The sequence below is a fragment of the Pongo abelii genome, chromosome 4 (genome assembly GCF_028885655.2).
Source record: "Pongo abelii isolate AG06213 chromosome 4, NHGRI_mPonAbe1-v2.0_pri, whole genome shotgun sequence".
Lineage (NCBI taxonomy): Eukaryota > Metazoa > Chordata > Mammalia > Primates > Hominidae > Pongo > Pongo abelii.
The window spans coordinates 159,266,420-159,327,367 of NC_071989.2; the positions used below are offsets into that span (position 1 = coordinate 159,266,420).

Here is a 60,948-nt window from a genome sequence, read left to right on the forward strand (position 1 = left end):
CCCTCTCATTAAATGTATTGAGTGCTGGCTACGTGGGGGTGCTGGGGACGCAGCACTGGACAAAACGGATGTGGTTGCTGACCTCATGGAGCTTGGGAGGTAGAGACTGAAGCCTTTGATAGAATTCGACCTCCCAATTTTATAGGTGGGGAAATTGAGATTCAGAGTGGGGAAAAGACAGCTAGAGGTCACTCAGCATGTTAGTAGCGGCTGAGCTAGGCCCACGTTCCTCGCCTAGGCTTCGGTTTTTCATTTGTTAGAGATGACAAGGGCAGATGGAACACCACCTAGGCTGCACTGAGATCCCATGACAGCGTGTGGGGAGAGCACAGTGTACGCGGCACGGAAGGAAGCAAGGGCAGGAATGATGACAATTTTCCTGCAGCGGCTGCTGTCTGCAGAGCAGGGGGGGACGGGGAAGCCCACGCTGAATCACCTCCACAGGCGGCCCATGGAAACGCTGAAGTGGGTCCAGATGGGGAGGACGTGAGCACGGCCATGCTCAGCTCAAGCAGGAGCCACAGCCAGTAGATCCCGGGGGTGCAGGGCGTGCGGGGGACACAGTCCTGGGAGGGCTTGTGCGTCAGGAAACTGAAGGAACACTTCATTTCTCTGCAGGCGTCGTTGACGCCCGGCTGGCATCTCACCAGCCTTCCCGCCCACTCTGCTCGCTGAAATAATTCTCTCCAGGCTCTGATCACCCCCCATGGCCACCATTGTCTACCAGGCTGGGGTCACACAGAGGGCTGGGCAGGAGCAAGAAAGGACCTTTAATCCCTCTAGGGCAGGAGGAAGGAGGACTCCAGGGAGGCACTGTAGTCTTGAACTTGGAGGTGGGCTCTCACACCAGAGTCAGCCCAAATTTAGTCTCCTACAGCCTGAAGTTCCCAGGACCTGCTCCCATCCCTCTCACGGGCCCAGGCTGGGGTCAGGAGACATAGATACTTTCTAGACCAGATGTTGCCGACTAGCCAAGCCCTAGCAAATCCCTTCCCCTTGGTGAGCTCTACTTTCCTCCTCTGTGAAAATAAAATAAAAATATGAGTCTTATCTACCTCAAAGAGCTGTTAGGAGGTTGCAATGATCTTAGTTGTGGCAGTGTTTTGGAAATTTTAGAGTAATCTAGATAGGTATGTAAGAAATGTTTATTCTTAATTGAAATGACCATCATCAGCTCAACAATAGGACTGCTATTATTTGTTAGAAGCCTTTATGTGCTAAGCCCACTGTGCCAAGAGCTTTTTACCCTTTTCATTTCATTTAACCTCGTAGCAATCCCCATGAGGGACATACTTTTATTATCTTCATTATACAGATGAGAAGATAGAGGCTCAGGAAATATATGTGACTTATCCAAGATGCATGACTAGAAAGCTGCTAAGCCATGATCCAGTCATGGTTTTTTGAATACGGGGCTTGTGCTCTTGGCCACCACTCTCTTCTGGAATTATAAGAGTAAAGTGTTGTCTGCGGACATCCTGGAATGGAAGAGACCATGGATGGAGAGGACAGAAGAAGGCACTACCTTTAATGAACTCTGTTGGCAAGTCACACCAAGCCAGTTCATTTGATAGCATCTCACTCTTGTTATTGTACTCTCAAGGCAGGCAGGTATTATTCTCCCCATTTTACAGGTGAGGCAACTGAGGCTCAGAGATTTAAGTCCCCTACCCAAGGTCACACAGCTAGTGCCAGAGCTGAGACTATGATTGTGTTCTTGCCTGGAACAGTATGGTTCATTCCTTTCTTTTTCTTTCTTTCTTTCTTTCTTTTTTTTTTTTTTTTTTTTCTTTTGAGATGGTGTCTTGCTCTGTCGCCCAGGCTGGAGTGCAGTGGCATGATCACGGCTCATTGTGACCTCCGCCTACCGGGTTCAAGCAATTCTCCTGCCTCAGCCTCCCAAGTAGCTGGGATTATAGGTGCCCGCCACAATGCCCAGCTAATTTTTGTATTTTTAGTAGAGATGGGGTTTCACCATGTTGGCCAGGCTGGTCTTGAACTCCTAACCTCAGGTGGTCTGCCTGCCTCGGCCTCTCAAAGTGTTGGGATTATAGGCGTGAGCCACCGCACCAGGCCTCATTCCTTTCTTTACTGTCCAGCCAGTCTGTCATTCAGTTCTGTTCTAGAATATTTCTAGGGACAGAGGGGGCAGAAAAGACTTCAGAAGGATGAAATGGGCAGGGAAGACTTCTCGGAGATGGAGGCAGGAAGGAAGCTGGGTCTTGCAGGAGAGTCAAAATCCGGTGGTTTTGGGTCAGAGCCCACACTTGCCTTTCTGCTCCCTTGGGAAAGGGAGTGGCTAGAGTTCCTTCTCTCTTCCTGGAGATCAGGAGGGAAGAAGGCTGTGGGGCTGCCAGGTTATTAGCGGATTAGGGCTTCCTTTTAAAGCTTCCTCCCGTTACCGCCGAAGGATTATAAGCATCTTCAGACAATTACTTCCATCCTTCCGCAATTGTACCTGCCTCTCTAGAGGGCTCACAGGCAGGTTTAAGTATGAGCCACTATATCTTCTGCTTTGGGCACTGCAGATACCTTTGTTTGGGGTCAGTGGGTACCAGTGCCATTTCTCCAAGGTCTGAGTACCAGCTGAGCAGGGCAACACAGGGCCCTGTGGGCAGGCTAGAGGGATAGAGGGTACAGAGAGATGCCATCAGCTGCTGCCAATTTGGGAAAACAGATCTGTGGAGGAAAGGGTAGTGTAGAGCTCATGATCAGGCCTCAGCCAACACTAGGGCCCCCAGCTCACCAAGACAGCCCCATGCTATAGCTGCCCTCCCCAAAGTCTCAGCTGGTCATAACTGGTAGGGTTTCTTGAGATTGTTGTGCAGATGGAGACTCTGAGGGCCAGAGATGGCAAGTGACTTGTCCAAACTCACACAGTAAGTTGGTGGCAAAGCTAGGGCTGGAACCCAGGGCTTATGCCTCCCAGTTCAGCTGTCCGACACTGTGCTAAATGCGCCATATGGAGTATTTAATCCTGTAAACAATCCTGTGAAGTTCATACTTTTCTTATCTCTGTTTTACAGATGAGGAAACTAAGGCATAAGGAGTTTAAGTGAATTGTCAAAGTCTCACAGCCTGTGGGTGGAGGAGCTGAGATTTGAACCCCAGGAGGTCTGGGCCCATGCTTTTAACCACCCTCTCTGCTGCCTGTCTCCATGGTGATGAGGCAGCAGGCTGTGTTCTTCCACCCACCTGGGGCTGGGAAAAGGTTATTCAGGCTCTGGGAGTTGTTGGAAGATTTTGCCAAGCCATATTCCCTCCCACTCGGATGCTCTGGGGGAAACCTGGGTACTCACCGCTGATCCCTCCCCGCCTTTGCTGGTGGCCACTTGTTATTGGAGGCTGGAGGTGTGTAGCAGATTTAGAGCCATTTCCAACTCTGGTGGACACTGTTCTGAGCCTCTGGGGTGGGGAGGGGTGTCGGTCTGTGTTGTCAGATGAGTCCTGCCACTGGACGTGTCTGTTTTGTTCAGGCAGAGGAACCTGTGTGCGTGTTAACAGCTGACAGTGGTCACTGGGCCCAGAACAAGGCTCCTGCTCCTCAGGCTGTGACAGAGAGGGCAGATGGAGCAGGAGCCTGGGCAGGAAGCTGCCTACTCCCCCTCCACTCCCCTGCTCCACAGTGATTGTAACAGGAGGGTGATGGTGAGGAGCACTGCTCACAGGTTCACATATACCTCACCATGCACTCACACATACATGCTTTTACATCCATCCATAAACACACATGTATCTACACATGATGTATTATAGATGCCATGTTCTTATGCAAACCATCACGCATATGCACTCACACAACTGCACACACATGGAGGCCCTCAGACACACATCCATGCATGGGGTACACACTGGCACAAACCTTCCTGAAGGCCCCCTCACCTATGCGCAGCTGCCACATGCGAACACGTGTCTCAGATTTGCTTACAGAGCTGCAGTTGCACCTGAAAACATATGAGGCAGACTTAGGCACACTTTCTCACACAAACACACATATTCCCTCTCATAGATACAGGTGAAAAGCATGTTCTTTTCTCCATTTCCTTTTGCTACACACCTACACTTTGAAATCTTTCACACGTTCTCTCCTACAGACCTAGCCACTCTTGCACACCCACTGTCACACACCTACGTACAGACCAAATCACTTTCTCTCCTTTCTTTTCCACATCTCTTTCTCTTTCATACCACCCACACAGCAGTCCTAGCCTCTCTGTCTCTTTTCCTCTCACCCACACACAGCTTCCTGGTTTCCCACAGGCTGGGCTGCAGCCACTTCCCTAGAACAGGCACTCTCAGGGTTAGCGATACCCCAACCTGGTGGGGGTCCCAGGATCCCACCCCCACCCCTCACTCTCCCAACCTGCCCTCTACCCTGGGTACAAGATGATAAGAGCAGAGCAGCCACAAGATCACAGGAATTCTCTGAAGCCCATTAGGCCAGGAGGAGAAATGGGAACTGCCAGGGAGGGTTCCTGCATTCTGAGTCTCCCCAGTGTGAACAGGGACCATCCCAAACCCAGGCCACCTGCAGGTCTGTGTTTCACAGGCCCTTGTGTGGGGTGGGCTTACGCTAGCACATTCCTAACTTCCTTTAGCAGAAATCTAAACACAGAACTCTTGATGCAAAAGACAGATGAAAGTGGAACCACCCCGGTCAAGGGAGTGGGGAACCCAGGGAAACTTCGGTGAAAACCTAGACCAGCATTTCTCCAATTGTGGTTCTGCTTCAAAATTGCTGGGGCTGTGGAGGGTACTTGCCATCAGTCCTGTGCCAAGCCCACCGGCTCGTGCCCTCAATGGGAGTGGTGCTGGAATGTGGGTATCTGGACTTTTAACAGCATCCCACGTGACTCTGATGTACATGGCCACTGCCATGGGGCTTCGCATGCTCAATCTGAATGGCATTTTGCTCAGTGAAAGGTGGGGAGCTGAGCCCCAGAGCTGCCATACGGCACCCCTGCCTTGTTGCTGACCCACTGGTGAAGTCAGGGGATGGCAGCAGGTGGGTGGGGACACGGTCACCTTTCTCAGTGCCCGTTTGCCTAAGTCCTACCAAGAGAGACAGTTATTCTAGTTCCTGGGGCTGAGACATAGCAGGGAAGATGGGCCTGAGCACCCAGGTCTGAAAGGAGACCCAGGAAGAGGAACTGGGAGGTGGTACCAGTTATGGGGACAGAATCACAAAGGCAGATTTCAAAGTGGGTAGTGGGTGGGTTAGAGAAAAGAAAAGGGGACACAAAGAAACTGTCTCCCTCCTAGCCGAAGGAGACAGGAGGATTTTAGGACAGACCGACCGACCTAGAGATACAGAAAATGATAAGGAAACGGAGAGACAGACAACCAGGCAGCAGAGAGTGAGGCACAGCGAGAGGAAAGAGAGGTGGCCCCGCCTGGAGATGGGAGGCTGAGCGGGTGGAGGAGGGAGTCGCACCCCCAGGGCTGGGCGGGGCGGGGCGGGGCGGGGCGGCAGGGGCGGCGCTAGGGCCCCGGGGAGCAGGCAGCAGGAGCACGGCTCACCCGCCCGCCCGCCCGCCCAGCGCTCCCGGCTCCCAGCCCGGGGTCCCGGAGCAGCCCGCTAGGCGGTGGCGGCGGCGGCGGCGAGGAGGGGGCGTCGGGCGCGGAGCCTGGGCCTGGCGCGGGGCGGGGGTGGCGGGGACCTCAGGGCGGGGCGCGCTGACGGACGCGGCCAGGTGTGCCGAGGCGGCGGCGCCCGGGAGCTCGGGGACCGTGCGCAGCGGCTGGAGGTGAGTGAGGGGCGCTGGCCTGGCAGGGGTGCGGGCACCGCGCGAGCCTCGCCCCTTCCCACCTGCGCTATTCCCGGCGCCGCCCAGGAGGAGGTGGCACATCTGGGCTCCAGTCCTCGCACGCGGGGTGACCTTGGCCAAGTCGCTTCTACACTTTGGGCCTCAGTTTCCCCATCTGTAGGTGGGGGGCTGGAGGGGTATCGAGGCTTTCGAGCAGCTGAGGAGCGGGAGGACGCCCTGACGCCGGGAAGCTACCCTCCCGGGCTGCGTGGGGGCTCCAGCCCTTGCGCCCCTCCCCGCAAGTGGATCAGGGCGAGGCAGCCCCAGGCTTACAGGTGGGCAACAGCCCAGAGTCTGTGTCCCCAAGCCCGTTCTGGGAAAAGTCGGACCGACTTGACCCAGGATAACGGCGGGTTGGGCTCTGCCCAGGGTTGACCAACATGGGCGCCGTGGGGGCAGCGGGAACGGCCAGTGCTGGGCCTCCTCACTCCTCCCTGCGGGCGGGGCGACCGGGCTCTGGGGTCTGGCTGTGCCGGTGGGGCACACAGGATGCCAGAGCAGGCACACCCTGGGGACCACCCAGCCCAAGCCCTACCTGGAGAAATCGAGGCCTTTCCCCAGCGCCTTCAGGGAGAGGGGAAACTGTCCTGCGCTGCCCGCCTCGCAACAGCTTTGCAATTGCCCTCCTTGCCAAGGTGAGAGAGAGGCCCCAGAGGTGAAGTGAGTGGAGGGCCCGGCTCCTTTCTAACCACTGCGCTGTGGAATCAGGGGCACTGTCCAGAGCCCTGGCAAGACCTCTTTGAGGACTCAGGAAAAGGTCTCCTTTCCTGCCCCCATTACCCCAAGTTATGGGCGTATTCCGGAAGGTGCCAGGGAACTCCGTCCATGGGGTCCAGGTTGTCTGGAAGGGACAAGAGCTGAGTGGGAAGCAGCATGTGCCCCATCCCCCATCCCCCACCCTGTCCTGAATGGCAGGTGGCACTGGAATAAACCAACTTGTTATGTGATCTTGGAGCAAGACCCTTGCTCTCTTGGCCTCCAGTGAGAGGGTTGGCGCGGTGGCCCCTGAGGGGGAAATTGCATTGTGGACAGCAGTGCTGGTGGTAGCTGTAGGGCTAGTCAGAGGGTGGCCTCTACCCCCTGTCCATTAGAAAGTGGAAGTGAAACTGGATGCTGATGAGGTTCTAGGGTACACTGGGGCAAGGGGTTGGAAGCCTTACTGGTGCCAGCCTGCCTTGTCACCAAGCCCAGGCCTGGCCCATTCCATGTTGGGGGGCACAGCCACAAGCTGGAACTGATGTACTCCCCCACTACTTGCCATATTGTCTCAGGCAGGTAGATGAGATCCCTCAGGGGAGTTGAAAACCCCTCCGGGGAGTTGAAAAACCCTGTTTGCTGGGTGGGGCATCCCCTTCCTCTGTCTCCTTAGGAGATCTTGGTCTGGTTCCTCCCCACCTCTGGTCCTCAGTTTTTCCATCAGTACGAAGGGGATGGACTAGGATCACTCTAGCTTGATATTCAAACTTCCCCCAGGAATGTTGTTTACCACTCTGGCTTGCAGCCCCCACTTTCCAGGCCTGCCCCCTCTTTGCAAGCCATGGGCCAGCTCCCCTCAACCCCACAACTGACACCTAAATTAAGCTGTGGTTGGAACCAGCATTTACATGGCTAAATAAGGCCTTTAACTCCTTCCCTCCCTAGTCAGCTGTTGCCCTTATCTACTCCCCATCCCTTAAGGTAGGAAAAAAACCAACCAAATCAAACCTGTGGCATTCAGGCGCCTGGTTCCCGGTGCATCCCTAGGTTCTTCCATGGCATTTTATCCAATCTCCAATTTTAGAATTGGGGAGACTGGGGCCAAGGAGGGGAAGAGGTTTGCACAGAGTGATTCTGTGGGAAGAAGGCAACAGAGCTCCCTCTCCGTGGGAAAGAGCACATCCTTAATAGGTGGATGGGGACATGAGTGTCCATGGAGCACCTGGAGGGAGAGGAGAAGCATGGGAGGAACCTTCTTCCATCTTCTCTCCACCCCTAGTCACAGCCCATTTCCAGGGTTGACATGTGTCTTCCTCAGCCTACATCACAGCTCTGGGAGGTGGGCAGGGCAGGGGTCAGCACACTCCTTCCACCTGCCAGGGCTGCCCTCCCACAAGGCTGAGCACACCTCCAGGCCCCCTGCCTGGCCTGGGAGGCACCTTTTCCTTCAAGGCAGCTCCCAGCCTTCTAGACATGAGCTCATCAGAGCTGCTGGTGCCAGGAAGGGAGGGACTGAGGGGAAGCAGGCAGGGCTGCCCAGATCAGGGCACCGTGGGCCCGGGGAAGTACAGGGGGTGCTACTGGTGAGGCCCTGCGGGCTCTGGTCCCCATTGTAGTGAAGAGACAGCAGCAGGATAGATCCGCTGAGGGTCAACTGGGGAAGGGTGGAGACAGGCCAAGTGCCCTGGGCTGTGGTGCTAGGCCAACCTCTGCTACCTACTCACTTACTGTGTGACCTTGGGTAAATCCCTTTCTCTCTATGGGCCTCACTGTCCCTGGCTAGCAACGGGATGGGATGGGTGCTTAGACACTGGGGTTGCAGTAGTGAAGAAGACAGACAGGCCCCTGCCCTCAAGGCACTTGCATTTTAATTGGGGAGATAGAAAAGAAAAAAGGAAACAAATAAATCATCAAGATAATTTCAGATAGGTAAAAGTGCCATAAAAAAATAAGTCATGCTGTTAAGATGGAGAGCAGTTAGGGGGCTACCGGGGGTTGGTGATTAGGAAAGTCCTCTCTCAGAGGTGACTTCGGAACAGAGACCTGAATCTTATTTGAAGCAATGCTCAAGGCTTTCTGGGGGAGGTGTATCTGCAACTGGAGTCTGGAAGAATGGGGAAGCGGAGGTGGGGGAGGATTTGGTTGGGAGGAAAGGTTTCCCAGAAGATGGTCATGGTCTGGGGCTAGGGGCTGGGACCAGGGGCAGGGACTGGAGGGTGGGCGTTGGTTGCATCCCCAGGGGCTTCAGACTGCAGATCCAAAGGAGCTCCACCTGAGATCTGGTCAGAGGGGCGGCTGGGCCTGCCTGCAAAGTGGCTCTGCTAAGTTAGGCGTGTGTGTGTGTGTTTCTGTGTCTGTGCGCATGCACACGCGTGCACGCGTGTGTGTGTGTGGGGGGGGGTCAGAGTCTTTTGTGAACTGTCCCTGGATATTGGGGCTCAATTGCTACACAGTGTGGCCAGAGGAGGAGTCAACATGGAAGCAGCCTCCAGGCCCTGTAATTCCAAAGGCTTACACAAGCCGTCTGTTTGGAATGAAATCTACCAACTGGCTGCTGCTGCCTGAAATTCCACCAGCCTAGCTTCAGCTTTTCCACTCGGTGAGGCAGGGTCGTATAGTACTGTGCAGACCCTGCCCTACCCTACCCTGTCCAGCCTCCCAGGGTTGCTGCGGGTGGAACAAAATTCAGTCTACTCCTGAATTCTTGGAGGCATGCCTCATGTGTGGCTAATACACAGATTCTGTGGTTGGACCTCTGGGTTCCCTTTCTGGCTAGCTGGGAGATCTTAACTATGTTATGTAACCTCTCTGGGTTTTTGTTTCCTCATCTATAAAATAGAAACAATAATAGACCCTGTTGTATACTGTTGTTCTGAAAATTAAATGAGATGATGATAAATGCTAAAAAAAATAAAATAAAAAAAAGGAGCTATCACTTAGGTATTGTCATATTTTGATCTCTGTTAAAATAGCGGTCAGGTGCGGTGGCTCACGCCTGTAATCCCAGCACTTTGGGAGGCCAAGGCAGGTGGATCACCTGAGGTCAGGAGTTTGAGACCAGCCTGGCCAATATGGTGAAACCTGCCTCTACTAAAAATACAAAATTAGCTGGGTGTGGTGGCGCATGCCTGTAATCTCAGCTCCTCAGGAGGCTGAGGCAGGAGACTCGCCTGAACCCAGGAGGCAGAGGTTGCAGTGAGCCGAGATCGCGCCATTGCACTCCAGCCTGGGAGACAGAGTGAGACTCCACCAAAAAAATAGAAATAGCAAGTTCTTAAGGAGATGGGCTCTCGCTCAAGACTAATTGTATCTCAGTATAAGTTACTTTTTGATGTTTGGCCAGGAACAGGTTTTTTTGTTTGGTTGGTTGGGTTGTTTGTTTGAGACAGAGTCTGACTCGGCCGCCCAGGCTGGGGTGCAGTGGCATGATTATGGCTCACTGCCGCCTCAACCTCCTGGGCTCAAGTGATCCTCCCACCTCCTAAGTAGCTGGAACTACAGAGATGTGCCACCGTGCCCAGCTAATTTTTGTATTTTTAGTAGAGACAGTGTCTTGCTATGTTGCCCAGGCTGGTCTTGAACTCCTGGGCTCAAGTGATCCATCTGCCTCAGCCTTACAGGCGTGAGTCACCATGCCCGGCCTAGGAACAGGTTCTGATGGTGGGAGAATAGGCACAAGCACAGCGGAAAATGCCTGGACTGAGCTTCAGGAATGGATGCTTAGCTGACTGGCTGGTGGTCTTGGGCAAATCATTTGCTTCTTCTGGGCCTCAGGCTTCACTTCTGACTGCTGAGATATGGGCTAGTAAGGATCTGAGGGGATCATGGGTGTGACAAAGCTCCTTACTGGCTTGTCACCAAAAACGTGGGGCTAGCAGGAGGGGCTGACACCATGGTGTCAAGGGTCAAGGAAGGGGCAGGCTGGATGAGCCCCTGGGACAGGAGAGTGGGCTAACCTGAGACCCTTGCATGTAATCCTCCAGAATAAAATCTCTTAGAGTCTAAGAGTGCTTGAAAGATAAAAGCCACAGTTCTTGAAAAATGATTGTTTACTGTTATTTACTATGTACCATGGGTGCTTTAAGTTCTTTACACATCAACAACTCCATGAGGTGAGTACTGTTATTAGCATTTTGCAGATGGGAAACTGAGGCACAGAGAAGTTGGTTAAGTGAGCTTCCAAGGTCACACACCTGGTAAGTGGCTAGATTCAAACACATGCAGTCTGGCCCCAAAAACTGTGTGCTTAACTTCTTCACAACATGGTCTCTCCCACACTAGATGGAGTGCCAGGGGCTCAGAAAAAGCAAGCCACCTATCCCAGAACAGACAGCATTCATCTTTGATCCTCATCATCCCTGAAGCTTAGGTCCTGGAAGGAGGAGCCTCACTGGGTCTAGGGTCCAGGGCTCTGAGATTGGCCCTTGAACCAGCTCAACCTTTCTAGTCCCCTGGCAGTAGGTCAGAGAGGATCAAGGGTGCCCTGCAGTCACTGTGGGCGTGGAAGGCTCTGCCATGGCCTGATGAGTGGGCGTTGTTAGTGCCTTGGAACTTGAGTGGCTCCTAAGTGCTTGAGTTGTAATAAACTCCCATGCAGTCTGGCACACTGCCACCATTGTACAGGTAGGGGAAACTGAGGTCAGAGTGTTTAGGGACCAGCCCAGGGTCACACAGGCAGAGGACACGCTTCATCCCTCCTGTTCTGCCTTCTGGGCCACTTAGTTCTTGTGGGCTCCATAGGAAGATGAGATGTTGGGGACCCTCCCATGGATCCCTAAGGTGGCCCTGGCCTCCTCAGCCAGGACATTATTCCCAATATGGGGCCCTTTGGGAGGGCACATGGAGTTGGGGGATGGGGAGAGTACTGATTAAAAAATAGACTGTCACGCGCACGGAGAACAAGCATGCCACCACCCAACCCGAGCCAGTTGGCTCCCCTGTGCCCGGCTGCCAGGCCCCACTCAGGTCTCCTGCTGGGGGCCCCGCCCACCACACCCTGGCTCTGGGCCTGAGGCTGGATGCTCCCATCCACCCTCTCCTCTCCCTCCTCCATCCCTGCCCAGCCTCCAGGCAGATGGTGCTCTTACTGAGCTTGGGTGGGCCTGAAGCTCAGCTGTGGACTTTAAGCTGTGCCAGGGGCGTCTGGCATCCCCGTACACTGGCTGTGTGGCCTTGAATGAGCCCTTTCCCTCTCTGGGCCTCAAACATTGACAGAGTAATGCTGTCAATCAAAGTTCTTTCCCAGATTTCTTTTCTCATTTAGACCTGACAGACACTGCAGGAGACCCCACTCAGAGAGGTGATGTGACCTGCAGTGGCCACTCAGCTAGGGTGCAGAAGAGCAGAGGCCGGTACCCAGATAATTGTGCAAATCCCAATCCTGTACAACTCCGGGTGAGTGAGGTCACATGGGAGCATGGAGGCAGGAGGCTTTGCAGTCGTGATGTGAGCAGTGTTTCATGCATTTGCTCTTTTACTTAGTCAACAAATGTTTATTCAGGCCCAGCTATGGCCGAGGCACAGGGGCATGGACATAGCCAAGGTCCCTGCCCTGCGGGGACAGGCAGACTGACGTGAAAACAAATCCTTATGGAATTACAAAGCTGATGAGCGTTTAGGGGAGAGGCAGAGAGTGTTGTGGCAGGAGAATGTGACCTCTGAGGGCCTTGGGACCTGTGAACAGACCTGAAGGATGAGAAGTGTGGTCAGAAAGGTGCAGCCAAGGGCGCAAGGGAAGAAAGAGCCCTAGGAAAAGGAGCAGCCAGTGCAGAGGCCCTGAGGGGAGAAAGTGCTGGGCTGGCCGAGCACTAGGAAGAGGGTCAGCATGGCTGGAGCCTGGTGGGCTGGGAGGTGAAGCACCACGGCGGGAGCTGCAGCGTGGGGATCGTGGCAGTGGGTCTGGTGGTACAGGGCCTGGAGCCTGCGAAGGGGCTTGAGGCGGATCATAGGAAAGAGGAGCATGCTGGTGCTGATCTGGGAGGCGGGTCTTTCCTCCTTTCCTTTCCTCTTTCCCTTGGATGTCCACCCTGATAATGCTATCGACAGACCCCATTCATGCCCCCACCAGCCAGTTCTTAAGGTGGCTAAATGCAGAGTCTGGGGCCATCTCTCCCTCCTCTTTTCAAGGAGGGTTATGGAGGCCCAGCAGGCCTCAGATGCAAGCTGGTGAGAGTGTGTTCCTGGGCAGGAGGCTGCGGTCACTCAAGCTGAGTGCCCCTGTTCAGGTGAGTTCTTATTTCCTTTTATTCCCTGTGGGAGTCTGTGGACAAAGGAGGGTCAGCTTGTGTCTGAATGAAGGCCGCCCCAGACCTACTTCCACTGCCTGTAATGGCTGCCTGTCCCCTGTTCCATTCCAGGCACCAACCCCCCGCCAACCCTGGAGCCAAAGCCCTGGGATGGCAGGCAGGAGGCTTGCATCCTGAGCCCAGCTCTGCTGTGTGCTCTAGGGCACACCCCTTTTTCTCCCTGGGCATCAGTTTCCCCATCTCTATTACAGGTAAATACTCTAATTTTTCTGCACTCGGTGTATGGCCCATGGATGCAGTATCAGCATCACCCAGAAACTTGTTAGAAATGCAGAATCCCAGGCCGCATTCCAGACTTCCCGAATTGCAATCTGCATTTTGACAACATTCCTGAGTAATTTCTGTGTACTTTAAATTATGAGAAACACTGTTCTAGGTCAGCTATTTTTAAACTTAAGATAAATGAAAATCTATAGCATATTTTTCCTTCTCTAAAGCTTTACATATAAACACATAAGAGGGCACCCACCCACTGTATATTTATTCATCCCATGAACAAGGAGGAGGAGGAGTGTGGAGGGGTAAATTAGAGGCACAGGCTTTATTAGGATGGGCGTCAGAAAGGAGGAGGAAAAGATAAAACAGGCTGGTGGAGGGGCGGGTGCCGTCTGCTCACCCCTTGAGAGCTTCTGACAGTTGGCCTCCAAGGGCCCTTTCGGCTCTGCCCTCCAGGCTCCTCTGCTTTATGGGTTTGGAGAAGGACTGCTTGATGGTCCATAGCCCAGTGACGTCTTTCCCTGCTTGTCCCTATCTTGCTGTCCTGCCCTCCTCCCCTTGGAATCCCTGAAAGAGTAGCCGGTGCTATTCTTAGTGTGACAGGGTGGTGAGGAGAGAACATACTAGTGCATTATTTATGTTTATGAGTCAACAGGATTACATTCAGGACTCCCAGAACACCACCCTCCCAGTGTGGCCTTCATCACAGCCATGGCAGGTGGTCCACTATGTGCAGATGGGAGGGCAATTTCCCAGGACCCAGAAACCATTCCTTCTGGCCCTGATCATCCCTGCTCAGAGTCCCTACCCCTCGACCTGGGAAATGACTCATGAAATACCACGGTCAGTTAGGACTAGGAAAGAGCTGCTTTGGCCATATCATTTCCTTTCATCATGCATTCAGCATATATTTATTGAGCACATATTACATGCTGTAGGTGTGGGTGCATGGGTGGAGGAAACAGGGTTCCTGCCTTCCAGGAGCTCACACTCTAGCCAGAGAGTTAATGTGCACTAGTATAGGTTTCAGGCCTTTGCCTGTGTGAGAGCTGATCTGAGCAATAACATAGCAGAGTGGGAATTAAGAATCTTATAGAGGAAACTGAGGCTCCGCACATATAAGGCTTGCTAAAGGTCACCATAGCTAGTGATCAGGTTGAACTCAGATTAGTTAGAATAAAACAACTATTTTAGATCAGATGGTAGTGTGTAGCGTTAGGGCTCTGGGAACTCCCTGCACTGCCAGTGAGAGGGGTCTTGTGGCTGGAAGGAAATTAACTGGTTGAGGTTGTCCTATTCTCCGGAGTTATGGAGAAGTCATGTGTGCTCAGAGTTTTCATAAACCTGGAGTGGTAGGACAATTACATTGGGGGCTGGGAGTCAAAAATCACATGGGATGAGAGGATAAGGCCCCGAGGTGGGGCACCTCATGAGTCTGTGCCAATGGCTCTGGCTAGGAGCCAATGAACCATGTGCAGTGAGATCCTGGGCAGGTCCCTTGCCCTTTCTCTGCCTCAGTTTTCTTTTTTTGTTTGTTTGTTTTTTTTTTTTGTTTGTTTTGTTTTTTTTTAAAAGGAAAGTGTTTATTTTTTAATTTAGATAAAATTTAATACATACTTTCTTCTCTGTGTTTTGTTTGTTTGTTGAGATAGGGTCTCACTCTGTTGCCCAGGATGGAGTGCAGTAGCCCGATCGCAGCTCACTGCAACCTCCGCCTCCCAGGCTCAAGCAATCCTCCCACCTCAGCCTCTCAAGCAGCTGGGACCACAGGCGAGTGCCACCACAGCCAGCTAATTTTTTGTATTTTTGGTAAAGACTGGATTTCGCCATGTTGCCCAGTCTGCCTCAGTTTTCTAGTCTGTAAAATGGTGTAACAATCCTTTCTCTGTGTCTATCTCTGATGGATGAAAAGTGCTAGGAAAACTATAAAAGTGTTGTGCATATTCAAGGAATGCTATAAAATTACCATATATAATTATCATCGGCTGTGTGCAGTGGCTCATTCCTATAATCTCAGCATTTTAGGAGGCCAACGTAGGAGCATTGCTTGAGCTCAGGAGTTCAAGACCAGCCTGGGAAACATAGTGAAAACGCACCTCTATTAAAATAAAAATTAAAAAAAGACAATTATATAAATATATTTTATTAAATGTATTTTTATTAACATTATGGAGTCTTACTGTGTGCAAGTCTGTATTCCAGACATTTTCTTGTGTTAACTAACTTACACACTTAGTTATAAGATCATGGACTCTAAAGCCCAGTGGGTCCCCAACCTGGCTATACACAGAACTCCTTCGGGAGCCTGTTAAGGTGTATATTCTGTGGTTCCTCAGGTCTAGGATAAAGCCCAGGAATCTGCATCTTGCCCACATTCCCTGAGGGATTCTGAAGCACCTGCAAGTTTCTGATCTGGACCAGAGAGGGGAAGGAACTTGCCAGAGGCCTCACATTGAATTGGAGACCAGGTTGAGGCTAAAACCCAGATCTCCAGCTCCTGGCCTGGTCCTTTCCCTCTACTCTTCAGTTGCCTCCAAGTGCCCTAGAGGAATGAAGGTGGAGATGACTTTGGTGACACGTGAGGATGCTGGTGGTGGTGCTAAGGTGTATGGTGCTGTGGTAGGCATTTCATATGGCTTATCCTGTTTAATGGCAATAAGGATAGAAAAGGGGACATTTGACTGGGCACAGTGCCTTATGCTTGTAATCCCAACACTTGGAGAGACTAAGGCAGGAGGATTGCTTGAGCCCAGGAGTTTGAGACCAGCCTGGGCAACAAAGTGAGACCTCGTCTGTACAAAAATTTTTTAAAAATTAGCCGGGTGTGGTGGTGCATTCCTGTAGTCCCAGCTACTTGGGAGGCTGAGGCAGGAGGATCACTTCTCCCTGGAAGGTCACTGCCATGAGCTGTAATTGCACCACTGCACTCCAGCCTGCCAGCCTGGGTGACAGAGTGAGACCCTGTCTTAAAAACACACACACACACACACACACAAAGGGGACACTCTTCACAGCCACATGATCCCCTGGGTCATTTGAGCATCAAGTGGCAGATTTTAATGTACCCTTGGAAAAGGGAGACTATGACTGAGATGCAGAGATACTGGAGAAGTGAATTTGAAACCATACCATTGGTGCATTGTCCATTCTCCAGGAGCATGTGCCCTCAAGGCAAAAGTTGTCTGCTAACCCGGTTACCTGAAGACGGGGCAGGCTGGCAGGAAGGAAACACCTATGTCCCACAAGGTGTGTACCTGATGCCCATCCATCCATGCCAGCCTTCCACATGAGTCCCGTGTACCTGCGGGTGCTCAGTGTGCACATATTTATGTGTACGTCCTGCCCCCTCTGTGGGTGTGCATGCGTGCCTGGGCACGCTCTGCTGTGTGTAGCACAGGCTTGAAGCAAGCAGCACCTCTCTGTGTGGGCATACGTGCAGAGGAGGATGTGCTGCTGCCGGCTGGAGCCTCTCCAGCATCAAGAGGCTACTGAGAATGCGTGTATGTTGCAGGTGTATGTGTGTGTGTATGGAAATGGTTGCAATGCAGAGCTCAGAAGGAGAAGGGCCATTAGAGAAAACATTTTTTTGTTTGTTTGTTTGTTTTAGACAGAGTCTTGCTCTGATGCCCAGGCTGGAGTGCAGTGACGCAATCTTGGCTCATTGTGACCTCCACCTCCTGGGTTGAAGTGATTCTCTTGCCTCAGCCCCTCAAATAGCTGGGATTACATGCATGCGCTACCATGCTTGGCAAATATTTTTTGTAGAGACGGGGTTTCACCATGTTGGCCAGGCTGGTCTTGAACTCCTGACCTCAAGTGATCTGTCCGCCTCGGCCTCCCAAAGTGCTGGGATTATAGGTGTGAGCCACTACACCTAGCCCACACTTTTCTTATTCATGTCCCACCTCCACATTATGTCTATCATTCTTAAACCTGCTAGGTATGAGCCTGCCTCAGGACCTTAGCACTTGCTGTTCCCTCTGCCTGCACTGTTGCCCTAGACAAGCATATGCCTCACTCTCTCACCTTTTTCCATTCTTTGCTCAGATGTGCCTTCTCAGTGAGGATGGCTTTGGTTATCATATCTACCTTTGCAAATCACTCCTCACTCCTTACAGTCCATATACCTCCAGTCCCTGCTTTATTTTTTTATAGCATTTACCATCTGACTTACTTTTGTATTTATTATCTTGTTCCCTTACTCAAATGCAAGCAAAGATTTTAATCTGTTTCCCTTCATGCCTGTGAATGGTGCCTGGCCCTTAGCTGGTGTATAATAAATACTTGTTGAATGAATGAATCCATGCACCACCTATACATATTTTCTTTAAATTTTGTTAGTGAAATGTCCACTTTAGCCTCTCCTTAAGCAGTAATATACCTGAGATCACAAGTGTGTTCATTATACCTCTTTTCCAATTCACATTTGAAATGTATATAACTATTAAGATTTTAAATATCAAGGTACCACCTAAAATCCTTTTTGCTTCCATTAGTGGTGGGGGTACCACACTCTAGGAACCACCAGTCCAGTCCAATCCCTCCTTTGGACAAATTGGATGCACTGAGGCCCCAAGAGGGTCAGGGATCAGCCCAGAGTCTCACCCAAATTGTGACAGGACAGACCCTGGAACCAAATCTCCTGACTTCTAGTCTTCTTTTCTTTTGTAGTTTGAGGGAAACATGGAGGGCAGGACTGCATGATTCAGCCTCTCCCTGGCAGGAGACTCCTTCTGTTGGAGTGGGGCCAGACCTGCCTGGTAATTGGTGAATGGCAGCAGAGGAGAGGGCCATGGCAGGGTCAGCAGCCTCCAGCACCCCAGAGCCATGGTGTCCTCCTCTGAGGGGGCCTGGGGTTCAAAACTGGTTCTGGCTAGAAGTGACATGGGGATCCCCTGTGCAGAGAGGATGCTGGGTGGGGGGTGTTGGGAAGGGGGATGGGGTTGGACTGTGTCTGATAATGAGCAGAAGAGTGAGACCAGACCCAGAGAGGGGTGGTGAAGACAGGGAGAAAGACAGATACAGCCCCAGCCTGGTCGAGTTATGCAGAGGTGGGTGTGTGCAAAAGCCTACAGTTAACCACCCCCCAATGTGTGCACAGTGCTTTATACTTTAGAAATCATTGCTGCATCTCATTTACTCAGCAGCTACTCTGCAAAGCAGATATTATTATCCCTCTTTTACTGATGATGAAGTTGAGACTCAGAGAGGTGAAGTGATTTACTGAAGGTAGCCCAGCCATTTGAATAGGATGCCTTGCTGAGCCATGGATGGGGGACGAACCGGCTGCACCTCTGATTGGATTTGGTAAAGGAGGGCTGTCTGTGGGAGGAGCGGGCAGGCTGAATGGATTTGGGAGTGAGGGGCTGGCTGGAAACCCACAATCCACTCACTGGCCAAATAACCTTGACAAATCACAAAACCTTTCTTTTTGAGGCTCAGTGTCCTCATCTGGAAAATGGGAATAATGGTACTCCCTAACTCACAGCTCGTGAGGATAAAATAAAACGACATGATGAAAAATGATGACACTGAAACCGAACATCTCGCACGTTAGAAGCGCTCAGTAAGCAGCAACTTGAGTAATGAACATGAGTGCACCTGGCCCCTGAGGAGTTTGCACACGGTGACCACCTGCCACGACTGAGGGATTCCCAGCGCCTTCTTTGGCAGCTGTGAGCGAGCCTGAGACCCCGTCTGGGGGATCTGCGGGGGTTGGGGGCAGGTTTATCTGTCCCAGAGGCCCAGGCTGGTGATGACGCCTCGTGGGGATAAACCTCATCTCTCTGTTGTTTACCCCATGTGCGGTGACTTTGTCATTATCATTCCTCCTGCGTTTTTTCTTCGAGTTATTTATTTTTCTGTGAGGAAGGAATGTGGGGAATTTACCACAGAGCGCTGGCCTTCACTTTCAGCTGGGCTGCACGGCGTCCTTTCCTATAAGAAGGAAGCTGCTGAGACAGATGGCAGGAGAGGTGGAGGCGGAGGGTCCCAGCTGGCTCTGTGGCCCAAGGAGTCGGGGGCAATTATGTAACCCACCCAGAGGCCCAGGTTCTGGTCTCTGGGCATGAGCCTGGTAATGTACATAGCTCCTGTGGAACTGTGCCTGGCCCTCCCCATTCACCCCTGGCCTCTGGGCAAGCCCAGTGGGTGTGTTCCTCTATCAAAGTTTCCTTTCTATTCAGCTGGTCTTGATTTGGGGTATGGGGGTAGGTAGGGGAGTGGGGTAGAGGTTATCTTGAACCTCCTAGTCTCTGCTGAGCTGTCATCATTGCTTAGAATGCTTCCTTATCTCCATCTTTCAAGAGCTAGGACATATGTCACCTCCTCCAGGAAGCCTTTCTGGATTGCTTCATCCTAATTCATCTTTCTCTTAGGTTCTGTGTTCTCCCCTCACTTCATGAAACATTCTTCCTCTTAGGTCTAACACAGTGATTTGAGATTTCGTCTCCTTCCCTCACAAACGTGTTGCTCTCTCCTTCCTTCTCCTCCCACTCCCAGGAACCACCCTCTAGATCTTTGATCTAGAATCTAGATGAATCTTGGATTTAGACAAATCTAAAATTTGTCTCCAGGGATGAATGGTGAAGCAAAATGTGAAGGGGGAGGCTTTGGATTGTGGACGTGCTTGTCCTTTAGTAGTTTATTTAGTCAACACAGTGACGGTTTCAGCCCCTCCTGGGTGATGGCTTCTGCTGAGTCTGGGGACATTTACAGAGGATGGAGACCAGTCCTGGCTCTAGGCTGGCACAGGGCTAAGGGGAAGGACCACATCTTTGTGGTGGGCCCAGAGTGTGTCAGGCCCTGGGAAGGGTGGAGGGGACCCACAGATGACCTAGGCCCCGCCCTGACCCTGGCAGAGGGACAGTTTAGGGGAAACCACCTCTTTCCCTGCCCTGGCTTGCCACCTTTTTGTCTTTTAGATTATGTGTTTTCTCTGGAAAGGCAGGGTGTGATGGTTCTTTCTGTACTCTCAAGGCTTCCAGGGAGCTGGGGGTGGGGAGAGTGAAACAGCAGGAGGGGGCTTCGTGAGCACAGGCCTAGCTCACCAGGGTTGGACTGGAGAGGTGGAAGCCTGGGCTGTGATCCTGTGATCCTCTCTGTGAGCCCTCCCTTTTCAGTTTGCTGTATACCTGGGGCTCAGCCTGCCTCTCTCTGGGTTACCATCTCAAAGTTTCTAAAAATTGACTGATTATAGATTAATAATTACCCCAGTAGAATGGGCAAGAGAGAGACTGTGGCTCCTAGCCTTTGGCAGGGCCCTGGTCAGCCAGCAGGGAGCAGGGCTTGTGGTCTGCAAGGATAGAAGATGGGTCAGGCCTGCGCTGACTGTGGAGCCCTCATCTTAGCTTCCCCTTACCCCTCTATCTCTGCCCTCCCTGATCCCGACCCACTGCCAGCAGAGAGAAACCAGAAGTTTGGCCAGGCCCAGCGTCCTTCCCCTGGGTTTCTGAGTTTTCTCAACCTGCCGTTTCCTCCGAGCCCTGTTCCTGCTCTGGGGCCTCTGGGGCCTCTGGACCAGGTTGAACAGGGGAGGAGCACTGATCTAGGAGTCTGAATGGATTGATGAGGGCTTCCTACAAGAAGTGGCCATTGGGCTGGGCCTGGGTGGGTGAGTAAGGAAGGTGAATTTGCTTTGTGGGGAGCTCTTCAGAAGGAAGGCGTCCAGGCTTGAGATCAGTCAGACCGCGGGGGCCCCTTGCTAAGCTGTGAGAGCTGGGGTGAGTTAGCTGCTTCTGTGTGCCTCATCTTCCTCATCTACGAAATGGGGATAAGGGAACCTCCTTATGAGTTGCTGTGAGGATTAGATGAGAAAAGGCATGTTAAACCCTTGGCTTGGCAGCATCTGGTGCTCCCAAAATGTTGGCTCTTGTCATACTCATAGATTTCATGTTTATCCTGCAAGTGCCAGTGGACGATGTGGTGGGGAAAGGGGAGGAATACAGAAGTGAAGCAGTAGAGGCCCCTGCCCTCAAGGCCATTGCAGTCTCTGGGGGAAAATAGGGCCCAGACCCTGATTGCTACAAAGCAAAACACTGGGAGGGGGCAGCATGGCCCACGTGACTGGCCCTGCACTGGGCATTAGGCCAACCTGGGCTTGAATTTCAGCTCTTCCTCTGGCTGGCTGTGCGACCTTGAGCAAGTCGCTGCACCCCTCTGAGCCAGCGTCTTCTCTAGTATGGAGATGAGGATAGTGCTGGCTTCATGGGTTGCTGTGGAAGTAAGTGAAGTAAGGCCCTGTCCTGCTACCTGGCATGTGGTGAGCACACCTTGAAAGATTACTTTTACTAGAATAAATAATACACAAGGTGATGGTTATTAAGTGATGCAGATAGAACATTGGTGAATCAGGGAAGGCTTTTTGGAGGGGGTGGTGGCATTCTAGGTAGGCCGGAAATCTGAAGGATTAGGGCATGTAGAAAGGATGTGAGACAGAGGAGGGTTCCCGGTAGAGGGGGTCTGTGCAAACGCTGCTTTGCAGGCAGGAATTCATTGGGCAGCTGTGGGAACTGCAAGCCACTGAACTCCCTCCACTGTTGCTGAGGGCACAGAGAGAAGGTGAGTGAGCTCTTGGGCAGGCCCCGATGGCAGGGGTTTGAATGCCAGGATGAGGACTCTCCTCTTGATCCTCCATGTCCTGGGGAGGCAGCAGAGGGTTCTGAGCAGGAGAGAGGCATGAGTGGAGCCCGGAGGGAGGAAGATGAATCTGGCAGCGTGGGGCGGGTAGATTGGCGGGGGAGAGACTGGGGGTGGAGAGGCCATTTAAAAGGCTGTTGCAAAATCGGTTTTCCTGATAAAGAGCTGGGCTGAGTCATCTGTGGAGGAGAAAAGTCATATCCAGCTCCTTCATGTTCCTGCCGATGTGGGATTTTCCTGGCTTTGTCAGCCAGGCAATTGGCTGCCTTTGCCGGAGGCTTTGAGAACCAAGGCCTGAAGGCCAGCAGGAGCATCCAGGGGGAAGCTTGGCTTCAGGGAGGACCCAGCAGAGTGAGTAAGACGAGCACCCGGAGGTGCCTTTGTGGCTTGGGGTATATGACTTAGGGCATGTGGCATCCCCCCTCTGATCTTAGTCTCTCCTTTGGGCATCAAGGCAGAGGTATGTGGTGATTTCTGCCAGCCTGTGAGTGGTGAGGCGGGGGCTGGGCCTGGGGCTCCCCACCCCATTTCTGTGTCTTCTCCCATGCCTGGCATTCCTTCCCACCAAAGTCTAGATTATTCTCCTCCCAAGAGGAGGTCTGGCAGTCTGCCGACCCCAGTCAGATTGCGCTCGCCATGACTCTGGGGATGGAGAATTCCCCAGGGCATGGAGCCTGTGTCATTTCCTCCTTTCAGTGGGAGGAATGGGGAAGGGGCTGGCAAGGTAGCCAGGCCATTACTCGGGCCTCTCCATTTTCCTGCCCCCAGCTGAGCCAGAGGTTGTGCAGTGGCCAGTTATTGGTTCCTTCCTGACCTCACCAGGGGGGCAGTTTACCCAGCCTGTTTACCCTTCCTGTTGCCAAGACCCCTGGACTACCACAATGGGCTGCCTTGAGCCAATCTCTATTCCTACCCCTGGCTCCCTGTCCCACCCCGCCGCACCCGACCGTGGCTGGACACTCCCATTGACGGCATCGTGTGAAGAAGCATTTCCTTGAATTCTCCCTGTCCTGACCTTCTGCTCCCTTCCCCGGCCCCACCTCCCTCCTGTGGATCCTCCGTCCACACGGGCCCCAGTGGTGGGCAGAACAGGCAGCTGTCCACAGTGGGTGGTAGGGGTGGGGGAAAGGGTTTGTCCCTTTCTACGCCAAACAAGAACTGGGGTCTTCTGACTCCCAACATTGTGATCTTCCCACTCTACTCATCTTTCATGCCTTATCAGTCCTTTCTACCTTAGTAAGAATGAGTTTATCAACTCTTCTCCTGAAAGGAAGAAGTGGGAGAAAGGAGTTGTTCTAGGCAGCTGGGTTTTCAGGGGAGAAGACATTGCTGAGGGGCATTGATCACAAGATGAGGAAGCAGAGGGCTTTGCAGACCATCATCCGAGAGCACTGGAGCCTCTCTTGTTTTTCCCCTTTCCAGAGTCCTAGTCTGGAAGGAGAATAGTTAAGAGATTAGACTCAGAGCCAGACTTTTCTGAGTTTGAATTCCAGCTCTGCCACTCATAAGTTGTGTGACCCTGGGCAGGTCTCTCTGAGCCCCAGTTTCATCTGCAGAATGAGAAGAATCACAGGACTTATGTCTTGGGGCTGTTGTAAGAACTGAACAAGGTGGCGAGCATAAAGTGCACAGCACTGCGCCTGGGCTGCAGCCAGGGCTCAGTGGTGACAGCAGTCGTTGCAAACCCCCTTCTAATGGCTGTGCTGGGGCTTCTCGCCTACTCTCCCACTTCAGGATTTACCCTGTTGGACTCAAGTCTCCTGACCCCAGGCAGCTTTTCATTGTGCCTGCCTTCCACCCCTTCCTCTCTTGAAGGCCTGTCTTCAGGGCTCCTGATCCAATGTCCAGGGTGGGTCTTTAAAGGGCTAGCACCCCAACCTGGCCCTGCAGAAGTTTAGGTGGGGAGGCGGTGGGGACGTCGTGACTTGCACAAGTGCAGGCCACAGCCAGGCCGATTGAGGGTTCAATGAGGTACCTGTCCCCTGTAGCCTTTGGCTACCTCCCCACCCCCACCTTCGACACCAAGAGCATGATCTTGAGCAGCTGCTGCCTGGGATATTGCCAGAGAGGGTAGCTCCCTAGTCTGAGGAATTTTAGATGGAGTTGCCCCCTGGTGCCCTGCTACAAGGGACTCTGGGGTGTCCCCCCGCCTCTCCAGCTTTGTTTGTGAAGGGTGGCGAAAATCATCTGGATGGCTGGCTGGATCTGGTCCAAACCTCCTGCTGAATTCCTTTTCCATGGAGTCACTGTGGGCTGGAGTGCGGGCTGCAGGAGCTTGCCTTGGAGGGCAGGGCTCTCTTACCTCCTGGCCTTTTCTGCCATTCCTCTTGTTCCAGAACAGTAGCTTGGGAGCAGTTCTAAGCTCAGAGAGGTGGTGGTGATGGGATCTTAGCAGCAGCCCAGGCTGTGAATGGAGCCTCACTGAGAGTCAGCTGACCTGGTCTTGGGCTTACATCCTCCTCTCTGACCCCTTCCCTGGCTGGGCCTCCCAGGCCAGCTTATTTCTAAAGGCGCTTCACACTCTGACATTTGAGGATTTTCTAAACCCATGGCCTTCTAGAGCCAGTAAGGAGAAAAGCAGAAAAATGCAGGGGCATTGAGAGGTCTGGAGTAATCAAACACTGAAGTGCTTTCTATGAGCCTCGCATGGTGGGAACCGGCCAGCCAGGAACTTGGTGCTCTCTGCAGTAACGTATAGCCAGGTGTGAACACAGCTGTACTCCTTCTGGCTCTGTGATCTTGGGCAGCTCACTTTACCTCTCTGAGCTGTAGATTTCTCATCAATAAAGTGTGCATAATAATAGTTTGTGCCTTGTAGGGTTGTTTTGGAAATTAAATAATATGAGTAAAGTATGTGTATAGGTATACAGTAAGTGACCAATCAATATTAGCTACTATTGCTGCAACTGTGTCATAAGAAACACTGGCAGAACTAGAGATGTTTATCCTGACGCTGTCCCAGGGGGATCTGATGTATCTGCATATCTCTGCAGGGCTGTCAGGCTGGAATGAATGAGAAAACTTTTTTTTTTTTTTTTTGAGACAGAATGTCGCTCTGTTGCCCAGGCTGCAGTGCAGTGGTGTGATCTCAGCTCACCGCAACCTCTGCCTCCCTAGTTCAAGCAATTCTTCTGCCTCAGCCTCCCAAGTAGCTGGGATTACAGGTGCCCGCCACCATGCTCGGCTAATTTTTGTATTTTTAGTAGAGATGGGGTTTAGCCATATTGGCCAGGCTGGTCTCGAACTCCTGACCTCATGATCCGCCTGCCTTGGCCCCCCAAAATGCTAGGATTACAGGCGCGAGCCACCGCGCCCGGCTGAGAAGACTTTTTTTCTGTGTAGCCTGGGGAGGCAGAACCACATCAAGAAAGTGGATGAAGGCTGGACGTGGTGGCTCACGCCTGTAATCCCAGCACTTTGGGAGGCTGAAGTGGGTGGATCACTTGAGCTCAGGAGTTCAAGATCAGCCTGGGCAACATAGTGAAATCCTGTCTCTACAAAAAATACAAAAATTAGCCAGGCATAGTGGCATATGCCTGTAGTCCCAGTTACTCAGGAGGCTGAGGTGGGAGGATTGCTTGATCCTGGAAGGTTGAGGCTACAGTGAATCATGATGGCACCACTGCCCTCCAGCGACAGAGCAAGACCCTGTCTCAGAAAAAAAAAAAAAAAAAAGTGGATGGAAGTGAATGTAAGGAGGAACTTTCTAGCTGAGGAATGTTAATTAGTGGAAGACACCTCCTGGGGGAGTGAGCTCGTCACCTGAGTATGTAAGCAGAGACTTGCACACTCAGCGTGTGGTTTTGAAGATGCAAGAATTGTTGTGGGGATTGGACTTGGTGACAGCCACCTCTGAGATTCCGAGGTTCCGTGTTTCGGGACAGTAAGCTCTGTCTCCCTGTAGCTCTGGAATCTCCTGCTATTTGACCTTCAGTCAATCTCCTGTGCTAGAAGAGTATCTGACCTTTTCCAGGGAGTGGAATGGGGTGAACAATTGCCAGCTTATGCCAGGATAGCATGAGCCCTCTGTCTGTCCACCTGGGCTTCATGGCAGTCAGGCCTTGGCATTTTCTTGACCTCATCGTGGCCTCCCAACACTCATGTCAAGTTAAGGAGACTGTGGCTCTGAGAGGTACGGTAGCTTGTCAAGGTCACACAGCTAGCAAATGGCAGAGCTTGGATTCAGGCCAGGAGGACTGGTTTCTAAGCAGAGCAGGGGAGACAGACACTGCATGAGCTGAGCAACCTCTCAGAGCCCTCCTGTGTGGCTGGCACCCAGTCCCTTAGGCTCCTCCCAGGGGAGCAGCCTGGCTAATAGATGGCTAATAGACATCTTTAATAGACAGGGTGATCCAGGCAGGAGAGGAGTCCTACTGGGGGGGAGCAGTATCATGGGTGGGTGGGATAGGCTGTGTGCTTTCACTGTTTCTAATAGGTTAGGGGAAAACCAGGTTCGATGGAGGAGGGAAGAAGGAGGTTGGGGCCAGAAAGCCTGTGGCTGCTTGGCCTGGCCCCAGTGGAGCTGCTGTGATGCTGCTGGTCACAGCTTCCCTGCTCTGTGTGGGCCTCCCTGCGGGTCCCATGTGGGGTCAGCCGGCTCTACCCTGGGCTACTCTCCGGATCTCTGTTTCCCACCTATAAAACAGGGTGGTGATGAAATACCTCCTCTGTAAGAATTCTTCCAGCTCTGAGAGTCCATGAATTCAGAGCCTCGCTGGCAAGATGCCTGGAAAGACTGTCCCTGGAGACGGACTCAGCATGCCATGGCCAGTGCTAATGAGGGCAAGGGAGGGGACAGCAGGGTCAGATTCCTCAAGAACTAATTAGCTTCCCACAGTAGGGAGGAGAGGGAAGATGGAGGGAGGAATTTTCTTAGCCACTGATGTTGCTTCTGACCCTGGTCACAGGCTGATCCATCCACCTGTCTATCAATGCATTTGTTCATGCAGCATTTGTTCATTTATTATTCAACAATTATAAATTGAGCATCAACTGTGTGCCAGCTGGACACTGGGGACAGAAAGAGAAATGGTTGCCTATAGTGATCTTATAGATTAATAGGGGACTGAACTCAGCCTGATCTCAGGACCTCAAGTCCCAGACTGAACCCCGACCCATGATGACCTTGTTCCTGCCCCTTATGTCCCAAAGAGACCTTTTGGGATGAGTAGACAGCTTGAGCATGGACTGGAGACCCCAGAAAGAACAGTTCTGACTCCAGCTTTGTCACCCTTGGCTTTGCAACCTTGGGGCAGTTCCTTATATATCTCTGAACCTCCGTTTCTTCTTCTGTAAAACACAGGCAAGCAATGCTTGTCTCATTGTGGTCTTGTGCAGATAAAATAAAAGAATGCAATGTTCTAGAGTAGTCATTGGTGAAACTAGCTCAATTTGTTACTTTTCTAGTGTTAAAAGATGTGAATTTTAAAATGATTATTTAAGTAAAAATGGGAAGAAATCCTGGGAGGAGATAGAAGAAACTGATTGTGATATGGAGTAATCAGGGATGGGGTGACACTTTTTACTGTATACCTTTTTATGTTTTAATTTTTAGGGCCAAGTATGGTGGCTCATGCCTATAGTCTCAGCATTTTAGGAAGCCAAGGCCAGAGTATCACTTGGGCCCAGGAGTTTGAGACCAGCCTGGGCAACACAGGGAGACCCCTTCTCTACAAAAAATACAAAAAAAAAAAAAAAAAAAAATTGGCTGAGTGTGGTGGCGCACACCAATAGTCCAGATATTTGGGAGGCCGAGGTGGGAGGATGACTTGAGCCCAGGAGGTTGAGGCTGCAGTGAGCTATGATGGTGCCACTGCATGCCAGCCTGGGCAACAGAGCAAGACCCTGTCTCAGAAAAGTAAAAATAAAATAAAAATGAATGAATAAATAAATTTTTAGACTATGTGAATGTATTACCTACCCTAAAAAGGGGAAATATTAGTGGCATCTCTTTATAAAATCAAAGCAGATGCCTGTAATCCCAGCACTTTGAGAGACTGAGGTGGGCGGATCACTTGAGCCCACCTGAGTTTGAGACCAGCCTAAGCAACATGGTGAAACCCTGTCTCTACAAAAAAAATACAAAAATTAGCCGAGTATGGTGGCACACATCTGTAGTCCCAGCTACTTAGGGAGCTGAGGCAGGAGAATCACTTGATCCCAGGACGTCGAGGCTGCAATGAGCTGAGATCTCATCACTGCACTCCAGCCTGGGTGACAGAGTGAGATACTGTCTCAAAAAAATAAATACAAATTTAAAAAATCAAAGCAGACAGTGGTTTATTAAAATATTTTTGTTTAAAAAAATTAGAGCACATTCCTATACTATAATTCTGAAAGTATAAAGGGCCCTAAGGAAGGCACACAAAAAATATTCTGGGGGTTCATTTGTGCATTCAGCAATATCTACTGAGTGCCACTGTATGACAGGTGCTGTTCTAGGGGCTGCTGTTAGAGTGATAAACAAGTCAGGTGGCCGGGCGCTGTGGCTCACGCCTGGAATCCCAGCACTTTGGGAGGCCAAGGCGGGTGGATCACCTGAGGTCAGGAGTTCGAGACCAGCCTGGCCTACATGGTGAAACCCCGTCTCTACTAAAAATACAAAAATTAGCCGGGCATGGTGGCACATGCCTGTAGTCCCAGCTACTCGGGAGGCTGAGGCAGGAGAATCACTTGAACCTGGGAGGCGGAGGTTGCAGTGAGCCGAGATAGCACCACTGCACTCCAGCCTGGGCAACAAGAGCGAAACTCCTTCTCAAAAAAAAAAAAAAAAAAAAAAAAAAAAAACAAGTCAGGCAAGGTCATTGCCCCTTGGAGCTATGCTGTAGGTGAGGAGACAGATAATAGACAGGGAAACATAAAGATCATTTCAACTTGGTGAATGCTATGGAGAAAACAAAACAGATGGGATAGGAGAAGGAAAGGCACCTCCAGAGAGGGGACATTCCAGCTGAGACTTGAGTGGCAAGATAGGAACCAGCATGGACTGCTACCTGGGAAAAGATTATTCCAAGCAGAGGGAGCAGCAAGTCCAAAGGCCCTGGGGCAGGAACATACTTGGCATTTTCAAGGAAGAGAAAGCAAGCCAGTGTGGCAGAGCCTAGTGAGAGAGGAGAAGGCAGTGGGGAGGAACCGGGGACACAGTGGGACTTCTAGGGTGAGGTGTTGGTACTCAGTTTGGTAAAGTGCCATATCAGCAACTGTCAGGAGGAATCCAAATCAGGATCCAGTTAATCCTGAGAGGATAATCAGGGTGGCGTAGACGTGGTGGCATTTGAGTTGGGCCATGAAAGGTAGGTCAGGGCTGATTACGAAGTGAGCTAATTCTAAGAAACAGTGAGTGACGATTAAATTCCAGAAGAGATCCTGTGTAGGAAGGGCCGAGGCGACCATCTCTGTCTGCCTGTCTGTCTGTGCACCCCTGTGTCACTGCATTCCTGTTTGCTAACTGGGCTTCTTTCCCTCCCTGTAGCGTTGGGCCGGAGCACTAGCCTCACGGAGAAGGATCTGAAAGAGGCCAAGGCACGGAGCCAGCAGATTGCAGCCCAGCTGACCACCCCTCCCAGCTCCAATTCTCGTGGTGTCCAGCTCTTCAACAGACGCCGGCAGAGGGTGAACGAGTTCACCTTGGAGAGCCACGGCCAGAGGGGACAGAAGCCCAGCCGGGAGTCCCTCAGAGTGCTCCCTGCAAGCCCCCCAGGCCATGCACCGGGGCTCAGGCTGAGTTTCACCTCGCTGCCAGAGCCAGGCCCTCCACGGCACCCTAGTCCCCAGAGCCCCGACAGAGGGGTCCCTGGCCACAGCATGGAGGGGTACTCAGAGGAGGCTAGCTTGCTGCGGCACCTGGAGAAGGTGGCCAGTGAGGAGGAAGAGGTACCACTGGTGGTTTATCTAAAGGAGAATGCAGCACTGCTGACGGCCAATGGGCTGCACCTGTCCCAAAACCGAGAGGCCCAGCAGTCCTCACCGGCCCCACCTCCAGCTGAGGTCCACAGCCCAGCTGCAGATGTCAACCAAAACCTTGCCTCGCCCAGTGCCACGCTCACCACACCAACTTCTAACAGCAGCCACAATCCGCCAGCCACCGATGTCAATCAGAACCCACCGGCAACTGTCGTCCCACAGAGCCTGCCACTTTCTAGCATCCAACAGAATTCCTCAGAGGCCCAACTCCCATCCAATGGCACAGGGCCTGCTTCCAAACCCAGCACCCTGTGTGCTGATGGGCAACCCCAGGCACCGGCTGAGGAGGTGAGATGCAGCACACTCCTAATTGACAAGGTATCAACTCCAGCTACCACCACCAGCACCTTCTCCAGAGAAGCTACGCTCATCCCCAGCTCCAGGCCCCCAGCCTCAGATTTCATGTCCAGCTCCCTGCTCATTGACATCCAGCCCAACACCCTAGTGGTGTCAGCAGATCAAGAGATGTCTGGGCGAGCAGCTGCCACCACGCCCACCAAGGTCTACAGTGAGGTCCACTTCACACTGGCCAAGCCCCCATCAGTGGTCAACAGGACGGCCAGGCCTTTTGGGATCCAGGCGCCAGGGGGCACCAGCCAAATGGAGAGGAGCCCCATGCTAGAGAGACGACATTTTGGGGAGAAGGCCCCAGCTCCCCAGCCCCCCAGTTTGCCAGACAGGAGCCCCCGGCCACAGAGACACATAATGTCCCGCAGCCCCATGGTGGAAAGGAGGATGATGGGGCAGCGAAGCCCGGCCTCAGAGAGACGCCCCTTGGGGAACTTCACCGCACCCCCCACCTACACTGAGACCTTGTCCACAGCCCCTCTGGCTTCCTGGGTGAGGTCTCCTCCCTCATATTCTGTCCTGTATCCCAGCTCTGACCCCAAGTCTTCTCATCTGAAGGGCCAGGCGGTTCCTGCCAGCAAGACGGGCATTCTGGAGGAGTCGATGGCCCGCCGGGGCACCCGCAAATCCATGTTTACCTTCGTGGAGAAGCCCAAGGTGACCCCGAATCCAGACCTGCTGGATCTGGTACAGACAGCGGATGAGAAGCGGCGGCAGAGGGACCAGGGGGAGGTAGGCGTGGAGGAGGAGCCCTTCGCACTGGGGGCCGAGGCCTCCAACTTCCAGCAGGAGCCAGCACCTCGCGACAGGGCCAGCCCCGCGGCGGTGGAGGAGGCGGTCCCAGAGTGGGCCTCCTGCCTCAAGTCACCCCGCATCCAGGCCAAGCCGAAGCCCAAACCCAACCAGAACCTCTCCGAGGCCTCTGGGAAGGGGGCTGAGCTCTACGCCCGCCGCCAGTCACGGATGGAGAAATATGTCATCGAGTCTTCAAGCCACACGCCAGAGCTGGCCCGCTGCCCATCACCTACCATGTCGCTGCCTTCCTCCTGGAAATACCCCACTAACGCCCCTGGGGCCTTCCGAGTGGCATCCCGAAGCCCAGCCCGGACCCCGCCTGCCTCCCTCTACCATGGCTACCTGCCTGAGAACGGGGTCCTGCGCCCAGAGCCCACCAAGCAGCCGCCGTACCAGCTGCGGCCCTCGCTCTTTGTCCTCTCACCTATCAAGGAGCCTGCCAAGGTCTCACCAAGAGCTGCCTCGCCCGCCAAGCCCAGCTCCTTGGACCTGGTGCCCAACCTGCCCAAGGGGGCTCTCCCTCCGTCTCCTGCCCTGCCTCGGCCCTCCCGCTCCTCGCCGGGCCTCTACACCTCCCCCGGCCAGGACAGCCTGCAGCCCACTGCCGTGAGTCCTCCTTACGGCGGTGACATCTCCCCCGTGTCTCCCTCCAGGGCGTGGTCTCCCCGAGCCAAGCAGGCCCCCAGGCCCTCCTTCTCTACCCGGAACGCCGGGATCGAGGCTCAGGTGTGGAAGCCTTCCTTCTGCTTCAAGTAACGAACCCCATGGGGGTCCCACTGCCGGTCAAGGTCCCCTCCTTGAGGGCCAGATGGAGAGCAGACGTGGCAGGAAATGGCACAGAGCTGAGTGAGGAGAATGGGGAGTCCATGGTTCAAGGTCAGATGCGGCCACCAGCTGGCTTTGTGACCTTGGGCGAGTCGCCTCCCCTCTCTGAGCTGAAGCTGCCCCTCCCCTACTACAACAGGGGTCGGACTCCATGTCTAAGGGCGGAGGAAGGTCACGGAGAGAGAACTGTCTGGCAGCCCTGATGCGGTAGAGGGGCATCCTCCGGCCTTTGTGAGCTGTAGGGATGCAGAGTCTAATGCCAGCGTCTTGCTGGGGGAGTGGCCTAGAAGGGGATCCTAACAGGGACTTCTGGAGCAGACAGAGCCTGCCAGTGCCTGTGGAGTCAGCCAGCCAAGGGTCTGCCTCCTCAGCTGCCCCAGGGGTGCCTCCCTCCTGAGGCTCAAGCTCCTGGCATCTTCCTTCCTGTCGCTGGATTCTCACCTCCATGGGCCTGTCTCTTCTGCCTCTGCCTTCTGGACACCATTTCCTCTCCACTGCTTCAGAGAGCTTTGCCTCGCCTCCGCCTGTGCTCCCCTCCAGGGTCCTTCTGCTGGCTGCCGACTCAGCCCACCACTGCTGTCTGACGCTTTTCTCCCTGCCCCCTCTGAGGCCTGGCTCTGTTTTAGGGAGACCACTGGGCCCAGGCCTCAGCCCCAGTTCTACCTGGCTTGCTGTCACTGCTCTAGGGGTGGGGGATGTCCCAGGGGATCCCCAAGAGAAGGAGAGCCCTGTAGGAGGCTGTGCAGATGTAGGCGTGCCACAGGGAGGGTGGCCCCTAGCCATGTATCCATTGGCTGTTTTGGCTTCAGATTCAACCAAGATCTGCCTGACTAAAAGAAGCCACCTCAGTGCAGTGGAACGGGGCCCATGGAGAGGCAGGAGAGGAGGGTTCCGGTCCCCTGTCACCTTCTCATTTGCTGTGACTTTGGCCCACTCACATTCTCTCTTTGGGCCTCAGTTTTATCATTTATACAAGGAGGGCTTTTCTAGCTGTAACAATCTGTGAGGATTGAGAGGATAGGCTGGTGCTTTGAAGAAAGGCCTTGTAAGTAACAAGACAGTCCCCTGGGAAGAAAGAGAAAGGAAATGGGCTATTGCCAAAGGACAGGTGGCATTAGATGGCTGTGAGGGTGACCTGGTGAGGGAAGGGTTGGAATGAGCTGCTGCAGGAGGCCAAGGGATGCCTGGGCTGGGCTGGGCTGGGCTGGCTCAGGCTTAGGATTGCCTGGGGACAGTAGGAGCACGGCAGGAGCTGAGGCAGGTGCATAGCAGTGCAGTGGGAAGGGACAGAGGAGATCTTAGAGTTTTGAGGAAAATCTGGGACTTGAGACCTGGATTCTAACAGACCAACTGCATGTGTGTCTGTAGGTCTCAGTTTCCACATTCATATAGTGAGGGTGTTAAGTCAGGTAGCTGGAGACTCCCCGTCACCTCTGACACTTTTAGAGGTGACATGATACAGCCCCCGACCAAACCAGGCTTTGTGGGGGGTGAGAGAATACAGACACAAGTGGCAGGATTCAGATGGAAGCTTCTCAAGGCTGGGGGCCAAGGACCACCCACTTCTCTTTCCAGCCCTAGTTCTGGGTTCCCCAGTGGGGCAAGGGGTGGTGGAGGCAGTGCCCATGCTGGGCTGAGCCTGCAGTTTTTGTGAGCTCTGGGCTTGTCTCCATGGGAACAGGGGTGCCTTCTTAGTGAGCTCATTTCACACAGATCGAGGGGGTATGCGTGGGGGAGTTGTGAGTGAGCTCAGCTCCTTCAGGCCTGGCCTCTCCCAGAACAGAGTGAAGCCCCTGCCCTGGACCCCTGCTCCCTTCGACCCTTGAGGGCCACCAATGGAAGAGCCCACCCTTCATTCTACAGCTCCTGCGGCCAGGCTGAGCTCTGCCCCCAACTTTGTTTTCTCTCATGTTCTCAATACACTCTGCCTCAAATCCGTCTTGCTTCTTTCTTTCTTCCGTGCTGCTAGGGGTCAGGGTTCCCTTCCTCCTTCCTGATTCTAGCCTGGGAAGTGGAGTGGGCCTGCTCAATTACTGTGTGTGAAAGTGTGGCTGTGTCCTGCGTGCTGCCTGCATCTGCCGTGTGTCTGGTTCTGCACTGGTACAGACGTGTGCTGGGTTGGAAATGAGGGCTTCCTCTCTACAGCACTCAGGGAGCCAGAACCCTGTGCAAATCGCAACCTTTTGTTCTTTCCTTCCCTCAGAGTTTGGCCAAAAATACCGTAGAGGATTTTTGGGGAAAATGCACTACCTCTTCTGGTTGAGGTTTGTTTGGGTTCTTTACAAGTAGAATAGAAATTCCTCTAGCCAGCATTCGCTCTCCAGTTCCCTCAGGTCCCCTCCCTGCTCCCCATTATCTAAATTTGGCCATTTCCCACATTTGCCATTGTTTTCACTGTCTGGATCCCAAAAGCATGGAGTTTCTGCCCCTGGTGGGGAGGGAAGAACTGCCATCAAGTGTCAGGAGAACTGGGTTCTAGCCCCAGGTCCGCATCTGATTCGTGTGTGACCTCAGACAACCTCTTCCAATCTCTGGGCCTCAGTTTCCCCTTCTGTGCAGTGAAAGGATTACAGAAGGAGGTCAGAGACCATTTGGTCTCTGACAGTCCAGGTTTGACTGTGTTCTACTTATGCATTCACCCCACACACGTGCCCTGCTTTGGGTCTGGGGTTGGGTTGAGTGGATGCTACTTTTTGAATTTTCACCCACCGCATTCCCAAGGAGCTCTGGTGTGCACGGTGCATTGAGCTCTCTGTCAGAAAGTGAACAGTTCTGATTTCCTGCAGCCTTTTCGTATTGTGCACACCCTCCACTCCAAACATACACACAGAGTCAGTGCCCAGGCATGGCTGTTAGGGTGAGGTCAGGCTCTGGCCCATCTCCAGATGATGGGGATCTGCTTACCACTGCCCTCAACATTCAATCCCGTTTGAGCCCTTCTGTTTTATAGGCCTGGCTGAATTGTTACTCCTTCCACTTGTTGGCCCCAGCATCCCCCTTGTGGCCACTAAAGGCAGAAACAATGCTTTAGAGATTTTTAGGTAGTTATCATAGCTCTCCTGTGCAGCCTACTCTCCTGGCTGAAGACCCCAGGTTCCTCTGCCTTGGGTGGTTATTGACTGGCTTGGGTCATGAACTCTAGGCCCCACCTCCCTGCTCAGGGTGGCACTGTGGTCAGATGTTGGGTCATGCCAGAGCCCACCCTGATTTGGCATTTGGCCCTAGCCCTGGAACTGGGACCTTCCTCCCAGCTCCTCTCCCTAAACTGTGGGGTCTGCCTTCTGGAGCCAGCCTGACTGGGATGTTCCACTGACACAGAGAAGCTCCCAGTGTCTCTGGCTCATGTATACACAATTCTGACCCTGGGAAGAAAAGAGTGGGATCCCAGGCTGAGCCTTGACTTTCAGCTTGATGACTGGGAGCTTGGATGTCCCTAGGGAGTCTCTAAGGGTCACTCCAGCATTAGCATCCCATGAAAAATGTCCTGCTCAGGCTGTTGTATAACATTCCTCTTTAGGTTAAAGGGCTCCAATTTGGAGTCTGGGCTCATGTAGCAGCTGCTACATTCTGTTTGGATAAAACATACAATTGGTGTCTATTTCCTTTGGATTGGGAGGAATTAGAAGACTCTCAGTTGGATGAGAGGATGACTGGCTTGGTTATGGCTGATCACTGATTGGATGAAAGAATAAATCTTTGGATGGTTCTAGATTTTGATCGGGTGGGAAGCATGGAATGGACTGGCTAGCACTGAACTCTGGTGGATGACTGCTAGTGAATTTGGATTGGATTGAACGGCAAGGTGGACTGGTTATTGCTGGAATCTGATTGGGTGAACAGTTGGAAAGTTCAGGAGATAACATGTTAGGCAGGGCTTCCCAAGCCCTCCACTTTCAAACCAGTTCAAACCACTTAAACATGTAGCCTTAGAGCAGCACACACACACACACACACACACACACACACACACACACACACACACACACTTCCTGGTGGGGCAGAACACACTAGATTGTTATTTACACCTCTGAGCTTCATTTTCATCATTTGTAAAATGGGTGTGGTAATGCTAATTACCTCACTAGTCTGTTGTGAAAACCTAATGAGATAAAGGATGAGAATGAAGTTTGTAGACTGAAAGTCCTTAAGTATATAGGAAACAGGTATGGCCCTGCATCGCCGACCAGTGCTTTATAGCCTCCAAGCTGTTCACCATCTTGGCCTCTCCAAAACCACACTCCCCTCCCCATGCTGTGAAAAAGCTCAGGGAGGGGCATGTGCTGCCTGGGGAGGAATGACCCGACTTCCTTTTGTATCTCCATCTGTCAGGAGGATCTTCCTCCCTGTTCAGGCATCCAAGGAAAGATGATGAGGTGACCATGGCAACATGGCAAATGGTTTGGGGTTGAGAGGGTCTTTCCCTAAGTCCAACTTTAATAATAGTCGGCCAGGTACGGTGGCTCACGCCTGTAATCCCAGCACTTTGGGAGGCTGAGGCAGGCGGATCACCTGAGGTCAGGAGTTCGAGACCAGCCTGACCAACATGGAGAAACCCCGTCTCTACTAAAAATACAAAATTAGCCAGGTGTAGTGGCAGGCACCTGTAATCCCAGCTACTCGGGAGGCTGAGGCGGGAGAATCACTTGAACCCGGGAGGTGGAGGTTGCGGTGAGTTGAGATTGTGCCATTGCACTCCAGCCTGAGCAACAAGAGCGAAACTCCATCTTAAAAAATAATAATGGTCAATATTTTTACATTTTAATTTTGATAATAGATAATACATTCATATGGTTCAGAAATCTAAACTTATATAAAAAGCAATATGTTAAAAAGCCTTATTCCCATCTCCCTGCCCCAGCCTACTCTCTTGGCTGAAGAGCTGGGTTCCCCTGCCTCAACAGTTGTTGACTGGCTTGGGTCATGAGCTCTAGGCCCCACCTCCCCGCTCAGGGTGACACTATGGTCAGATGAGAGGACATACAGAGCCCACCCTGACTTGGCATTTGGCCCTGAGACACTAGTCTCAGCCTCTATCTAGTTCTTCCCATGTGGCCCTGGGCCCAGGACTTCCCTCCCAGCTCCTCTCCCTAAGTCATGGGGAAACCGAAGCCTCCCCCAGCTAGCCTGACTGAAGGCTTCCCGGGATGTGCCACAGACAGAGCAGCTCCCAGTGCCTCAGGCTGTGTGCCCTGTTCCTGTTCTCACCCCATTTCCTAACAGGTGACCACTTTGGTTAGTTTCATGTATATCCTTCTAGTGTTTTTTTTTTTTTTTTAACTGAGACAGAGTCTCGCTCTGTTGCCCAGGCTGGAGTGCAGTGGTACGATCTCGGCTCACTGCAACCTCTGCCTGAGGTTCAAGCGATCCTCCTGCCTCAGCCCCCGCAGTAGCTGGGACTACAGGCACGCGCCACCATGCCCGCTAATTTTCGTATTTTTAGTAGAGAGGGTTTCTGCATGTTGGCCAGGCTGGTCTCGAACTCCTACCTCAGGTGATCCACCCGCCTCGGCCTCCCAAAGTGCTGGGATTACAGGTGCGGGCCACCACGCCAGGCCCTTCTGGTATTTCTTTATGGTAATCAACATCTATTGAGCACTTTCTTCCAAGGAATGTGCCGATATATGTAATGTTCTTTTCCATCAGTTATCTCATTTAACCCTCACAACAACCCTATAAGGTTAAGTACTGTTATCGCACCCCATTTTACAGAAGCAGAAACTGAAGCCCAGAGGCGTGAAGTAACTTGCCCAAACTCAGTTAGTAAGTTAAGGCGGCTCTCTCCAAAGCGAGTCTTCTTAACACGGAGGCAGACACAAGACAGCGGGGACTTTTCAGGCGTTCCGGGCTGAGTGTTTGGGCGCCTGCGTTTTACTGCAGGCACTACCTGACTTGGATCGGTGGCTTCCCTTCTCGGTGTAATGGACAAATTGGACTCCGCCCCTTCCTAAAGCCCGGTGTGGAGGACCTCAGCACTAACGCCCGCCCCACCCTCTCTGCTCTCTCCCCAGGACCGCCGGGAGAGCCTGCCCACCTCCCCACCCTGGACGCCGGGCGCATCCCGGCCCCCCAGCAGCCTAGACGGCTGGATGAGCCCGGGGCCGTGGGAGCCACGCCGCGGGAGCAGCATGAGCAGCCCCCCGCCGCCGCCGCCGCCGCCGCCCATGTCTCCCTCGTGGAGCGAGCGCTCAGTGTCCCCGCTGCGACCCGAGACCGAGGCGCGGCCCCCCAGCCGCCAGCTGCAGGCGCTTCTGGCGCGAAACATCATCAATGCGGCCCGGCGCAAGAGCGCCTCCCCGCGGTCGGCGGGCGCCGAGAACCTGCGGCCCTTCTCCCCGCCCAGGGCGCCGCCGCCGCCGCCGCCCCCACGCATGCGCTCGCCACAGCCCGCCCGCCCCGGCTCGGCTGCTGTGCCGGGGGCAGCCTTCGCGCCCATCCCGCGGAGCCCGTTGCCCGCCGGGCCTTCGTCCTGCACCAGTCCCCGGAGCCCGCTGCCCGCGCCTCCCAGGCCCTTCCTCTGCCGCCGCTCGCCCACGGACTCCGACGTGTCCCTCGACTCTGAGGACTCCGGGGCTAAGTCTCCAGGCATCCTCGGCTATAATATCTGTCCCCGCGGGTGGAATGGCAGCCTTCGGCTCAAGCGTGGCAGCCTCCCCGCCGAGGCCTCCTGCACCACCTAGAGCCCCACCCCCGACCCCACCCCGGGAGGGCAGAGCCAGAAGAAGGCTCATTAGACCTGGGGGACCCAAAGGGTCTGGCCTCTTTGGGCAGCCCCAGAGATGAGGGTTCAGCAGAGGAGAGCTCTGGGGTTGGGGATGGGTTAGGGACGCAAGCTTGAGTTCTAGCCCTTGCTCTCATTCAGCTGTTGTGTGACGCTGGGTAAGACCCTTCCTTGTTTGACCCTCAGCTTTCCCATCTGTTTAATGGTGGCTTTGGCCAAGGCAATCCACAAACGTCAAAATTCCCCTTCCCATCAGTACACACACAGACACACACACACACTGTCTCTTTCTCTCTCTCTCACACACACACACACACACACACACTAGTTAGTGCCTTGGATGAGGCAGGGCGGTGTGTATATGGACCCCTGGACTTGCTACCTTCAGGGTTCCACACTCCTCCCTCCCCTCCTGGCCCTGCTGTCTGGAGTCTGGCAAGCGGGGTGTGTTCAGAAGATCCTAGGCCTGTGTCCCATGTCCAGGCACTGGCCTGACCATCCGGCTCCCTGGCACCAAGTACCAGGCAGGAGCAGCTGTTTTCCATCCCTTCCCAGACAGCTCTATTTTTATCACAATGACCTTTAGAGAGGTCTCCCAGGCCAGCTCAAGGTGTCCCATTATCCCCTCTGGAGAGAAGAGGCAGGAAAATTCTCCCCAGGTCCCTGTCATGCTACTTTCTCCATCCCAGTTCAGACTGTCCAGGACATCTTATCTGCAGCCATAAGAGAATTATAAGGCAGTGATTTCCCTTGGGCCTAGGGCTTGGGCCTCCAGCTCATCTGTTCCTTCTGGGCCCATTCATGGCAGGTTCTAGGCTCAAAGCTGAGCTGGGGAGAGAAGAGATACAGAGCTACCATGTGACTTTACCTGATTGCCCTCAGTTTGGGGTTGCTTATTGGGAAAGAGAGAGACAAAGAGTTACTTGTTACGGGAAGTATGAAAAGCACGGTCAGGGTGCATAGAGGAGATTCTAGCAGGGGACAGGATTGGCTCAGATGACCCCTGAGGGCTCTTCCAGTCTTGAAATGCATTCCATGGTATTAGGAAGTCGGGGGTGGGTGGTGGTGGTGGGCTAGTTGGGTTTGAATTTAGGGGCCGATGAGCTTGGGTACGTGAGCAGGGTGTTAGGTTAGGGTCTGCCTGTATTTCTGACCCCCTTGGAAATGTCCCCTTCTTCAGTGTCAGACCTCAGTCCCAGTGTCCATATCATGCCCAGAAAAGTAGACATTATCCTGCCCCATCCCTTCCCCAGTGCACTCTGACCTAGCTAGTGCCTGGTGCCCAGTGACCTGGGGTAGCCTGGCTGCAGGCCCTCACTGGTTCCCTAAACCTTGGTGGCTGTGATTCCAGTCCCCAGGAGGGACTCAGGGAGGAATATGGCTGAGTTCTGTAGTTTCCAGGGTTGGCTGGTAGAGCCTTCTAGAGGTTCAGAATATTAGCTTCAGGATCAGCTGGGGGGATGGAATTGGCTGAGGATCAAACGTATGTAGGTGAAAGGTTACCAGGATGTTGCTAAAGGTGAAGGACAGTGTGGGTTTAGGACTTACCAGGGTGACGTTAGATCTGGAACCCCCAAGTGAGGCTGGAGGGAGTTAAGGTCAGCATGGAAGATAGGGTTGGGACGGGGTGCTTTGGAATGAAAGAGTGACCTTAGAGGGCTCCTTGAGTCTCAGGAATGCTCCTGCTGGTGTGAAGATGAGAAGGTGCTCTTACTCAGTTAATGATGAGTGACTATATTTACCAAAGCCCCCACCTGCTGCTGGGTCCCTTGTAGCACAGGAGACTGGGGCTAAGGGCCCCTCCCAGAGAAGGGACACCATCAGGCCTCTGGCTGAGGCAGTAGCATAGAGGATCCATTTCTACCTGCATTTCCCAGAGGACTAGCAGGAGGCAGCCTTGAGAAACCGGCAGTTCCCAAGCCAGCCCCTGGCTGTTCTCTCATTGTCACTGCCCTCTCCCCAACCTCTCCTCTAACCCACTAGAGCTTGCCTGTGTCCTGCCTCTTGCCTCTTGTAGAATTCAGCTCTGGCCCTCAATAAATGCTTCCTGCATTCTTCTGCCTCCTGTGTCATTTTCAGCTGTGTCTGATGTCCTTGCCTTCTCCCCAAGCATGGAGCAGTCCATGGGACTCTGGGTGGCTGGGAATATTTGAGACACATGGGATGGGAGCCTGGGAAGAAGCAGCCATGGGGAGAGATGGGAACAACGGACAACTTGAGGCCACAGAAGTACCTGGGCTGCAGTCCTGGTCCTGTCATGGACAAGCGAGGTGACCCTGGGTGAGCCCACTCCTTCTCCAGTCCTCAGCTTCCCCATCCTTATAATGGGGAGAGTTGGTCTAGGTAATGTCTCAGGGTGGTATTGTCCAGGCCCTGACCACAGAGCACTATCACCAGAGTGGGCAGGGCCAAGCTGGGTCAGGGCTCCGTGCGCGGAGGCTGTTTCCTCGTGGCAGGTGGGGGTGCCAGGGCAGGAAACGAGCCACTGTAAGAGGTCCCATCTGAGCCAGGCAGCCCCAGTGAGGCAAGGACTCGGGCCATGAGGCATCCTCTCCTGACAGGAGCGTCCTTTGGCCAGAGAAGGGGATTGTGATCCTGCTCCCAGGTGAGGCTAAGCTTGCCCTGGGAACATACCTCACTCTTCCTCTCTAGAAGCTCAGGCCCAACGAGGGCCAGGAAGCTAAGGTCAGGGTGGTGGACAGCAGAATCCAGGCTTCTGATTTGAGAGGTGTCAGAAATACACCCCAGGATAGTCTGCCAGCACACAGACACAGGTGCTCCCCACCCTGCACCCAGCCCATCTTTGCTAGGCCCACCCTTCCCCAGGAGTGGTGTGTGTGCCTTGGACCCAATCTTTGTCTTTGGCTGGGGCCTCACCATGGCACATTGTCTCACTGCCTACTGGTGATCTCATCCCAGTCCCCCGACACCTCAAAGTTCATCCAAAACTGACCTCAGTGTCTGCACCCACCCCTCCTGCTCCTCCCCTTCCAGTCACCCAAGCATGAAACAGGGGAGTGGGACTCCCTTTCCTCACCTCCTGCATCCAGTTCCTCACCAAGACCCAAGGGTTCTTCAAATAACCCTCAACTCCCTCTCCTCTCCATCTCCTTGTCACTGCCCTGATCCAGCCACCCCTGGTGACAGGCAGGTCCTCCTGCCTCCAGTCTGGCCCCTTCCAACCTATTTCCCACATGGCAGCAAAGATATCTTTGGAAAATGCCAATCCGATCACTCCATTTCACCACTTTAATCTTGTCAGCAATCCTTTATAAACACAGTTTCCTTTTGAAAGCCTGCTGGGATCTGGCCCCTGCCCCCACTGTCTGGGCTAATCTCTCAGCACTGCCCCCAGCTCCAGCTCAGGCTCTACTTGCCAACCCCCTACCATCTTTATAGGTGACATGTCCACTGCCTGCCATGCCCCTTCTCTGCCCAGTGAACTCCCACTCATCCTTCAAGGCCCAACTCCAGTGTGTCCTCCTCCGGGAAGCCTTCTCTCCCCCCACCCCAGGCTGAGCTGGTAACTCCCTCCCCTGGGCTCTCCCAGAGCCTTTCCCAAAGCTTGTTTACCCGTCTGAATCTGACCTGGCTGAGCTCCTTGAAGACAGAGCCCTGCCTTATTTATTTTCAGTCCTTAGAGAGAGGCTCAGGGAATGTGAGAAGGTAGAGGGAGGGAGGGAGGAGGGGAGAAAAGAAGGCAGGCAGGAAGGAGGCAGAAGAAGAAAGGCAGGAGAGAAGAAAGGAAGGAAGAAAAGGATAAGTCAAGCAAAGATATTGAGGAGCAATTCATTAATTCATCCATCTATCTATCCATCCATTCCTTCCTTTGACAAACATCTACTGAGTTCCTATCAGGCACCATTCTTGGCACTAAGGATATAACAGCTAACAAGCGGAAGCTACTGGCAGCTGACCCTCAACATTTCCAGGTGACTTTGGTGTGTGCATATGTGAGCGTGTGTGTACACGTGGGTGCAAGCCCTCTGTCTGCAAAGGCCTGTTGCCAGGGCACCTGTCTTCCCTAGGTTCTGGTGCTTTTAGCCTCTGGCTCCAGCTCCTATTGCAGCCCGAAATAAGGCTGTGACCCATGGCAAGGCAGGAATGATTCTCATCAGCTGAAGCCAGAGCTGGCTTCAGGGGACACCCTGCTCGCTGCCTACTGACTGCTGACCGCTGACTGCCTACAGGGACACCACGCAACTCTCAGCTTCCCGACAGAGGTGTTAATCTTGAGGGTCTAAGATTCCCTCCTGCCTATTGTGGTCCCATCCTCTCAGGTACCAGCATCCTAGGGGAGCTTGGGGAACTCAGGGGAGTGGGCAGAGGAGATGAGCCAATCCCCAGAGCTCCTTCCCCCGGAGAGGAAGGGCCCTGCAGTGGATCTCGGGAGTCTGGGGCCCCATGCAAGCCTCGGTCCTGGTTTGGGAGGAGAGGAACTGTAAGCTCTAGGTTACCCTGCATTAAATGGGGAGGGTGTGGCTAGGATTAAAGGTGGGGAATAGGTAATGGCTCTGCTCACGACTGTGGGATTTTTAGGCAGTAGAGGGAAGCAGCTTCTCTGTAAAATGAGAGACCCTTCCCAGCATCTGTGAATTTCTGTAAAGAGAGTGTTTATCAAGAAACAGATCTGTGGACTGTGGAATCCTAAACGGTCGTGGTTGAGGCATTCTCAATCATCCTATGACCCTCACCCCAAACGCATGTAGACACACTCATGTTTACATACAGTTTTAGGGGGTTTGTGAACACCCTAAAGCCCATCCATGGATCTCTGTGATTTAGCCTAACCCCCTATTGTTACAGTTGGGGGAACTGAGGTGCAGAGCTGGAAAGCTACTTATTCGCAGTTACAGAGAAAGTCAGGGACACCCACTAGACTCCAGTTGCACAGCACAGTGCCCACTGACCCAGGGCCCCTTGTCGGTGTTGGGGATACAGATGAAGGCAGATTGTTTTCTAAAAGAAGGAGTATAGGAAAACCTGGAGGCAAAGGAGAAGGGTACCAGGGTGGATGGTCAGTCAAGGAGCTCAAGGGCTCTGCCTCTTCTCCAGAGGGCAAGTTAAGGAACCTGGGCAAGTTAAGGGCTCTGGACCTCATTTTATTTGCAAATCTCTTCCAAGATTCTTTGAAAGTGCCATGAGATATAAATAGGGGAATGGAACAGGAGGAAGAGAAGGGATGAGGGAGAAGAGAACACCACGGAAGTTAGCCCAGTAGCGGGGAGATGGGGAGGATGGGGGATGGTTCTCTCTGCTTGGTTGGACCAGCCTGTGCCCTCAAGCCTCAGGGCCAAGTGCCAAGGATGAAAGGGGCACACCAGCCTCGCAGATCCCAGTGTAACCCCAGTCTAGTCCATTCTCCCCCTCCCCTAACTTAAACCTCCAACTTCTTTCAGCCTTGGAATAGGACTCTCCTGGGTCAACAGATGACAGTAGAGCCTGAGACCTTTGCCTGCCCCACTCGGATGCCCCTGGCACCTACTCTCCCTCTGATCAGGATGCCAGAGCTGGGAAAAGGCCCTAGAAACCACCCCTGAAGAGACAGTGCTTCCCTATCAACATGAAAATAGATTTGTGCAAACTTGAGCACCTCCCTCTCGTTCCCTGGGCCTCAGTCTCCTCTGCACAGAGACCCTGAAGGCCCTTCCAGCTCAGACATCCCTTGCTTGTGATTTTGGGCTAGCCTAAAGCTGTTCAGGACTGGGGCAGGGTGAACCAGGGACTGGAAGGAGATCTGGGGAGAAATGGAGGCAGCTTAGTCCATTCATGGGGGTCTCTCCTCCACAGGATGATCCCCAAGGAGCAGAAGGGGCCAGTGATGGCTGCCATGGGGGACCTCACTGAACCAGGTAAGGTGGTTCTAGCCTCATGCCTTCCTCAGTCTCCATCTTTTCCTTGCTCCCAGGGTGCACTCACTCTGGCCTGCTGGCCCCAGGCCTGGGCAGACAGGTGTGAGCTCCAGGCCAGCTCTGAGGGAGTGCCTGTAGAATCTGCTGCCTCGGCTGGGAAGCTTCCTGAGGCACTGGGAGGGGTCTTGCCCATCTGTCCACAGACCCAGGAGCTGAGGCTGAGTGTCTCAGGCTGGGCCTTGGCTCTAAAATGACCCTGGCCCTGGCTTCATCTAAGGCCTCACCTCAGCCCCAAATTAAGCTCTGAAGACTCCGGTCGCAGTTCCAGCCCTACCTGTGGCTGCAAGCTCTTCACACACTTGCCTTTGCCTATTACTCCTGTGGGTCTCACCGAGCCCTCTGGGTGGCCCAGGATGGCTGGGCCCCATGGCTAAGATAGGGGAGTGGAGAGAGTGGAGTAGGGTGGGAAGACAGGGGAGTGGAGAGAGTGGAGCAGGGTGGGAAGAGCAGGCTGCCCATTTGAATACAAAACTTTTTACTTAAAAGCTGAGTCATCAAATGAGTAAATCATTTTTATCATTTCATTAAAAAAGTTTAAATTCATTTTTATCAATTTTAGAAGACCTCTTCAGGAACTCTTGATACAATTTTGGAATCTGTTTATTTGGTCTACTTTAGAGGATTTCAGGTATTTTAAAAATTAATTTAGGGGCTGGACACAGAGGCTGATGCCTGTAATCCCAGCACTTTGGGAGGCTGAGGTGGAAGGATTGCTTGAGCCCAGGAGTTTGAGACCAGCCGGGGCAACATGGTGAGACTCCATCTCTACAAAAAAAAAAAAAAAAAAAAAAAAAATTAGCCAGACGTGGTGGCACATGCCTGTGGTCCCAGCTACTCAGGAGGCTGAGGCAAGAGGATCGTTTGAGCCTAGGAGTTGGAGGCTATAGTGAGCTATGGTTGTGCCACTGCACTCCAGCCTGGGTGACAGAGTGAGACTCTGTCTCTAAAAAAAGAAGAAAAGAAAAGAAAAAAATTAATTCAACTAAGTCAGAGCTCTCAAGCTTTATTATGAATCATAATGATTTGATGTTGGTTAAGCATACAGAGTCCCAGCATCTACTCCTGAGGATTCTGACTCAGGGGACCTGAGGTAGGACTTGTGCATTTGCCTTCAGCGTGCTAAGGAGTCAATCATATTTCATGACTTCATATGTGGCATCCTTTTAACCTATTTTGTGTGTTCTTGCCTCCTTTTGTTGATGTCCAGTTTCTTCCCCCACCCTGATTTTGTAGCTAAAATATGCACATTCTATGGGTATTGACGCTCTAACTAGAAGGGTCAGGCAATGCATTCTGTTTTCTCTTGGGGAGTTAATTACAGACCCCCAAATATGGAGACACATCATTGATGCAACACTTGAAATATATAACTTGTTGATTATTGCTAAGGTACTGACTAAAGACAATTTTGAAACAAAAGTAGGAAGAAAAAATAAATCTCATAATCTCACCACCTAAAGACGGCCACTGTAAAGTAAAAGTTATAAAAATGTTTACCATCATTGCATGCTTACTATGTGGCAGATACTTTGCTAAGAGAAAAGTATCCTTTATGCTTTGTGTCATTTCATCCCCACCACAACTCTCTAAGTTGGATATTATCCTCATTTTGGAAATGAGAATATTGAGGCTCAGAGGAGCAGGTGGTCACATCTGGTAGGTGGTAGAGCTGCAATTTGACTCCAGGTCTCTTGGTCTTCAGAGCTGTTTATTACATGGTTACAATGATAATACATCATTTTAAAAAAAAAATTCACTTGCCATTGACTTGGCATACATTAAAAAAAATTAGTTTAATTCAGACAAAACAGACATGCTTTGAAAGTGAAAGTTCATCATAATGGAACCATCTGGAGATAACCACTGTTAACATATTTATGTAAATTCTTTTTCTGTTCATATATGAATGTCTTTATATAAACATACATACACATGGGCTAAATACTATATGCTATGTTCTTCGGCTTTTTTTTTTTTTTCATTTAGTAGCATTCCATCCTAGTATGATTTATCTCACGCCTTCCTTCCCGGTGCTTACCAGCATTCCGCTGTTTGGACACGTCATGTGTATTCAACCATCCCCTGACGGTGGTGATGAGGGTTGTCTGGGGTGAGATCCTTCGGGGCAGAACCAGAGGAGCCTTGTGCAAGTGACTTATTGAGAACATGCTCTCGGAAGGGAAGGAGGAATGCAGCCTAGGGTGGGGTATTGCTGAGCGAGGATGTGGGCTCAGCGGCTGTCCAGTTCAGTGTGACCCCGCGGGGAGCTCTCGAGCATGAATTGCTTCACAGAATTCATCCCACATGAGGCAAAGGCGCTGTGGCAGCATCCATTCCACTGGCAGTTCTCTGTAGAAGGTGGTGGTGTGAACTCTTAGCCACTAATAAGGGGCATCTGGCAGCATCCACCACAAGACTGAGTCCCAGTTTTCACAATTTTAAACCCCACAGCAATAAACATTCTTATACATGTATCTTTGGACATATTTATTGAACTTTTCCCTGAGAATAAATTCCTAGAAATAGAATTACTCAGTCAAATAGGTTTTATCTTTTTTTATTTTTTAATAGAGACAGGGTCTTGCTATATTGCCCAGGCTGTTCTTGAACTCCTGGGCCCAAGCAATCCACCCACTTTGGCCTCTGCAAGTGCTGGAATTATAGTTGTGAGCCACTGTGCCTGCCATTTTTTTTTTTTTTTTTTTTTTTAAATATTGAGCTCAGCTGGGGGAGGTGGCTCATGCCTGTAAGCCCAGCACTTTGGGAGACCGAGGCAAGCGGATGACCCGAGGTTGGGAGCTCGAGACCAGCCTGACCAACATGGAGAAACCCCATCTCTACTAAAAATACGAAATTACCCAGGCGTGGTGGCGCATGCCTGCAATCCCAGCTGCTCGGGAGGCTGAGGCAGGAGAATTGCTTGAACCCTGGAGGCAGAGGTTGCAGTGAGCCAAGATGGTGCCATTGCACTCCAGCCTGGGCAACAAGAGCGAAACTCGTCTAAAAAAAAAAAAAAAAAAAAAAGAACAATATTGAGCTCAGCTCATCTGTATAGTATTTCAGAATATGATACTGAGGGTGCTTTATTATGTATTTAGGTATAACTATTCTTTTATATTTTTAAGTAGGCAGTACACTTTCTTGCTAAAAACAGTTACGACAAAACAGTGTAAACAATTTCCAACCCTCCTCCTTTATATGTCCCATGGTCACTGCTATGGTGACATGTCTCCTTGGCATGTCTCCTTGCAGATTTCTCAATGCATGCAAAAACACATACTTATTTTTTAATATAGAAATGGGGGCCGGGCGCGGTGGCTCACACCTGTAATCCCAACAAGTTGGGAGGCTGAGGCGGGCAGATGACTTGCAGTCAGGAGTTTGGGACCAGCCTGGCCAACATGGTAAAACCCCATCTCTGCTAAAAATACAAAAATTAGCCAGGTGTTGTGGCTCATGCCCATAGTCCCAGTTACTTGGGAGACTGAGGCAGGAGAATCACTAGAACCCAGGAGGCAGAGGTTGCAGTGAGCCGAGATTGCACCACTGCACTCCAGCCTGAGCAACAGAGCAAGACTCTGTCTCAAAAAAAAAAATATATATATATATAATACATATATATAAAAAATATATATATACATATATATAAAAAGTATATTTATATAATATATAAGATAAATGGGATCTTAGAATACCTATTCTTCTGAATCTTACTTTCCCCTCCAATTAATTTATACTGGATTTCTTTTTTTCTTTGTTTTTTGAGACAGCATCTCACTCTGTTGCCCAGACTGGAGCACAGTGACACGATCTCAGCTCATTGCAAACTTCACCTCCAGCTTCAAGCGATTCTTGTGCCTCAGCCTCCCAAGTAGCTGAATTATAGGCACACGCCACCATGCCTGGCTAATTTTTGTATTCTTAGTAGAGACGGGGTTTTGCCATGTTGGCCAGGTTGGTCTCGAACTCCTGACCTCAAGTGATCCACCTTTCTCTGCCTCCCAAAGTGCTGGGATTACGGGTGTGAGCCACTGCGCCCGGCCTATAAGTGGATTTCTTTCTGTTCTTGGCACATAAAAAGTGTCCTTTATGTGTCTGTTGAAAGAATAAAAAAAAATCAGTGTCCTTTTTAGACAGCTATTTAGGATTCCATTGACTGGCATGAATCACAGTACCCAAGTGACCCCCAGTGCTGCCTGGTAGCCATGTCCATCTCCCTAGTTCATTCACTATCTCATGCTACTCTCTTAATGACTTTTGCAACCCCTCTCCTCAAACCTCCAATACCTCCTTGCACAACTTCATTCTCAGCTAAAGACCTTGCTTCTTATTCCACTGAGAAAAATAGAGTAACCAGAAGAGAACATCTGCAAACATCCTCCGCCACATCTGTCTACTTGCTTGCATCTGCACCCGTGTTTGTGGTTTTCCTTTCTGATATGGTGGATGGACTCTCCTCCCACCTGCCTGGTGCTAATTCCTCTTGCTGGGCTCTCCTGTCACTCCTGCTCAAGGACATTCCTTCAGCAATTCTCCCCTCTCTCTATTGCATTGTCAGATGTTCCCATCAGTTAACGCACATGCTGTTATTTCTCCATCTTTACAAACAAACAAACAAACCCCTCTTGATCCCATAGCTGTCTGTAGCCAGGATCCTTTAAAGCCCAACTCTTCCAAGCAGTTGTCTGTATTGTTCTTACCAATCCTCTCTTTCTCTCTTTTTGACATTTTATTAGTCAATTTCCAAAGACACATACAAGTAGGGAGTACATGGTCCCTCCTTCATTCCTAAATTTCAAAGCTAATACCAAAAAGCATGTCATTGCACCCCGCAAATTCTTCAGAATGCATCAAAATAATAAAAGGGCATTTCCTTACACGCCACAAAGATATTAGCACACTGAACAAAATTAGCACTAATGATTTAATACCATTTAATAAGTGGTCTGTATTCAACCTTCTTCAGTTTTCTAGTTTGTTTTCATCAGCATCCAAACAAAGGCCACAGTTTTTATTTGGTTGCCATGGCTCCTAAGTCTCCTTTAATCTAAAGCAACCCCTCTGCCCCTTTTTTCCATGTCACTCACTTGTTTGAAAAACCAGGCCAGTTGTCCTGTAGAATGTCCTGCGTCCTGGATTTGGCTTATCGCTTCCTCATGGTGTGGTTAAACTTGTTCTTCTGTCCATTTTCTCTTGAACCCTCTCCAGTTAGGCTTTCACAGCCAAACACTCCATAGAAACTGCTTTAGTGAAAATTACCAATGACCTTGTGTTACTAAATATAATAGTCCATTTTCAGCCCTCATCTTCCTTGACACATCAGCAGCATTTGGCTCTGTTAGTCTCTCTATCATACCTGAAATGCTTTCATCATTTATTTTCAGGATGCCATCCTCTTTAGTTTCTTCCTGTGTTGTGGGCTGCTCCTGCCCAGGCTCCTGGCTTGGTTCCTCCTCACCGCCTCACTGTAAATGTTGGAGGCCCAGCCTCCGTCTCTGGTTCTCTTTACCTATTCTCATTTCTTTATGATCTCATCCAGCCTCCCAGCTTAAAATACCATTTATGGAGCTGGAATATGAATGTATGTGTATCTGATTTTAGAGATGGACCAGGCAGGCCATGCTGCCCACACAGGGCTCTCACCTGCCAAGGTCCTCACCATTCTGTCCCCTCTGTCCTGCAAAACGCTTCCTTTGTTGGCCAAACGTGAAAGTTTGCATTTGGCTGGTAGGAAAAGCACAAAGGATAGGGATGGGTCTCAAACTACTAAGAACAGTCATCACCCGGAAAATCCTCTAAATAGCTGTAAAGACTAGTTCCAACTATGAGAAAAGAAATAAATGTAATGTTCTTCATTGAAAAACAACAACAAATGCCAGTAAATACCAGTAAAAGCTCATGATGCCCAAAATTTGACCTCCAGGTCAGTTTTCTCCAGATTCACACATCTATCTCCCTCCTCAGCACCACCACTTAGATGCCTACAAGTCTCCTCAAACTTAATGTGCCCAGTTTTGGAGATAATTAGCAGAGTCTGGATATGGACTAGATATTAGGTAAAACAAAAAGTTGTTCACTTGGAAAGGTGGAGATCTCTAACTTGTAAAGATCTTGATATAACAAGTTACAGGCCGGGAGCGGTGGCTCATGCCTGTAATCCCAGCACTCTGGGAGGCCAAGGCGGGCGGATCATGAGGTCAGGAGTTCGAGACCAGCCTGGCCAACATGGTGAAACCCCATCTCTACTAAAAATACAAAAATTAGCTGGGCGTGGTGGCGCGTGCCTGTAATCCAGCTACTCAGGAGCCTAAGGCAGGAGAATTGCTTGAACCCAGGAGGCGGAGTTTGCAGCAAGGCGAGATTATGCCATTGCACTCCAGCCTGGGCGACATCTCAAAAAAAACAAAAAAGTTACAAAACATGTATGCTATAATTTTATTTTGGTTAAAACCTCATAGGAATATAGTCATTGAAAAAGATATGAAAGGACATACACTAAGGTGTTAATAGTGGCAGTCTCTGGGTGATAGATAATGGTATCTTTCTCTTTTTTGTCTGATATCTGTATTTTCCAACTTTCCTCAGGGCCCATATATGCTTTTTTTTTAAATGGAAAATCACTCTGTCACCCAGGCTAGAGTACAGCAATGCAATCTCGGCTTACTGCAACCTCCACCTCCTGGGTTCAAGTGATTCTCCTGCCTCAGCCTCCAGAGTGGCTGGGATTACAGGCACGCGACACTTACGCCCAGCTAATTTTTCTACTTTAGAGATGGGGTTTTGCCATGTTGGTCAGGCTGGTCTCGAACCCTTGACCTCAGGTGATGCGCCGGCCTTGGCTTCCCAAAGTGCTGGGATTACAGGCGTGAGCCACCGCGCCCGGCCCATATATGCTTTTTTATAATAATAAAAGGCTATTTTAAAGTTAAAAGAACACAGGTCTAGAACTGAACTCCTGATCTTTCCCAGAACCTTCTCCTCCCTTTGCCTTCCCCATCTCAGTGAATGGCTGCTCTATCCTTCTAGTGGCTTGCAGTCAGCCTCTCTCGCTCATTGCCCATACCCATGGCTTACCTTTAAAAAATATCGAGAATCTGACCATTTCTCACTACCTCCACCATTATGGGCAAAGACCTGCATGGGGAATTCATGCAACAAACACAAATGGCCAAAGAACTTCTGAAACACTGCTAAACTTCACTGAGCAACAAACACATGCAAATTAAACTCTGAGGTGTCATTTTTGCCCATCAGGTGGGCAAAGATTTCAAACAATCATGACACCCGGTGACGGTGTCGGTGTCAGCAAGCTTGGGGAGAAACAGGCATTCTTACTCACAGCATGCCATGCTGAGGAGGTGCTTCGAGAGGTGGGGCCTGGAGTGTATGGGGGATGGGGTGGTGAGAGCCTGCTCTGGCCTTTCCTGGCAGTCCCTATGCTGGACCTGGGCAAGAAGCTGAGCGTGCCCCAGGACCTGATGATGGAGGAGCTGTCACTACGCAACAACAGAGGGTCCCTCCTCTTCCAGAAGAGGCAGCGCCGTGTGCAGAAGTTCACTTTCGAGTTAGCAGCCAGCCAGCGGGCGGTGAGTAAGCCACCATTGTGCTCATGGGGAAACTGAGGACCACAGAGAGCCACTGGTTAGCCTAAAGCCAAATGGTAAGCCAGGCTGAGGACTGTGATGTTCCCATCAGATTAAGCTCCTACCTTTCGGTGTGATCCTTGAAAACTGTTATCTTTTTAGGCATCTCTCCCTGGATACAGAACAAATTGAACAAAGTAGATTGGGGGTTGAGGATAAGCCACGGAGTGAAGGGACTGTGGCTCCTACAAAAAAAAAAAAAAAAAAAAAAAAAAAAAAAGCTAAGACAGACATGCACTCTAGGCTAAATTTGCAGCAGGCTGGATCTAGTTTAGACTTGGGCCTGAACTAAGATGGAAAAGGTAGAATGCCCTTTTTTCTTTTTCCCACCGGAGGAAGGAAAGGCCATGGAATAATCTGCTGGTGGAGAAGAAAGGCAAGAAGGGTTCTTCCCTTGGCTTCAGAAAGGCAGCAGGCAGTTCCCGATACTTCTAAGGAAGCCAGGGCTATTCCATCCACCCTCCACTTAATTTCTGGGCTAGACAGGAGGCAACTGAGAGGGAGTGATGTGGCAGAAAAATAAAGATGGCAAAACACTCGGCTTTGCTATGTGCCTAAGACAGTGCTAGCTAAGAACTTTGCAGGTATCTCATTTAATGCTCATAGACCCCTCTGAGGAAGAGATCTTCATCACCATCATCCTCATTCTATCGAGAAGGACATTGAGGCTCAGGGAAGTTAAGTATCTTGCCCAGACTCAGCATTACAATAGCAATGAACATATATCGAGTATTTCTCGGTCCCAGGCACTGGGTTTAGCGCTGTAAACTAGTAACTCATCCTTGTTCCCCGATGATGGGCGTTAGGATTCTTGCCTTCCCCCCCCACCCTTTTTATTTTTTTGGTGGAGGGAGAACCCTGGTCCCCTGCCCCGCTGAGCCTCTCTGCGGTTTATTCTACCCACTCGCTCCCAGATGCTGGCCGGAAGCGCCAGGAGGAAGGTGACTGGAACAGCGGAGTCGGGGACGGTGAGCGTGGAGGGGAGCTCCCTGGAAGGGAAGCTGGGGGAAGGGGAGGGCGGCGGGGGGCGGGAGGTCGTCGGTGGCCTCTGAGAGCCCGCCCCTGTGCCCAGGTTGCCAATGCCAATGGCCCTGAGGGGCAGAACTACCGGTTGGAGCTCCACATCTTCCCGGCCTCACCCGGGGCCTCACTCGGGGGTCCCGAGGGCGCCCACCCTGCAGCCGCCCCTGCTGGGTGCGTCCCCAGTCCCAGCGCCCTGGCGCCAGGTGAGTGTCGTCCTCGGGTCCCGGGACCAGGGCTGGGGGACCTGAAGCATGGGTGTGCTCCCCATGGGGCAAGAAGAGCACCCAGAAGGCTAGTCCGCCCCCTTCCCCAACACACACGCGCACGCGCGCACTCCCCTCGCCAAACCACGAGCCAGAGGGGCGCCGCGCCCCAGGTCACACAGCGAGTCAGCCAAGGCCAAGACTGCAACCCGCGCCGCGAACTTGTAGCTTCCTCACTGCAGTCCTCCGTGTTTCCTGGGATGGAGAGGGGTCTCCTGTGCTGGAGCAACTGTGGCATCCCATTCCCCCACTCCTCTCCCCTAACTCCGATCTTCCCTCGTCCAACCGCGTCCGCGGAATGGGGATGGGGCGAGGTGGGGGTGGGGGCTGAGGGTGGAAGAACCGAGGCGCCCCCTTCCCACCCCCGCCCCTAGGCTATGCGGAGCCGCTGAAGGGCGTCCCGCCAGAGAAGTTCAACCACACCGCCATCCCCAAGGGCTACCGCTGCCCCTGGCAGGAGTTCGTCAGCTATCGGGACTACCAGAGCGATGGCCGAAGTCACACCCCCAGCCCCAACGACTACCGAAATTTCAACAAGTAAGGTGGGGCGGGCAGCCCGGGGACAGACCGGGAGGGGCGGGAAGCCAGTCACAGCCACAGCGGGAGCCTGCTTTTCCTGAGCACTTTCTGCAGGCCAGGCTCTGTCCCCAGCGCTTTCTATTCATTGCGCTCTGGCTGGAACAGCGCCTCCGCACCTAGTAGGTGCTCAGTAAACGTGGGAGAAATGAAGGGTGAAGGTGCCACACATCTTGGATCCTCTCCAGGACATGGTGGGCGGGTGCTATGAGTTTTCCTGTTCTGCAGATGAAGAGGCTGCGGCTCAGGAATATGAACAACCCGGCCAAAGCCACAAAGCAAGGAAGCACCGGCAGGGCTGGGGTTCGGGTCTGGGTTTGTCTGACTCCAGAGCCCAGTGCCTTGTTCTCCATGGCTGCTGTGTGCTACCTCTTTGATGAACATCTAGATTTGTGTCCTTCTCTGAGGGGTCCCCAGATTTCAGCAGTTCGAGGCCAGCTCAGCTTTTCCTTTCACCAATGGCCTAGAAGAGGCCAACAAGGTAGCTTTGAGGCTGCCCCAAAGTGGAGAGTGGCAGTGAAACATTGGACGCCAGAGTGAGGGCCACAGAACAGTGGTCTGTATTGGTTTAGAGCATGAGGCCTCCACGTGGACTTAAATGCAGACCCCAGGCCTGCCCATGTTGACCTTGGGCAAGTGACTTAACCTCTCTGAGCCTCCATTGCCTGTAAAATGAGGGGTTTATAGTACCTACTTCATAAGGTTGCTATGGAGATGACATGAGAAACCATAGGTAAAGTTTCTGGCAAGTAAGACACTTTCAACAAACAATAGCTATTATTGTTGTTGTTGTTATTATTATTATTATTTGAGACAGAGTCTCACACTGTCACCCGGGCTGGAGTGCAATGGCGCAATCTCAGCTCACTGCAACCTCCTCCTCCTGGGTTCAAGCGATTCTCCTGCCTCAGCCTCCTGAGTAGCTGGGATTACAGGCGCCCACCACCACGCCCGGCTAATTTTTTGTATTTTTAGTAGAGACAGGGTTTCACTATGTTGGCCAGGCTGGTCTCGAACTCCTGAACTCGTGATCCACCCACCTCTGCCTCCCAAAGTGCTGGGATTACAGGCATGAGCCACTGCCCCCGGCCTATTATGATTATTATTTACAGCTGAGATGAGGTTTGGACAGGGGAGAGCTTGAAAGGGATACATTTACCATTCTGCACTGGGGGCCTGAAAACAAACCATAGGAATCAAGACAGAAGCTTGGCACTGGGGGAAGGCCTTGGGCTGAGGAGTGCATGTTAACTGCATTGGCTTCCTCGGTCTGGTGCTATTTCTGAATATGCTCCTCTGGTTTGGGCTGCATTTAGTGAGGAAAAGGGGAGTCCACAGAGAAGACGCCATGGTCCTGCTCTTCTGGCATTTGCTCAGACCACACGTGGAGACTGTGTCTGTCTAAGACAGATGGGTGGGCGCCGGAGCCTAGCTAGGCCTGGAAAATCAGAACATATGAGGAAGGGCTGAAGGAACTGGGGGTGATCTGCCTTGAGAAGAGACAGCTCCAGAGGCATGTGACTGCCCTCAAATATCTGAATAGGCAGAGAGGGTCCTGATGGGAAGAATTGGGCCTAGCATGCGCTGTGTGAGTCATGAGCCATTAACAGACATTCTGGAGTTCCCCGCCAGGCAGGACTGCCCTGTCTCCTCCTGGGCCCTCAGACCCTGCCTGCCCAGCCATTTGAAACCTGCAGCAGACATTCAGTCCTGGCAGGCAGCTTCCAGGCTGGGCCACTCAGGTTGCATCTCCCACTGATCTCATGCCTAAAGTATGACAGCAAGTCACATTCCCAACAGCAGAAAGAGGCTCTTAGGGAGCCCTGCACCCAGACCTCTTCTGAGGGAGAAAGAGCAACTGAGGCATAGAGAAGAGAAATAGCAGTTTGGGTGGCCAAGATGTGCTCAGCTTCCAGGGCCCTGGGCTCCCAGTCAAGGGCCTGACTGTGGGCCTTGCATGGCTTGGACACCACCCAGCCTGTTCCTGTGAGGCCTGGCTGTTGCCACCAAAACTGGGGTGGTCCAGGCAGAAATGCTTTCTTGGCTGGGACCCAGGCCCTGGCCCGAGGTTTGTCTTTCCACCCCAGAGGCAAGCACTCTCCTCTTCCCACTGGTCCCAGGCTGCTGGAAAAACAACACAAGCAATGATTTTTATTTTTCTTAAAATTAACAAACAGTATTAAGGCCGGGCGCGGTGGCTCACGCCTGTAATCCCACTTTGGGAGGCCGAGGCAGGCGGATCACTTGAGGTCAGAAGTTCAAGACCAGCCTGGCCAACATGGTGAAATCTCATTTCTACTAAAAATACAAAAATTAGCTGGGCTTGTTGGCACACACTTGTAATCTCAGCTACTCAGGAGGCTGAGGTGGGAGAATCACTTGAACCTGGGAGGCGGAGGTTGCAGTGTGCCGAGATCACTCTACTACACTCTAGCCTGAGTGACAGAGCAAGACCTGTCTCAAAACAAAACAACAAAAAAACAGTATTGTTAAAATCACATACATAGGTTCTCTTTTAAAAAATGTTAGGCAAATAAATGTAGAGCCCCTTTGCTCTATCCCATCCTCCAATCCCAGTTGCCTTCCCAAAGGTAACATGGTTGTCAGGCTGGCCTGTATGGGTTCAGAACATTTTGTGTGGGCAGCTGCATGCCTGTAGGGGGAATGGCGTTTGTGTGTGTGTGTGCGTGTGTGTGTGTGTTAATACTTTGCACTTCATTCTGTTAACTTGCTTTTTTTACTCAACATTGCTTTTGAAATCTACCATACTAATACGTAGAGCTCTAGTTCCTTTTAAGCTGCTGTATAGTTTTCGTTTTCTTTTTTTGGCGGGGTGGGGCAGAGTTTCGCTTTTGTGGCCCAGGCTGGAGTGCAATGACACAATCTCAGCTCACTGCAACCTCTGCCTCTCAGGTTCAAGCAATTCTTCTGCCTCAGCCTCCCAAGTAACTGGGATTACTGTCACCCACCACTATGCCCAGCTAATTTTTGTGTTTTTACTAGAAACGGGGTTTCACCATGTGGGCCAGGCTGGTCTTCAACTCCTGACCTCAGGTGATCGGCCCGCCTCGGCCTCCCAAAGTGTTGGGATTAAAGGCGTGAGCCACTGCGCCTAGCCTGCTGTATAGTTTTCTATCGTGTGTCAGCATGCTCTATTTGTCTTGCCTATTTCTCTGCTAGTGGACATATGGGTTGTTTCTGGTTTGTCACTAATGTGCTGCTCAGGTCTGCATCCCAGTGCCTACGCGCCTGTGCTTTCCTAAGCCATATGCTCGGAGGTGGAGATGGGGGGTGACATAGTTCACACATTTCAGGTTAGAAAGATCCTGCCAAATTGTCTTCTGCGGTAGCAGCACTGGCTTACCCTCTAACCAGCAGCATGTGTGAAACTTTTCCCCCGCTACCTCACCAACTTTGCCCAGTTATCAAATTATTTCATCGTGCCAGTGTCCTGGAGGAGAAATGGCATGTCTGTTGTAATCTGCATTTTCCCCCTGATTTTCAGTGCTCTTTCTAATGCTCTTTTCTCTCTCTAGTTTTGGGCCGTTTGTCCTAAGGGGAGCTTACTGAAGGGGAGTCTAGAGTCTTGCCTAGGACAAGTCAATTCTGACTCCATCAGCTTCATTTCTATTGCTAAGCAACGAGCCACCCAAGTAGGCGCAGACTTGGAAATGGGCAAAGTTGAAAAAAACCTCTTAAGATGTACAGAATCGCTGGGTGTGGTGGCTCATGCCTGTAATCCCAGCACTATAGGAGGCTGAGGTGGGCGGATCACGAGGTCAGGAGTTCGAGACTAGCCTGGCCAACATGGTGAAACCCCGTCTCTACTAAAAATACAAAAATCAGCCGGGCATGGTGGCACGTGCCTGTAATCCCAGCTACTACGGAGGCTGAGGCAGGAGAATTGATTGAATCTGGGAGGCGGAGGTTGCAGTGAGCTGAGATCACCCCACTGCACTCCAACCTGGGTGACAGAGCGAGATTGTCTCAAAAAAAAAAAAAAAAGATGTACAGAATCTTGCTGTATAGAAGGGAAAACTGAGGCTCAGAGAGCGGCAGGGAGGGGCCCATACATGGTGATCCACATGTCAATGTACTGCTGTCCCTGTTCCACACAGCCCACCTCTCCTGCTGCTCTCTTTCTCCAGGACCCCGGTGCCATTTGGAGGATCCCTCGTGGGGGGCACTTTTCCCAGGCTAGGCACCTCCTTCATCCCGGAGCCCCTCAGTGGCTTGGAACTCCTCCGTCTCAGACCCAGCTTCAACAGAGTGGCCCAGGGCTGGGTCCGTAACCTCCCAGAGTCCGAGGAGCTGTAGTCCTAGCCTGAATCTTCAGTTCCCCAGTCTTGGGGGCCTGGTAACATCTGGAGCCAAGACTTGTAGACAGCGCTTCACAGTTTAAGAAGGGCCTTCACACACAAAACCTGATTGCAGATGGCTTCAGAGGTCACAAAGTTCAGTAGTCCCAAAACATGGGTGTGCTTCAAAATTACCTGGGGATGTTGTTCCGAATACAGATGACTGGACTGTCCCAGACTTGCAGCATCAGAGTCTCCTGAGTCGAGGAATCTGTATTATTAGCAACCAGGGCCAGGTGTAGTGGCTCACACCTGTAATCCCAGCACTTTGGGAGGCCTAGGCAGGAGGATCACCTGAGGTCAGGAGTTTGAGACCAGCCTGGCCAAAATAGTGGAACCCTGTCTCTACTAAAAATACAAAAATTAGTCGGACATGGTGGTGCATGCCTGTAATCCCAGCTACTTGGGAGGCTGAGACAGGAAAATCACTTGAACTAGGAGGCAGAGGTTGCAGTGAGCCGAGATTGCGCCACTGCACTCCAGCCTGGACAACAGAGTGAGACTCCTTCTCAAAAATAAATAAATAAATAGCAACCAGTACTCCAGGTGATTCCAGCATAACTTATCCATGGTTCGTGTCATTAGGAGTCCACATCCACACCTCTGCTCTTTCCTGTTCTCGCAGTGTACACTCACCTGGTTTCAGGGTGCTCACTGGCACCCCATCTTCCTGTGAATAACTCAAATAATTAGAAAATGTTCCTTTTACTGAGATGCAGTTGGTCTTCATCTATTTATGCTCTAAACACTTCCTAAGCACTGACTACGCGCTAGACACTGCCAGGCCCGGGCCTCAAGGAGGAAGAGACAGTAGGGAAGACGGATTTATAGAGCACGAAATCACCGTAATTTTCCCTAAAGCATGCTTATTGACAATTGAGGAACAAAGTGTTGTGGAGCAGAGGAAGGAGTCCCTCACCCTAGGTGTGAGATGGGATTCCGGAAGCTTCCTGGAGGATTTGAGTGGGACCTTGGGGGAGGCATGAGAGTCCATGAAGAGAAGGGGGTGTGAGGGGGAGGGTATTCCTGGAAAGTGGACCAGCATGTGCAAAAATATGGAACTGGGCACGGGTGCAGGGTGTTCTGCAGAAGGGAGAAGGCTGTGCTAGAGGAGCTGGTGAGGGCCAGCATGGGGTGGGCTTCACTAAGGAAATGGGGAAGGTTTTAGTGATGGGTCTTGCTGGGTGCTGTGTGGGACGCATATTGGAGAAGGGTGATGCCAGAAGCCAGGAAGCCTGCAAGGGATGAGGCCATGGGAATGGAAAGAAGGGGCCACCCGCTGGGCACCTAACAGGACAGGTGCAAAGTGGGGTGCTTATTAAGATTCCTTCTTTCCACTGTCCATTTTGAGCAGGCTGCTTAAAGTGGTGGTGATGATGTTGATGATGGCAGCTTTAGATTGAGTGCCTCGGTGCTTGGGCTGGTAGTAGGTTCTCTACATATCTTATTTCTAATTCTCAGAACAACCCTGAGAGAAAGATATTGTTGTCCCCACTTTACAGATGTGGATATTTAGGCTCAAAAGGAGGAAGTGACTTGTCCAGGGGCAGAGACCAAATGGGAATCTGATTTCAGTGGATGTCTCTTTTCACTGCACTGGGTGGTCAATGGCCACTCGCTCTGAAATCATCTGACTGTGGTGCCCTGCCTTGGAGTTTAGAAGTTGAGTGCAGGCTTGGGAGTCAGACTGGATGGGGTAGGTTCTAACTCTGCCACTGCTAGCCGGGTGAACTTGAGCAAGTCATTTCACATCTCCGAGCCTCTATTTCTCCAAGTGTAAGATGAGGACAAATATAAAAGCTCCCTTATGAGTTGGTTGTGAACACAGTGCAGGGCACATTTATAATAAGAGCTCAGTCAATGGTAGGTTTCATGTAACTTCTGCTCTAGGCTGGAAAAGTTGTTCTTGCACTGGATGCAGCATGAGAAGCTGGCTGCTAAGATGTCACTGGGGGTCAGTAAAGCTGAAGCCTGAAGGAAAGCCTCTCATTGCTGTAGAGCTCTGCCTGCCTCTCTCTCTGGGGGCAATGGGGAAGGTCAGGAGTCCAGCCCATTCCCAGGGTGCGTGGGATAGTGATTGCATTTTCCTTTTGCTCTGGAGTTTCACTCCCCTTCTGGGTCCCAAGGGCCCAATGGCCTGACTTTTAGAATTGCTTGCAGTTGGTGTTTTCTCTTGAATTTGGGGGCTGCCATTTAAAGCCAGGTTTCCATGAGCTGAAGACCAGCCATTCAAGAGTCTGAAAAGTAGACAAGAGGACTCCGATTGCCTTGGGTTGGTTCTGCTGTGCTCTGGAAGGTAACTGCAGCCACCGGGTATGAAAAGGAGCCTGGTGGGGAGACCACTGCACCCAAAACAAATCCTTTCTTCTTCTGAGAATGTGACTTTTTCTGGTGTTGTAAAAAAGAAAAAAAAAAAAAGAATGCTCATTGTAAAAATAAAAAAATAATAAGCAAGGAGTAAAACGTGAAGTGTCTGCCCACATAGTCCTCCCACGTACATAATGTACACCTTCCTACCTTCCTGCCTCTGCCATTCCTACACACCAGAGGTAACCACTGATGACAATTTGGTCCTTCTAGAATTGTAGAATTATTTGAATGGATAAATATGTGCATGTGTATACAGATGCATACTCACATAGGCATGTCTTTGTTTTAATGGAATCATACTATATGGATTGTTCTGTATCATGCTGCTTTATTTAAGAAGTAAAATTTGGATCCTGAAAAAGCAAATCACTCACCTTTCATGTAATTTGAGATTACATGGAATAAATTATAAGAAATCCTTCATATAGGCTGGGCATGGTGGCTCACACCTGTAATCCCAGCACTTTGAGAGGCCGAGGTGGGCAGATCACTTG

At 51.8% G+C, this 60,948-nt stretch overlaps 2 protein-coding genes across 2 annotated transcripts; both read left to right on the plus strand.

Moving 5' to 3' along the window:
• Positions 1–21,817: 21,817 nt before the first annotated feature.
• Positions 21,818–33,528, plus strand: SYNPO (synaptopodin). The gene is given in 2 exon segments (NM_001133566.1): positions 21,818–22,012; positions 29,133–33,528. A coding segment is annotated over 1 exon segment (2,058 nt). The 5' UTR covers positions 21,818–22,012; positions 29,133–29,464; the 3' UTR covers positions 31,523–33,528.
• A 10,572-nt stretch (positions 33,529–44,100) lies between these two features.
• MYOZ3 (myozenin 3) lies at positions 44,101–60,502 on the plus strand. Its single transcript, XM_002816090.6, has 6 exons — positions 44,101–44,161; positions 51,653–51,807; positions 52,779–52,832; positions 52,937–53,090; positions 53,525–53,687; positions 57,875–60,502. Exons 1-6 carry the CDS (start codon positions 44,101–44,103, stop codon positions 58,041–58,043), a joined length of 756 nt encoding a protein of 251 aa, XP_002816136.2. The 3' UTR covers positions 58,044–60,502.
• The last annotated feature ends 446 nt before the right edge of the window (positions 60,503–60,948 follow it).

Excerpts from the sequence above, each read along its gene's own strand:
- MYOZ3 (XM_002816090.6), top strand. The coding sequence starts at position 44,101 with ATGATCCCCAAGGAGCAGAAGGGGCCAGTGATGGCTGCCATGGGGGAC. Across the intron at positions 44,162-51,652 it reads GGGGGACCTCACTGAACCAG|TCCCTATGCTGGACCTGGGC; the intron begins GTAAGGTGGTTC and ends CTTTCCTGGCAG. Across the intron at positions 51,808-52,778 it reads TAGCAGCCAGCCAGCGGGCG|ATGCTGGCCGGAAGCGCCAG; the intron begins GTGAGTAAGCCA and ends ACTCGCTCCCAG.